This window comes from Pinus tabuliformis, chromosome 6, assembly GCF_031772625.1.
Source record: "Pinus tabuliformis cultivar Carrire ecotype Pingquan chromosome 6, CPIR1, whole genome shotgun sequence".
Taxonomy (NCBI): domain Eukaryota; kingdom Viridiplantae; phylum Streptophyta; class Pinopsida; order Pinales; family Pinaceae; genus Pinus; species Pinus tabuliformis.
The window spans coordinates 1,904,068,385-1,904,140,473 of NC_142292.1; the positions used below are offsets into that span (position 1 = coordinate 1,904,068,385).

The following is a 72,089-nucleotide window of genomic DNA, read 5'->3' on the forward strand; positions in this document are numbered from 1 at the left end:
ACAGGTTAAAGCCCCTCTTGCCACTGCTCATCTCTCCGGAACAATCTGGATATGTGGAAGGGAGACAGATCATGGATGGCATTATCCTCTCGCATGAGATCATACACTCCCTCAAGCAGTCCAATCAGGCAGGTATGATTCTAAAGCTTGATCTTTCTAAGGCTTTTGATAAGCTCAGTTGGACTTACATTCAGCAAATGCTAATTGCCTTTGGATTCTCTCCCATGTGGATCTGTTGGATCATGAGTCTTATCTCCTCCTCCTTCTTCTCCATTCTCGTGAACGGGATCCCATCACGACCCTTCAGACCCTCCCGAGGAATCAGGCAAGGTGACCCTCTCTCCCCCTTCCTCTTTGTTTTAATGGCTGAAGGCCTGGGTCGTCACATCAAACAAGCCCTCCTCTCTCAACAGCTCAAAGGTCTCTCCATTCACCACTCCCCAGCTATATCTCATCAGCAGTTTGTTGATGACACCATGCTCTTTGGCTACCCATCTGTCCAGGAAGCCTCCTGCTTTAAGGCCCTGCTCAATGACTTCTCTGAGGCCTCAGGAACTAGCATCAATAACTCCAAGTCGCAGATCTTTTTCTTTCACACCCCTCCTGTCGTTAAGACTGCTGTTGCTCGAATTTTGGGATTCCCCATTGCCACTCTCCCTTCTAAATACCTTGGAGCTCCCCTTTCTGCTTCAGCCATCAAGCATTCCTCCTGGCGTACTCTCATTGAGAAGCTCGAATCCCGCCTCAACCTATGGACGCACAGAACACTGAACTTGGCCAGTCGTGTAGTGCTCATAAAGTCAGTTCTTCAGGCAATGCCGCTCTACTTATTCTCAATCCTAGCGGCGCCAAAATGGGTTCTAAAAAGAATTCGGGATCTTCAGCGAGGATTCCTTTGGGGAAATACAGCTACAAATCGCAAATGGGCCCTGGTAAAATGGACCACTGTATGCACGCCCAAAGAAAAAGGGGGCATCGGCCTGAGAGATCCCACACACAGCAACGCCATCATGAGCGCAAAAATTTGGTGGCAATGGCTCTCTAACCCAGAAAAACCTTGGGCCACCATTTGGATGGCCAAATACGCCAATCACAGACCCCAGGAGGAGCTCATCAGGTTCACTCCCAATGTCAAAGGCTCGCTAATTTGGAACGCGGCCAAACAACACTTCCAGTTGATACAACAACATAGTTTTTGGGAGGTCAGAAATGGTAGAACAACACGATTCTGGACAGATGCCTGGAACCAAATGCCATAGCTCAGCCGCATTCTTAACCCACTTCCGAACTCCATTGGAGAGGAGCAGCAACAAGAAAAGATCCGGCAATACTGGACTCAGGAGACAGAGCAAGGCTTCAGGAAGTGGAAACAGGGTAACCAGCTAATCAGAAATGAAAATCACCAAATCATTGAGGATCTGGAAAGGGAGCTACGCAAAAGGAGCATCAGACATGCCGAAGGCAGAGACATTCTACGATGGGGGTACCAGCCTAAAGGCGCCTTCACCACATCTGAGGCTTACAAAATTATGTGCAATAACCCTACTCCCCCTGACCCAATTTGGAGCAAAATCTGGGGGTTAGGTTCTTGGCCTAAAGTCTCCTACTTCCTTTGGTTGGTAGGACATCAGAGAATCCTCACCTGGGATAAACTTAGGCACAGAAATTTTCATGGCCCCTCTATTTGTGTTAATTGCAAATCCCATGAGGAAACTCTCCAACACCTCCTGGACTCTTGCCCCTTAGCCAATCAGTTATGGGAAAAGGCAAGCTTCAGATGTCAAAGAAGATGCAGACTTGAGGACGACATAACCAACTCATTGCGTCATTGGCAACAGAATCCATACAAAAGTGAAATTCTCAACCATTTATGGAACATAATCCCCGGGCTCCTCCTATGGAGCATATGGAAGGAAAGGAACAAACGCATATTCAAAGATCAATGCTCCCCGATAGATAGTATCTGGAGCATGCTTTGTGGGAATCTCAAAGAGATGCTGATGCTCTGCTCATGGACTGAGGAGGACCTTCCGACTCTAGACAATGAGAAAGCCATTTTGGAAAACTGGCAAATGCATCTTCCTCAGGAATCTCACAATAAAGGCCCTCCTAAAAGCAGCAACCTAAAAAAGGTCTCCTGGACTGCCCCTCCAAAGCATACCTTCAAGCTCAACTTTGATGGTGCCTCAAAGTGCAATCTTGGAATTGCAGGCTTTGGCGGAATTTTAAGGAATCATGAAGACACACCCCTGTTGCTCTACTATGGAAACATTGGGTGGGACACCAATAACTCGTCTGAGTTAGAGGGACTATGGTAAGGTCTCCTTCTCTCTTGGAAACACAACTTCCAACCCCTGGAGGTGGAAGGAGACTCCCAGATCCTTATAAATATGGCCAAGCATCTCCTAAATGGATCTCATGCAAGGAAAATAGCCACCAGTTGGAGGCTTGAAGCTAGACTGGAAGCCATAGAACAAGCGCTCCATAGTAACAGGGCCATCACCTTCATTCACATAAAGAGGGAAGGCAACAAGGTCGCTGACCTCCTGGCCAATATAGGGGTGGAAACTGAGAATAATCTACTCACAGGAACACTGGATATTATATCGAATCATGATCAGGCACAGGAATGCACTCGTCTGGTCCAAAACGATGCTGCTCCCCCGGATGCGGGTGATTGAAGGGATGGGACACGCGATTAAATGTGGCCACCTACCAGCCATGCGCAACAGAGAGGATCACACATGGGAGCAGGCCTGTTTTCAGCCGCGCGGGAGTGGTTTGTTTGGCATACACCAGGGGAGCTTAAATGCTCCGTCCACCCCTGTACGCAAGCCAGGGTCCGGCTCCTCGGCTCCCATGAAGGTTGCAGTAATGGCGGGCGGGCTTCGAGGCGCAGGTAGGTATGATAAATACAGTTGTGGGTTGGGCTTCACTGCGCATACTTACGGTCTGTTCATTGTTCAAACTCAGGGTATGTTTATGCAACCTCTGGAGCTGCGAGCAGCTCCAAGCGGCTGCCTTTCCGTCTGGGCTAACCCCCCGCCTGTTCGTGGTCTCCCCGGGACTGTTTTGGTACTCAATTTCGCTCTGCGCTCTATACATTTGGGCCCTGCAATCATGGTTCGGCCTCGACAGCGAATGCTCAGCCGTCGAGGCACCTCCCGTGGAGGATCTTCGCGCCCTCCTGTAGATGAAATTTCTCCCCATTGCTGCCATTGCCATTGCCATCGCACCCTTGAAGCTAACCCCCTTCAGTCCAGTCAATTCCTGGATTCTAGCGCTCCTGATTCCGCTTCCTCGCCCGCCTTCGGCTCTGCCATTTTCAATTTCAACAGTTCTTTGAACTGTCCCCGGATCAGCGCCCATGTGTCGGTTCTCTTCATCGAAGAGTCCCCTGATGGAAGCGATACTAAAGACAGTCGGGGGAAGCAGCCAGCTGACGGCTCAGCGAAAGCCATGAAGACGCCCTCTGCAGATCCTGTGAATGTCTCAAAAATCCCTCTGGCTCAGGAGGCGATGATCAGCCAAAAAGAAGATGTCAATATGGAGACCGCTCCAACTGCAGCGGAGGTGGCGGAATACGGGTGGTGCAGGGTGGTGGAGGAGGAACCTGAAGAATAGATGCGCCTTCGTTCCAGGTCTCTGCGGCACATCTGTGAGGGCATTCGGCCTCTCTTGCTGTTTTTGATTATGTTTTGGATATGTGTTACTGTCTCTGTGCCAATGCTGATGGCAAATTGTCTATGTTTGGGTTCTGGAATCTTTTTTCTGTGGTTGGGAAGTGTTTGTCTCCCCTGCGCGGGATTAGTCTGCTGCTCCACTGGCGCCCCTGCAAGGGTTGGTTTATTTTTGGTCTGGTTAAGTCCTCGGACACTGCAGTCTCAGCTGTTCCAAGCTGCCATTACTTCCAGGCAGCTGGTTCTTTCTGTTTTGTAATGATGTAACTGTTATCTGTTTATGTATATAATAGAATAGTTTTAACGAGAAAAAAAATAAATAAATATAAAGTATTATAAAAAATTATTTAAAAATATATATTAATTAATTTATTTTTAATAATATTTAATAAAATATAATTTGAATATTTTTATAATAAGAAAGAGTGAAATTAAAATTAAATAATTTTTTTGTTATTTAATTTTAATTAGTCATAGTAAAATACATAATTAAAAAAAAGAAAAATAAACACACATAATATTTTGGTGAGGATAAATATCATCAAAAATATAAAAAATGTTTCAAGGGTTTTAACAATTGTATATATGATTTTTGATAGGGCGTTAATGTGGATAAGATGGGGCTCTGGAGGCAGTGCCCGCCACCCCCCAAAAATGATGTGAATTTAGGCTAGGTGGGGCATGACATGCCTTTGCATGCAAAAATACAGTTAGCAATTTCTGTTTATTGCGTGTCCCGTGATGGATCTGGAATATGTTTGTGGTGGTTTGAGTGGAGGTGAGGGCTAGTCCTCGACCTCTTGTCAGATGTTCTTTGTTCTAGTTGAGTTAGTGGAGTGCTTTGAGTCCTAGTGGGAGTCTGAAATTGAAGTTGTAGGACGTGAATTTGCTGGTTTGTGGGGGGAATTGGAGGATGCAACAAAGTTTTCCTTACGAACGGGTATGTGCATGGTCATCTAGTACCAAATTTCATGGAGGGCTGGTGAGGATGCCAATTACATATTGCAGTGTGAAATTTTAGGTCAATTTCCTTTACTATCTAGTTATTTTACTTTTCAAGAACTTGTTGTTCGGGCCTGAGTTGTTATGGTTAGTGTGATTGTGTTTTGAACTCCAACCTCAATTTATTGAAAGGGGTCTTGGGTCCTTGGTACTTTTCATGTGTAATTGGCTCCAGGGTCTCTTGGTTCTGTTCATGTTTGATTACGAGTTTATGGTCTTGATGAAAAATACGGGGTGCCATTGTGTGAATTTCATTAATAGGTTGGATGATTTCTTAGGGATTGGTTATCATGACTACTTTTTCATCTCAAGCTTCTGGGCATTTGTGTTTTATTTGAGGCTTGTCTATTGTTTCATGGTGTTGGATATTGGGTCGTTCATCGAGGGTGTTACGACCTCTGTTGTCTACACAACTACTGCAATTGAGTCTGAGGCTTGTAGTTTTAGCTACGGGGATGATGCAGTTAGTTTGATTCCTAGTCTTAGAGTGGGTGCATCCATTTTCTTTTCTTGTTTCTTTGCAGGCAGAGGAATCTATAGTGGTTGCTTTAGGTGTGCCCCCCGTGTCTCAGCTGTGCCACCAAGACAAATAATGCATTGCAAATGGGGGGTAGGTGGCAACTCTCTGTACAGGTAGAGAGGGTCGAGACTCTTTGCTCATGATTTGGCTTCCACCTACTTCAATGTTGTTCTACCAGATATGAGGAAATAAATTTGTAAATTAGAGACTCAAGTAGGGGTTGAGCGATAATCCCATTCTGATTCTAAAATCCTGGAGGATATGTCGGCATGGGCTCTTGACCATGGGCACACTAGGGATAAGATAGAACAATACCTGAATTTGATAGTTTTGCATTGGAAAATGAAAACCTTGCCGGGACTAGTCCTGAAAGATAAGGAGGTAGAGTGGTACAATGTCTTCGCCACCTTGGAAGACATAAAAAAGATGCTTAGAAATTAGATATTATGTTTGGACAGGATCGATTCCCACCTGACATATGTGGAGGGTCATATTGTTTGAGTATGATAGTGGAGATTTTATGAATTCAATGGGGTCAAGTAGGGTTTTGGCAACGATTTCCTCTTTAGAAAATGATTAGAGTTTCAGTCGGTCGACTGTGTAGTTTGTTGGTTCCTCTGTTTGTATTCGACCCAATTAATGGGGTATTTGTTTTTTTAACAGTCTTAGTTTATGTTTATGTAAGTGTCGATTCTGGGCGTAATGTGGTGGTAACTTATGTATCGACTATGACGTTTGTGAGTTATTTGTGTGGTTGGTCTTTGTATTGGTTTTGTTGCCCGGTGATGGGTTAAGTGCTGGCCATGGTGTATAACTGTGTATGGGCTCTTGGTATCTGGTATTGTTTCGGTTAGTTGTTTCTGTTTTGAGTAGTGTCTTGAGGAAGTCGAAAACCCTAGAGAGAAATATGGAAAAGTATTGTATATATGATTTTTGATCAATACAAAGCCTTACTTTACACAAAAAAAGCAAAAATAAATAAATAAATTTTGTATATATAACATACTTCACATATGACATTATTCTCTATGTAGCAAATGTAATAACTCAAATGTAACAAAATCCACTATATAAATTTATGGCATTATTATCACATAGAAATTTGAGTAATACTATGATTTCCATCATCAAACATATCCTCCTTACCATTTATAAGGGTTAATTTTAATTATGTGTATGTTTTATAGGTAACTTCTACTCTAGAGTAGATGCATTGACTTATTTATTCTCTTAAAGGTCTGTTTTTTCAATGAAACATGGAGCCTTTCTATTTAATCAATTTAGTTTGAAGGCCGACACCTTTTACATATGATAAAAAATCTTCATCTATTAAATTAAAAAAGAACCAAAAGCACCTTGAAACTCTAGAAGTCTAATTACATACGACTATTATGATATAACTACTCTTATATATATTTCACAAGACCCTTAATATTGTTGCATATTTACATAACATAGATAAAAACTAAGGGAAAAGCTAATATTCTACCATTTCCCTAGGAACTATAATGCCAAAATTTTTAGTTTCTTCCTGCAATGGAAGGAGTAGAACAGAGGCCAAGTCCACACACATTTCTTCTATTCTTGATGTAGACTGATTCAGAACCTCAAGCTCAGGTGCCTCAATATTTGCAAGCAAGTTTTTACTCTCTTTAAAAAATGATGCTTCACTTTGAGGGATCAATTTAAGGCAATGAACTTTATAAATAGGTCCGAGAACACAGCGAATGCTACCCTCAACAGCCAAACAACTTGCAAAATTACCATGTCTTCCCAATCTAAACCTAGGAAGTCTGTGAGTGTCTTCAACCTTGTCAGACTTTAAATGGGGACTTTACAATTTTCAAGATTTAAGGATTTAATTTAATTCAAACAACAGTAACTAGACTAGATCAACATCTTAACTAGAAAAGGAACTAGGTGTCACTTTTTTAGTTGAAATTACTCTTGTTAGTTCTAGTCTTCGCGGCTTGTCACCAAGGATCAACATGGGCTCTTACTAGGTTTGGTTTGGTTAGATGTTTTGCACACGGTCTTCAGGATAAATCTAGGTTTTAACCCTGTATATAAATTACCTGCATACGAATTCTAAAACACAGAAAATAAAAAATGCAAGAGAATAACACATAAAACACATATACATAGAGATTTTCCCCTAGATCCCAAAACCGGGACTACCAGCTTGATTTTTATTATGTTCCTTTCAATGTTACAATACATATTTATACATGTTGAAGCATCTAATACCATGGACCGAAAAACCATCGCGTCCAAAAACATGTGCGAAAATCATCCACAAAACCATAAGTGGGTCTGCCCAACCTAACATAGGGTCCAAAACCAAAATTTTCTGGGGCGATGCCCCGGACCCCATAAAGTGGGGTTACGGGTACACCTCAAACTCCCATGACCTCCCCCTCTCTAACCCTCGATTAACTACATGGGCTAGTCGTGAAAATAATATAACACAACCCAACAATAAAACATGTCATAAGCATGTTTATCAGAAACAGCTTGGAAAGAGCTTTCCAATGGTATATCACACTCCCAAAATCAGCTCCCAGATTAGAAGATATGACCGAATGAACGATTGACTCATAGATCTCCCCCTGCAGCTGTTTATGTGTTTAATGATCCCGAGGAAACTAAGAGATGTCAGTGGATGACTGTGATAGAGAAGGAGAGAACATAACATTTGAGGCTGATAACTGTGCTTCTAATCCTCATCTCAACATATGGCGAGCTCGTTTCTCTGCTTTGATTGAAAGAGATATCCTGTGCAGAGGACACTGTACATTGCTTACAATGATATTGCGGGTGAAAGGTTGGTTTATAGCCACTAGTCCCATGTTTCTAGAGATGGATTACACTTTCTACAGTTGTGGTTTGGCATTAAAGACTTTCTGATAATTGCTCCACAAAGTATGAGTGGAGTTGTCCTTGATGCACCAGAGGCCACCAAGCTTCTAAGTGTTGTTGCAATTGCTTTGTCAAATTGTGACAGTGCTATCAGGATTTGGCCATCATTTGTACCAGTGCATGATCCAACTCGCAAGGCATATAAAGGCATTCAGAACATTGATACAACACTGACTCGGAGGTTTGAAGCAGATCACATTGGGAGCCAGGTTCCAGTAAAATTGATGCATTTGGAAGGTCTCTATGAGCTCTTTATGTCAAAATTGGCATTTGCTTCATCTGATTCTTTTGCACCAATTATCCAAGTGCACTACACAATGAGACTGACATATAGGACACATATATCGGGACATGAACTTGAACACCATGAGGAGAATGAATCTCAAAATACAGAGACTAGAGTGAGCATGGAAAGTGATTTATTTGACAACAGACAATGGGATGATGACTTCCCTTGGTCTGAGTGGTACTCTGCAGAAGATCCAGTTAAAGGATTTGAGTTAATCACCATATGGTCAGATAAGGTGGTTGAAAGTTCTGTTGAGATGGCTGAATTTGAAAATGCCTCTGTGCTTGAAGCCGATAAGTGGTTTCTTGTGCCCATAACTATCATGGATGGGAACAATTTTATTCAAAATAGTCCAGTTGGATTTGCATCAAGATTGTGTGCTCTGGTGGAAGCATTTTGCATTTCATTCGAGGGACAATTTGTGGAGGATTTTGTTACAGCTGAAAATCCACACATTCAAAGTGTAACAGCATCAGCTATTGTTCCTCCACCTACTGTTCTTGATCGAGTACTTAAATATCTTTTCCATGAAAGCCCAACTCAGCTCCAAATCTCAGTGCCCCTGCATCAACAACACACACAAGTCAAAATTTGAAGTCAAGTCAAACAAAAAATTGAAAGTCAAGCTAATCTGGAGTGTGGCACTGCGCTCCTGGATGTGGCGCTGCACTTCTGGACTATGGCACTGCGCATAGCCCTTTGGTGCTGCATGTAGGGCCATTCTAAAAAACAAAGTTCTGTAGGTGCCTGCTTGGCCTCGCATTGCTCTTTCGCTCACGCTGGCTCTAATCCAAGAAGTCTGCTAGACAATGAGTTGGGTAGGACACCTCCCATGGGGTGGAACTCCTGGAATCATTTTGGTTGCGACATCAATGAGATATTATGCCAGGCTATATTTTGCATATTACTGCTATTTTATCTACCAAATTTGATTCCTTATTCTGGGTACATTCCTGTTGAGCGTGAAGATTGTACTACAGCTTCAGTGGTGTATGAAACTCTTCTAGAAGGGGATAGGATTTTCCCTGAGCAACATGTGAATATCTTTCCCAAAATATTTTTTTGAATAGATAACACCCCTCATGAAGCTAGGAAATCAATGGCCTATTACAGAGTCATATGTTTGGAAACTCAATACATGGGATCATACTGAGAATATTTACAATAATTTCCAGTGATGTTGGGAACAAGAAAGTACCAAACACAAACCATGGCTATTAAGGGCATTGAATCACAGTCTTGTAGGACGATTCTGGTTTGGAGGTCTATTCAAGATTGGATATGATGCTTCAAAATTTATTGGTCCTAGGTGGAGATGGATGCACAAGGAAACTACTCAGATAATCGTAAAAATAGCAGCAGGCCATGGAGTAGGAAAAATTCTTGTCGGCAAGGATGGGCTAATGTCAACACCTGCAGTGTCTGCAGTTATCCGAAAACATAAGGCTAATGGGGGTTTTATTATGAGTGCAAGCCACAATCTTGGAGGACCAGAAAATGACTGGGGTATCAAATTTAATTACGATAGTGGACAACCTGCACCTGAATCTATTACTGACAAGATATATGGCAACACTCTGTCTATTTCAGAAATCAAGATGGCAAACATTTTAGATGTGGATTCGTCTAGATTGGGAGTTACCAAGTTTGGCAGTTTTACTGTAGAAGTTATTGATCCTGTTTTTTATTATAAGGAGCTACTACACAGTGTCCTTGATTTTGAACTTATAAAGACCTTCATAACAGGGCCAGATTTCAAGTTCAAATTTGATGCTATGCATGCCATAACTGGTGCCTATGCAAAGCCTATCTTTGTGGATCAACTTGGAGCAAATGCAGATTCTATATCCAATGGAATTCCTTTAGAGGATTTTGGGAATGGACATCCAGACCCCAACCTAACATATGCTAAGGAGTTGATAACTACTATGTATAGTGTAGACACACCAGATTTGGGTTTCCAGTGATGGAGATGGTGACCGAAACATGATTCTTGGAAAAAGCTTCTTTGTTATGCCTTCAGATGCAGTAGCTATGATTGCAGATAATGCTCAAGAAACAATTCCATACTTCAAGAATGGACCAAAGGGTCTAGCAAGGCCCATGCCAACAAGTGGTGCCCTTGACCTTGTAGCAAAAAAACTAAACCTTCCATTTTTTTTTGAGGTCCCCACTGGTTGGAAATTCTTTGGAAATTTCATGGATGCAGGGAAAATTTCAATATGTGGGGAAGAAAGCTTTGGAACTGGTTTTGATCACATTCATGAGAAAGATGAAATCTAGGCTATATTAGCTTGGCTTTCAATTATCGCTTATAAAATAATAAAAAAAAAATGGTGAAAAGCTGGTATCTTTCGTAGATATTGCTAAAGAACATTGGGTAACCTATGGTCGTAACTTCTTTTCTCATTATGATTATGAGGAATGTGAATTAGAAGGGGCTAACAAAATGGTTGAACATCTACGTGGTTTTATTTCTAACATCAAAGGAGGAGAGAAGTACGGAAACTACATGATCCAGTTTGCGAACGATAAGAAAAAAGGACATTGGTGAGGGGCGAAAAATGTCACCATAAGCTCATTGGTGACGGCCAAAAGAGCCTTCGTCACCAAAAACTGAATGTCACCAAAAGTGGCGTCGCTAAAAGTATAGGTGTTGTAGTGACATTCAAAGTCCATCACCAATAATGATTTATAATGATGGATAGTGACCGTCACCATTTCATATGAGCAATGGTGACAGACCATAGCCTCCGTCACCAAAAACTGAATGTCACCAAAGGTGGCGTCGCCAAAAGTATAGGTGTTGTAGTGACATTCAAAGTCCGTCACCAATAATGATTTATAATGACAGATAGCGACTGTCACCATTTCATATGAGCAATGGTGATGGACCATAGCCTCCATCACAAAAAATTGAATGTCACCAAAGGTGGCGTCACCAAAAGTATAGGTGTTATGGTGACATTAAAGGTCCATCACGAATATTGATTATAATGATGGATAGTGACCGTCACCATTTCATATGAACAACAACGATTTATTGTGATGGATCTTTCATGGCCGTCACTATTGGTGCATATATATGGTGACATTCGTTGACCCTCACCAAAAGCCGCATTGCCATAAGTATAGGTGTTGTGGTGACATTCAAGGTCTGTCACGAATAATGACTATAATGACAGACATCGACCGTCACCATTTTATATCAACAATAATGATTTATGGTTACAAACTTTTGAGGTTCGCCACTATTGATGCATACATATGGTGGTGTTAATTGGCCGTCACCATTTCATCTTTTGGTGACTGTTGAAAAATGTCAGCAAAGCTCATTGGTGATGGTCAAAATCTCATTCCATATGGATCATGTCAAGGCAAGATGGAATCGAACCACCAACCTCCTGCTTGTAAAGTAGGTGCTCTTCCATTGAGCTAGCACCCTTTAAAGAATTAGACTTTTAAAATTAGACCTTGAAACTTCATAAATTGTAAATTCTACAACTTACAATAAATTAAAGTCTCGACAATATTTTACTAAACAAGCAAAGAAACATCAAAGTTTCAGGTCCCTACCTAATGGTTATGGAAGTTATGAAAAGTGGATGGAGGGAAAAATAATTATGTATAAGAGAATCAATATGTTCAGTTGAATACTCAATTAGAAATGAAAGTCTGAAGACATTTATAATCTATAAATGACCTATAACTAGAAAATGCACCAAATATTGCAAAGGAAATGTCATAAGTTGATAACATATGGAAGAAGAACATTGATGAAGACATATGCAATATGTTATAGGTTGAGTGAAAGAAAAATCTCAATGTTGTTGTTGTTTGGTGTTTAGATATCTGAATGATATCTAAACTTCCGTGCAAATGTAACACTGATCTCCAGAAACCATGAATGACATATGATATATATATATATATATATATATATATATATATCCCCTTTACATAAACCAACATGCAATTTTGAATTTCATAAGTCCACACTCAAAACATGACAGCAACCAACAAATAAAAGAAATTGACTTGGATAGAAAGCAATAGCTTCACCTTCATTCTTGAGCTGCTTCTGTTTATTTGAATTTGACTCATGGCATTCTTTATTTGACAAGGAATCAAAATCATCACTAGTATTAAATTCATCCAACACGGACTTTGGATATCCCACTAACATCTGCGTTTTTTTTGCCATGCCTGAAAACCATGGAGTTTCCTATTGATAGTAGAATAAGATGTGTGCCTGCTTCTCAAGAACACATTCCTTATTAACCATTGTCACCTGACAAAAACCAACTAGACAACACAATATCAACGTACACAAAATCCCCTACCGAAATATAATCATAACTTAGCAAAGAAGTCTAAAAGATGTTCTTAATTAATAAACTTTCTATTTGGAAATACTGTTTCTTTAGATTTAAAAAAGACTATGTTGTACAACACTTCTGTCTATTTATCCAGGCAATTATATCATAGCATATGTCACACAGCAGCAATCTACAGTACCTAAAGTAAAAAGACAAATTTGCTCAAGAAAATATATTTAGAAAAGAGATTTGAAACTATGAGTTTGTTATCAAAGCTTTACTTAATTTAACAACAAACTAATTGGAGTTTGAAAATCAAAATTGTTCATAGGAAATGAATAGGACAATGGCCAAAGTCATTATTCATACAAATAAAGCTAGAGTCACTATTTCCATTGCAGATAACTGAATTTTGGGCAATGGTCTAACAATTAGAGCTTATTTTCTGGGAAGACTTGTCGATACCATCATTTTTTTTCCAAGGTTTGTTGTCTCTCTAGATCCAGATCAAATAGCTTGCCATTCTCAAGTTCTACCTTTCAAGTATTGATTGCTAGCTCACCCTTTAAAACACAATTCTACCACTCCATTTTATTTTGTTTTGTCAAGAGAATTGGCAGGACCTTCCCATCCTCTGTTTTACATAATCAATAACCATCCATCAATGATATAAATAATAACAGATACACAACAAAGGCAAAAGATGTTCTTATTGTATACCTATGTTCTATGACTCATTTTACCTTACTAGTGCAAAGAGATCACCCTGAAAAAATAACGTCCAAGTGGAATTTATATATATATATATATATATATATATATATATATCAAGCTCCAAGTAAACCAATCAAAATATGAACATCCTTTTAATCAATAAAATCTCCGACTTAAAATAAAAGTGGCCTAGAATTGAATGTTATATCAACCATGTCAAGTAACTAACATCGGGTGAGAAATACAATCCATGCATATTGGATTAGTGAAATAATTGATCTGGTAAAGCTCAAAAAAGATGACTTAGAGCTAAGAAACACAAATAAATGACTTAGAACTAAGACATGAGGTTGCCCTTTCAACCCTGTCGTTAAATAACTCTTCTTTATGTCACTTACCATTAAACTTTTTTTGATACCAGGTGGAAGTGGTATTGTAACATTAACCTCTGATAGTTTGTTTCCACGACTACTTCTCAAGATCTGCTCCATTACTAGCATTTGGGGCTAGATAAGATATATGCAAAAACCATCAACATGAAAATCAAATCTACATCCTTGTAAAAAAATGGGAGGAAAAAAAATATCCATAAATTGAAATAGACTGTAGGATACCTCATTCCTACAACATGATTATCTTGTCATGAACAATAAAAAATAAATCAGGAGAAATGTAATTTTTGCCACATTTTGACAATGAAATCTTTTGCAAATTCCATGAACAATTGATGAAAAAAGTCAGCTAAAGCTTGTCAGCATCAGGATTATAGTAAAACATAAAGGAATTGCTCCAACACTAATCCTAAACATAAGTATCTATACATATAAGTATTTATTGAGGACATTGTATTTTGTGAAAATATGGAAGTCAAATCTTTGAAATAACACAATTTATGATACCACTACCTTATGAAGTCCATTCATTCGAGTATTTACGAAGTCCATTCAGGAATTTATTCAAAGTTCAAAGTTTAAACAATTAACATGTAGCCTAAAAAAACTCATATTTGAAAAGGATATAACGCAAAGATGTAGAGTATATATCTCACATTTATATATCCTAATTTCCAGACATTGAAATGACACTTTTTAGCATACTATTGTGAATTCAACCCAAAATGGTAGAAAAAAATATTGATGGTCATTTTGCTAATATAAAAGTTTTATACATGCATTTATTTAAATAGTTAGCTTGCGATGTCAAACATATCTAAGGATGCACACAATACATTGCATATTTAGCGTTGGTGTGTGAACTTGAGACAATGGAGTCCAACATTAATAGTTTGCCTACAATATGCACTAGCAGAATAGGTGAACATAGTATTGTAGGTATGTGTTATGAATATATGTATTGCAGGCCAATAAGAGTATGGTTGGAACATTCTGTCCAACCCTTCTGATTTTGCCTATAATTTTCACTGGTCTAATAGGTGAACAATAGAACTATAGGTGTGAATTTTGTATCACTTACCTAAATCCAACACCTTCATCATAGAAATTTCAAAGAATATGTCCAGAACTGGTAGGTAATTTTCAAAACGAAAGAGTTGGCTTGATTGTTTGTGGAGAAGACTAGATTCTTACATTGTTCAATGTAAATTCATGACACTTTTCCAAGCTTAGATGGAGCAAAAAGGAACCAAGATAGAAGGTTATTTAAAGAATCCTTACTTATCTAGGGTAAAATGTTAGCCCTTTTTTGTCAAAAAGCATAAATGTAAAAACTTTAAGAAATTCAGTGAAGAGACTGTAGAAATGTTCTTATCAAACCACTATCGTAAACAAAGCTAAGAAATATTGCTTTGTAGAAGAGATATTCATGGTCAAATTAACAAGAAAGTGACCTTTTAACATATTTAATGCACTAGTGCTCATGTCGTGGTGTCCTAGGCATGCTAGGGACTACAGGGAGTGCTCATGTACATCTAGAGGAGAGGTGGGGAGACATCGAGTTGTAGTGGGCAGATACTTGAGGTACCCAACCTCTTGGATTATACCTTGCTATGGGAGCCCCGAAGAGAGAGTAGCAGGACTGGTGGATGTGGGTAGAGATGGATGCAGATGAAGCAACAGAGAGTGCTACAGTGCAGGAGTCCCCAGGCAGCACGAGGTTAGAAGGCTACAATAGTGTGAGCCCTAGTTGTGGTCACAAAGGAGCCCTAGCTGTAGTCATGAAGGGAGACCTAGATGTAGTCTTGAAGGAGCTCTAGCCACAGTAAAAAAGGAATCCCTAGCTGCAGTAAAAGGCAGCCCTAACCGCAGTCAAAAGGAGGCTTAGCCACAACAAGAGAGAGGCCTAAGACGCAGTCTAGAGAGAGGCCTAAGATGTAGTCAAGAGAGGCATAAATACACAGTCAAGAGAGGCCAGATATGCAACAAAAGGAAGGCTCTTATCCATAGCAAAGGAGGCCTTAATCCATAGCAAGAGGGAGGCCCTTATCAGCCATCAAGAAGAAGCATATAGCCGCAGTCAAGGAAGGTCTAAAGCAGCACTCAGAGAGGCCCTAGATGCAGTCAAAGGGAGGCCCTAGCCATTGCAAGAAGGATCCATAAGACAACAAGAAATAAGCCCTAGAAGCAACGTGGAAGTCTTATGTTTTTGCTGTAGGTACAATGTGTGAAAGAGAGGTTGTTTTGAGTGTTGTTCTTGGGTGCTCTTGTAGGGAGAAGGGCCGAAGTTTGAAGTTTAAGATCACAGCAAGAAGAGGCATTCAACGTGGGTTAAATAGGGTTGTTATGTAGCTATTCCAGGAAGACTGAAGAGTTGAAAATAGGCCGAGTATCTTGCTTGAAGTTTCAACTAAAGGATGAAACTCAACTAAAGGATGAATTAGCTTAATAAAATTCATGATGGCCTTTTACAATCATATAGTTATGAGTGAACCCAACTCTTATTATTGGGACTTATCCTAGCGTCCTGATAGGTGGGATATAGAGGGCAAATACGATCTCCTTTTCTCCATTGCATTCCTCCCACCTTGAAAATCAAAAGGGGACATAATTAATTTGATATACACATACTTAATAGATACATATTCCCAATCTCTTGCCATCTACTAGTTGCGCCTTCTTGAGCTAGGCTCAAGCAATTAGTCAATCCAGAGCATGCATATCCCTACTTATTCTCCACATGCCACTGGGTGGATCTCTCTATCCCTGTAGTGCTAGTAAAAGGATTTGGGTATGGTAAGGGTTGCTATCTAGTTTTTCGAACCTTTATATTTACATCTATTTTTGGCTGGCCTTACCCTCCTCTCATCTCTATGTATTCTCAAATTAAACCAACTACACAATCAGAAACTTTTTTCTTGTGTGGTATCTCAAAATACTTTTCAAACATAAAATTACAACACACTGTCACAAGGAGATTAATCATGGTTTAATAGATCAAACTTGACATCTTACATTAACAATTTCCTTTTATGTGATGCCAGTCTTCTGCCTAGGCCTTGGAACCATGCATAAAGGGGTGTTGATCCAGGTGGATATTGGTGGCCACCTGCCAAGTCCACCTGGACCCCCACCATTGTCCTTCTCAGCATTTTCAGTTTCCTTAATTGTAGCACAACTTACTATTTTTAGCAGTTTTTCGGGTCCTGAACTTCCGGAGCCGTTTTGAGGCCCTAAACGACGTTTTTTGGGGAATTCGGGGGCAACATGGGTCCATTGGATGGACCGATGTTGCCCGTTCCAACAATGATAGTACTCGGATAGATCTTTCTAACGAGCTATTGTATGCGTCAAACGGAGATCATATGCCAAAGTTACGACCCCGGGAAGTTGATGTACCAATTTACCCCAAACGGGGCCCACAGTTTGGCGTTTCATCTCCTAGGGTTAGGTTTTGGAATGTTAAGGGTTTTCCATTGTTTCTCAACAATAAATAGGCCTTCGAGCCTCATTGTAACACAGTTCAGAGGCATGTAGCCATCACATCTCTTCTCAGAGGTAAGCTACCATCGCCCTAGCTGGTTTATTTCCTTTTCTGGTTGTAAGCATATTTCAGTATTTTCCATTAATGAAATGAAGTATTATTTCCGCTGCATCTTTGTGTATACGGTTATCTCTGTAATTTGTTGCGTTCCTGTTTAAATCCGGATCAGTGGTATCATAGCGGTCTGCTTTTTCTCTGTTTTTATTTGCATGTCCCCAACAAGGTCGGGATATAAGGAGTTAGGGCTTGAACTGGTTGAACCTTTGCAAGACCAGCCTCGCAAATCCCGATGGCCTCCCATGGCGGACGAGAAGAAAGACGAGGGGGCAGGAGATCCCATCAAAATCTTGCTCGAAGAAGCCCTCGAGCGACAACGGAACGCGATGATGGACAGCTTCGCTCAGATCCTTCAGCGGCTACCCAGAAGCGGCGCATCGACTTCCAGCAGCTACTCTGGAAACGCCACACCCTTTAAGGTACAAATTAATTTTGAAATCCCCATATTCGAGGGTCAGATAGACGCAAATGCCGTAGATAAATGGTTAAATCTGCTAGAGGGTTATTTTTCTGTTCATGAATTTTCGAGTCGGGAAAAGATTGTTTTTGCTCTCCTCAAAGCATCCCCCCACGTCAAGGACTGGTGGGAAACCTACTGCGAGCAGAAGGATGAAAGTACTGGCTCACTATTTTCAGCCGCACCCACCTGGGATTCGTTCCGGGATGCCGTCAAGGAGCAGTACTACCCTGTTGGAAGCTATGAGGATGAATACATAAAGTGGACCACGCTGCGGCAGGGAAGGGACCAAGACGTGCTGGAGTTCACCAATCTTTTCCATACCCTTCGCACAAAGTTGGGTATCAAGGATTCAGAGCAACATTTGATACTCAAATACCGTGGCTGCCTGCACAAGTACATCCAGGAAGAAATACAATTCCTAAACATCCCCTCGCTCGGCGCAGCATACCGATATGCCGTCAAGGTCGAGCAAAAGTTTAAACAAAAGAAGCGAGACTTTGGATCTGCGAATCCAAAGCAGGGGAAAGGTGCCCCGAAACCACAGAACAAAGGACAAAGCCAAGGCGGGACAGCCCAAGACAACCAGCCGAAGCTGCAAGAAAAGAACAGCGCCGCGAAGCCGAGAAAGGACACTGGAAAATGGTGCGAGTTCCATAAGAGCTCCACTCACAACACAAGTGAGTGTCGGGCCAAGCAGTCACTGGTGGCGGAGCTAAAGGTTTCAGAATCAGATGCATGTTCCGACTCTGAGTCAGAACCTGATAAGGGGTATGAAAAAGGGAAGCAGATCATTGATGCGGATCCCAGCGCCACTGTTGCTACCGCAAAGATCCAGAAAAATGAACTCGAAGATCCAGAGGAGGAGGAGCGTCTCTTCCACTCTCAGATGTGGGTAAAGGGCTCCCCGATACAGTTCATTGTTGATAGCGGGAGTCAAAAGAACCTCATTTCGGCAGAGGTCGTGAAGCGGTTGGGCTTACCGACCATAGCACATCCACAACCATACACCATTGGGTGGCTTCACCAAGGATGAGATCTTCGCGTGAGCCAGCAGTGTCGCCTTCCATACAACATCAAGCCCTTCACGGATGAGGTATTGTGTGACATTGCTCCCCTTGAAGTTTGTGATGTATTACTAGGACAACCATACTTGTGGAAGCGACATGCTGTGTATGAATCAAGGCCCCGTGTTGTTATTATTACATTGGGAAATAAGTTGTTCAGGATACCAGAGGTAGCACCACCTGCCGCCATCTCTTTGATTACTGCAAAACAATGCAGTAAGATCATTTCCAAAACCAGGAAATTTGTTTTCCTGATGATACGCCCTCAAGGAAAGAAGAAGACAGTGGCCGCGGCCTCCAGACGGGGTCCCTCTGCACGACAACTACAGATGGACAAGATTGTGGAGGAGTACGAGGACATCTTCACCTCCCCGGCAGGGGTTACTATGCACTGTCAAGTCAAGCACTCCATCGATCTGACCCCAGGTGCGCCGCTACCCAATGGACCAATTTATCGGCGCTCCGTTCTGGAGAACAATGAAATCAAGAGGCAGATTCAGGAGCTCCTGCAGAAAGGTCACATCCGTCCGAGTTCATCGCCCTGTGGGAGCCCGATCGTGTTGGTACAGAAGAAGGATGGGACGTGGAGACTCTATATTGACTATCGGGCGCTAAACAAGATCACTGTCCGTAATAGGTACCCGATCCCGCGGATTGATGACCTCCTAGACCAACTAAAGGGGGCGAAATATTTCAGCAAGATCGATCTGAAGTCAGGGTATCACCAGGTACCAATCGAACCCTCTGATGTGTGGAAGACTGCCTTCAAATCCAAGGAGGGCCTCTTCGAATGGTTGGTCATGCCTTTCGGATTGACGAATGCTCCTGCAACCTTTATGAGGCTAATGGATGACATCTTGCGGCCATTCACCAACTCCTTTGTAGTAGTATACTTGGATGACATTCTGATCTTCAGCCAGAGTTGGGAAGAGCACCTCCACCACATCCGACAGGTTCTCCAAACACTGCGGCAACACAAGCTATGTGCTAATTTGGAGAAATGCACTTTTGGCATGACCCAGGTTCAGTATCTGGGATACATCATTGGTGAACAGGGGGTGCATGTCGATCCAGCCAAGATCCAAGTCATTCGGGATTGGCCCTCTCCAACCACTCTAACAGAGCTTCGCAGCTTTCTAGGTCTTGCCAACTTCTACCGCAGGTTTGTGTTGGGGTTTTCTCATATTTCTTGGCCCTTGAGTCAGGTCACCAAGGGAGAGGCGAACGCAAAATTCTTTTGGTCTGAATCTCAACAGAAGGCATTCATGGAGTTGAAGGATCGCCTCTGCACGACACCAGTGCTCGCGTTACCAGATTTACAACAACCATTTGAGGTCGAGACAGATGCTTCTGACTATGCTATTGGGGCAATCCTTACTCAACATGGACATCCAGTGGCATATCACAGTGAAACACTTTCAGACACAGTCCGGAAGTACCCCACTTATGATAAAGAGATGTATTCCATTGTACAGGCCTGCCGACAATGGAAGCATTACATTTTGGGGAAGGAAACGGTCATCCACACAGACCACCGACCCCTGCAGTTCATACAGACCCAAGGGAAATTGCAGAATGATCGCCATCAGAAGTGGTCTACATACCTGCAACAGTTCCACTTGAATATCAAGTATAAGAAGGGCAACACCAATAATGTTTCAGATTGCCTCAGTCGACCACCGATCATGGCGTTAACCACCGTGCTCAACTCTTGTGGGCACGAGACTTCTGATTGGCCACTTCTCTACAAAAGCGACCCAGAATTCGGCCACACATACCAGACACTCTTGGAGGGTCGGCGTGTTGTAGATTTCCACCTCCAAGATGCCCTATTATGCCACCTCGGTCACCTTTGCGTTCCTTCAAGCGAGCGTGCCAAGATGATTTGGGAAGCACACTACAGTCGGGCTGCTGGGAATTTCGGGGTCAAGAAAGCAGTGGCAGTACTGCAAAATTATTTCTATTGGCCGAATCTTCGACAGGATGTTGGGAAGTACATCAGATCATGTACTGCCTGTGCCATTGCCAAACCGACCACTAAGAAGCACGGCCTCTATACCCCGTTGCCTACCCCTAGTCGACCTTGGGAATCCATCTCCATGGATTACATGTTAGGCCTTCCTTCCACTAAGCATGGAAATGACTATGTTTTTGTGGTCGTCGACAGGTTCTTGAAGATGGCCATTATGGTGGCCTGCAAGAAGAATATCATAGCAAAAGCCACTGCCAAACTATTCTTTGAACGAGTGTGGGTGCACTTTGGGATCCCACAGTCTATCATCTCAGATCGGGACAGTCGGTTTCTCAGCACATTTTGGTCCAGTCTCTGGTCAATGCTGGACACCAAACTCACGAAGTCCACAGCCTTCCACCCTCAAACTGATGGCCAGACAGAGGTTGTCAATAGGATGATTGTGCACATTCTGCGCATGTATAACTCAAAGCATCCACGCACATGGGACGAGAGCCTCCCCTATGTTCAGCACAGCTACAACCGAGCTCTTCACAGCTCCATTGGCCATAGCCCTTTTCAGGTGGGTTTGGGATTCCAGCCACTATGCCCCATTGATGTGGCCATGCCACTTGCAGCTACTCACATGAATTCAGCTCATGTCCAGTCCGAAACAGATAAGGCCACCAGCTTCATTGAGCGCATCCAACATATTCGCCAGCAGGTCCATGACATTCTTGAGAAATCAAATGCCAAGTACAAGCAGCGACATGATCAACATCGGGTGCCACACAAGTTTCAGGTGGGCGACAAAGTCTGGTTGCATTTGCAAAAGGAACGCATTACTGGAGCCTATCGGAAATTGAGACCACTCCAATATGGTCCTTACACCATTACTAAGGCTATGGGAGACAATGCATTTGAGCTCAGCATTCCCCCATTCCTTGGCCTGCACCCAGTGTTCAATGTGGACCGCCTTCGGCCATACTTTCCACCATTGCTAGACACATCCGACATTGCAGAACAGCTCAAACCCACAGAATTAAATCCAGATTGCATGGAACAAGCTGCAACTGATCGGATCATGGACACACAGATCAAGAACACTCGCCAACAGAATATCCAACTGTATCGAGTTGTCAAAGCAGGCCAACTCCTTCAGCAGGGCAAGTGGCTCACCAGGGAACAGGTTCAGCAAAAGTTTCCTCATCTCATGGAGGAGCTCAACGCAATGGGGACCATTGCTTCCTAAGGGGGGAGGAATGATCCCGGTGGATATTGGTGGCCACCTGCCAAGTCCACCTGGACCCCCACCATTGTCCTTCTCAGCATTTTCAGTTTCCTTAATTGTAGCACAACTTACTATTTTTAGCAGTTTTTCGGGTCCTGAACTTCTGGAGCCGTTTTGAGGCCCTAAACGATGTTTTTTGGGGAATCAGGGGGCAACATGGGTCCATGGAATGGACTGATGTTGCCCATTCCAACAATGATAGTACTCGGATAGATCTTTCTAACGAGCTATTGTATGCGTCAAACGGAGATCATATGCCAAAGTTACGACCCTGGGAAGTTGATGTACCAATTTACCCCAAACGGGGCCCACAGTTTGTCGTTTCATCTCCTAGGGTTAGGTTTTGGAATGTTAAGGGTTTTCCATTGTTTCTCAACAATAAATAGGCCTTCGAGCCTCATTGTAACACAGTTCAGAGGCATGTAGCCATCACATCTCTTCTCAGAGATAAGCTACCATCGCCCTAGCTGGTTTATTTCCTTTTCTGGTTGTAAGCATATTTTAGTATTTTCCATTAATGAAATGAAGTATTATTTCTGCTGCATCTTTGTGTATACGGTTATCTCTGTAATTTGTTGCATTCCTGTTTAAATCCGGATCAGGTGTACTACATGACCGGGGGTTTGCACTGCCAGTAAACTTAATTATAAATAATTATGAGAACAAGATAACATTGTTTATATACCAGATTTATTAAATTAAAGATTAGCTTCCCATATGAATTACAGTGCACTGATAGAAACATAGATAGTTTCCAACAAAAGGCACCGAAAAAAGCAGCAAAAGTCATAGGAGACACTTATTTTTCTTCTTCGGTGCTGGTCTTTGAAGACCTCCACCATCATCATCACTTCCACATTCATCCTCCTGTACCTCAAGAGTTGTAGGTATCACTCTGCCCCTGTTTCTTGAAATCTCTATGATAGGAGTGTCTACAGCCTTCTCAGAACAAGGAATCATAAGTGGATTGGTTCTGTGAGGCATCAACTCCTCACCACTTTCAACAACTTCCATCATCAACTTCCAGTCTTTAAAATCAAACCGAAAAACAAATTGGCTGTAAGAAGCTTCTCCAGATGCCATTTCTGTAGCTCTAGGAGCATTTTTGGGGACAACAAAATGTTTTCCATTTTCATCAACATTTATTTCAACTCTACCATCCTTTACTAGAAATGATAATGCAAAGATGTTTTCTACTGTCTGGGAAAATGATATTCTATTTAGAACCAAATTCTCTAATCTGGCTTGCTTCTGTTTTCGCAAAATGTTAAATATGCTTGCCATATTCTTGTCTGTTTCTGATTTTTCATCTTCCGAGGACTCTTTCACTGCTTCAGGTTGAGTGCTTTCTGTCGGCTTAGTCTATTTTCTCTGTACTATAGCTTTCCTTTGCTTGGGTTCATTATCCATTGGTCCAAGCATAGTGAAAATTCCTGCCACATGCTGGAAAACAGAAGCAGCTAAAAGCCCAATATTTCTCCATGATATTTGGGTTTGATCGTCATTTCCCTCCAAAGACCTGCTTCCATATGCCTAGTCACTATAGTTTCTTAGAATATCACTATTAATAAGATCAACTGGAGTATCACCATCATTGTTTTGTGATCTGTTAACAGTATCGAGGAGTGTGGATGTGAGATCAAAGAGCGTATCAACATCTCTAACTTGCTTACGAGGTCTCTAAACAAAATTGTGCAAGCTTTCCACTTTGCTAATTATAACCTAAAATTTGCCAGATTCTGCTTTTAAAATATTTTCTCTCTCCTCAGAAATTGAAGTCTTGAGGGGATGATAATGATACCTTAATATACAATGTTGCACCATACTCTGATTGTTACCACTGCATGAAGTAGCATCTTCTTTCTCTCTCGGGGGCTTACTGTGGCCTTGTTGTGATCCTTTTACCCCACGAGAGGAATCTTCTAGTGTCTGACTCAATGTTTCTTCCTCTTTAACTCTAGCTTGGGTACCAAGCCTTCTACCCATCCTTTCTATCACCTACTTTTGGAGTTGATAGAAATGAAAATATTCAACCAAAGCTGGAAGGAAGGGCTTGAAATTGAGATTTTTGATTGAAGAATTGTTGTGAAATGGAAAGAGAGCAAGAAAAGATTTTCGTGTTGCATTGAAATGAGGGAGGGCAGGGAGTTGTGATTTCCCCTACCCTGAGAAGTCTGCTTTGTAATAGAAGAGGGATGAAGGCCCACTACAGTGGATATAAAGTGCCAAGACATACGCATTGTCGAATGAAATGCATAGGTGCAGTGTGCCAATTAAGCGTGAGGATTGGGAGAAGTGACACATGTGGGAGAGTGGCCATATTATTGAAGAATTGTTTACATTGAGGAAGGACACCATTTTAATATGGTAAGAATGTCAATTATAACATGGAGAGTTTCCAACACCACTTTCTCATCTACATGAGGGAGTTTACAATTTGTGTATCTTTGTCTCAGTCCCATGGTGAATATATTAGTATGAGGATCCACTGTTTCATGATCCATATGTTGGATGCTTTGCTGAACTTGAGCTTTATAAGGAAATCTCTTTAGATATCCAGAACGTCTTAGAAATTTATTTGAACAATTATTGTCTTGCAACAATGTTTATTGATGACAAATTGCTTGGTAATGTACCCATGCATAGAAGAGAGTGATTGATGGCATGGATACTCGGCCTTTTGGGTCGAAATGGCCACCTCTAAAGATAATATTTGGAATATCCTTTGCGCCTTTCTTTGAGATGGCATCCAAGAAGTTGGAGTGAAGACATCAAGGAACTCTATATTTTGACATATTCCAGCTGAATCACCAAACATGCAAGAGAAACTAAAACCAGGGGTTATATAAGTAATAGCCCTAGTGTATGGGAAATCCAGGCTTTTAGAGGAATATTTCCGCATTTAATAATTGGATGAGGATGAATATTTCTGTTACATTATGTGTTTTTATTGATATGTTTGGACATTTTGGGTGAACACTTGGCCCATCTTCAAGAACGTCTAATAACATTCGAGTCCAAGACAGATTTAAAGAGATCATTTATCAAATTAGTTGTCTAGCTATGAAAGACAATCATGTTTTGGAAGAGATGCATCATAGTACTATCAAAGCATATTGTGGACCATGTTAGAAAATGAATCAAAAAGGTTTTCAGAATGTCTGCTAAAATTTGACATTTAGCATTGTCTTAGCATTTTCTTATCAATTTTCATGGAGGCAAAAAGTGACAGGAGAAACTTGCACAATAATGGCGACCATTAGAATGAGAAACACAATGAATTATCAAAATGGAATTTGTTTCTATGATGACACATGGGAATATACTTATTACTCTCAACATGGTTGTACATGAAAAATATTTTTTGCCTTTGAGTATATTTGATGTATCGTAATGTAGCGGTTGTTTCCCTGCTGCAATGAAACAAATATATATCCATCTCAAGGTGAAATAATAACACCAGTATATTTTTGAACGATATGGGCTATGTGTTGTGCTCAACAGCTAGGAAAGTCTCTATTGGTCATAGTGCGATGAAGCGATGGGTTCAGGTTTCCGTGCCCGTGCTGTCAAAGTATATCGATACAAGTGATGAAAAAACATATGTTCAATTCCCTGGAACATATCTTATTTTCATTCTTTGTCCATGATAAATCCACGACCATAGTTGAGAAACGTAATCAAAAGAAAATAAATATGTAGTTTATTTAACAAACGTGGCATGAGCGGAAAACATATGCACCAAATTACAAAATGCGGAAGTCAAAGTTCTGTATAAAATTTTTAAATTAAAAAAAATTCAAACAGTTTCCAGGAAGTTTAACGAATGCAACTTCCTACCACTCATCCAATGGCCATTCGAGGAGGGTCGAAGACATCCATCAATATGAAGAGATCTATAAAAGCAAACAGGGACTTTGAAGAAGGGATCCCTGATTTTTCATACCCAAATGTTGCCCGATTATTGAGCAAGGGCCTGATGAGTTAGTGAGGGTTTCCATTTTGTTTTTGTTTCAATCTATTTTCATGCTTAGATTTTTGCTAATATGATGTCATTTGTGGACCTTAATGTACGACACTACACCATACTCTGATTGTTACCACTACATGCGGTAACATCTTCTTTCTTTCTCGGGGGCTTACTGTGGCCTTGTTGTGATCATTTTACCCCACGAGAGGAATATTGCAGTGCCTAACTCAATGTTTCTTCCTCTTTAACTCTATCTCAGGTACCAAGATTTCTACCCATCCCTTCTATCACTTGCTTTTGGAGTTGAGAGCAATGCAGAAATTCAACCAAAGCTAGAAGGAAGGGCTTGAAATCTATGTTACTAGAAACTAGAAAGGGAAAACGAAATGAGAAATGACAACGAGATGAGAAACGGAGTTTGGAGATTTCACATTCAAGAAATGAGGAGAGAGAAAAACAAGACAAATATGAAACATACAACCAAGCATTTGTTTCACATTCAAGAAACGAGGAGAGAGAAAAAAACAAGAAAAATATGAAACATAAAACCAAGCATTCATCATTAACATTCTTGAGTACTATGGTTCATAGGTAGTTGCTCATAGGCTTTAGCTGCTCACATTGGCAATTCCTTAATACTTATAGTGATCAACAAATCTTCCATTTCTCACATAAGCCATTCTTGAATACCCATGTTTGATCCTCTAGGCTGGAAAATACAATAGTGAAGAAACACTTGGCACCGAATTCAAGTTTGATTTAGCCTTTGCATTTTCCGGATGAGTACATGATCCCACATACATTGTATATATTCTTGGATGTGCCATGAGTGGACCTCAAATTTGGGATCTATTGTATCATTTTCCACATAGTTATTGGGTTATTGTTTTCATGGTTGGGTAACAAGATGGTGGAGATTGAGTTGATCTCCATTGGATATAGAGCCAAAAATAGAGGGTTGTCTCGAACTATTTCCACTTGCAGAACCATAAATACTACAACATGTGTTTGAAGACAAAATCTAAAGAGAAAACTTTCAAAAATTTATCTTTAATCCATTATAATAGAAAACTAATCTTTATAATAATAAAAATAATATATTTTAAAAGTATAGTTGAACTAGATATTAAATTGCTAGTTTGTGAGAAAAAAAAATTAACTAAATTATTTAACTAATTTATAAAAATATATTTAAAATATATATACACATTACTAATTTATAAAAGAGATTTGATCCCTTTAGGCTGTTGGTATATCTGAAATTAAGATGGATCTAGGCTTGTATATATTATTTACCATAATTATTGTTAAAGTGTATAATGGCTATCTCATATTTGTATTTGCATTGATTAAATGATTATTATATGTAGTCTTGTTCTATATTAATTATTTTAATGCATCATATATATGGTTTTGTATAGTAAATTTATTTTTATGTTAAATTTTAATAGTTAAATTTAGATATTCTTTCTTGATATTAGTTATTTTTTATTAATTTTAATTTTATTCTGTTGGATCAATTAAAATTTGTTATCTGAGTCAGTGTTTCCAATTAACAAGTGTGGTTGATCAATATAAATAAGTGAAATAAATTATTAAATTGTGAATTTTTTTTTTTTTTTTTTAATTTCTACTTAGTTAAATATTATATATAAATATCACTTGTGGTTATAACATACCAAACCATTCATTTTTAGTTGTTAAATATGATTATGTTAAAATAAATTAAAAAAAATGTTATCACCCATACCCATGGTTAGAACTTACCAAACCATTCTTTTTTAGTCCCTAGATTTGTTTATGTTAAAATAACTTTTGAAAAACTGTTATGGCCAATAGTTTTGTTATATTCCATGGTTTTGTACTTTATATTAATTTAATTTGCTAGTTTTTGCACATGGTTTTGTTAGATTCCATGGTTTTGTATTTGAATATTTATTTAATTTATTAGTTTTTTCTCATCAATTTTCTTTCATAAATTAAAACAAGCGAGAGAGACCTTGAAGCCTTGAAAAGAAATGTCATAATCTAGGTATTTTATTCTAGGCCCTTCTTAATATATTTTTGGTTGTTATATTTTTGTGCCAAGAGGTACTTTCCACCTGGGGAATATGTTATAATATTTGTCATTTTAACTCAGTGAAAATAAAACAAAATCAAATCAAATTAAAAAATTTAAAAACATAAAATTCCCCAGTGCATAGTTTTTTCTTGCCCATGGTTTTTTCCCATGGTACTCCTAACCTATGGTTTTTTTCCATGGTATTTTTCTGCAATGTAGCCTATTCAAAGGCTAATAACTAAAGCAACCTAGATCCATTCTAACTGTGGATCAAGCGTTGATAGGATCAAATCTCTTCACTTAAAGAGGTTTGTAGCTCAAGAGGGAAAGAGAGATTTGATCTCTCTTGATGCTCGAGAGAGATAGATCTATGCTGGTTATTTATAAATGAAGAGGAGTATTTTCTTGTAGTAGTACTCCTATTTGTTTTGTATTTAAAATTTATTAAATGATGGATTTTTATTTTGTATTTTGATTTTTGAGACTTGTTTATTTTTATAAGTTTACAATTATTTCTATCACTATTTTTATGTAATTATGAAACTTTCCATATTTATCATAGTTGAAATTATGTTTGTATTATAGACATATTAATCAATAGCTTGTTACTCTTAAGCTTTATTATTGCAAATTACCTAACATAATCTCTCTTATCACCGATGAAAAAAGCCTTTATAGGATAAAACTATTAATGGGATGGATAATATATATATATATATATATATATATATATATATATATATATATATATATATATATATATATGTCTTTGGTATTGTGTCCCAATATTTATATAAAATAATTAATTAACTAGAAAAATTAACTAAATTATTTAACTACTAATTTATAAAAATATATATAAAATATCTATATACATTACTAATTTATAAAAATATATATTAAAAAACCTTATACATTTAAATTTATAATTTTATATAAAAATACACATTTTAAATATTAGATACAATCACTAAATCCACTTTTAAATAAAAACAACACAAAAATAACAATTTTTTTTTTGTAAAAACTTAACCATACACTGCTACACATCAATGACTACAATTAAAAAAATCACATAACTTTAACTAATAAAATCCCTAAATAGTCAACATTGTTAAAGATATATTAAGCACTTTTGCAAGGTGTTGTCACTAGGGAGAACACCCAACCTATTTGCAACAAACCTGTTCGGTTAGCACCTAAGCTATATATGGTTGACTTCTAACCATAGACTATGAAAATGCCTTCAAAAACTATGGGGAAAACCAATGCTTTTTATGATTCATGTCGACGTCCAATCGGGAAGAGATCCATATTACAAATGAACCAGATTAACGTTTTCCATTAAAAAGTTTCAAGAAATGAACCGTTTTTGGAAAACCCAGTTTCTTGCATTAAAAAAACGAAAACTATTCCATTTTTTATAAGTTTCTTGTAAAACGAAGCTTGAAATTGAGATTTCTGATTAAGAACTGGTGAAATGGAAAGAGAGCAAGAAAATATTTTCGTGTTGATTGAAATGAGGGAGGGCAGGGAGTTACCCTTAGAAGTCTATGTTGTTGTTTTTTACACTGTTTTCTTGGTATGGTATACTACCAAATACTATTTTTGTAATTTTTGGTGTGGTAAACTACCAAACTACTATAAGAGTTCAACGTATATTTAATATAAATTTCATTGTCAATATAGTAATTGTGGGGCTAATTCATTTGAAGCTAATTTCTTAAAAAACAAAACCCAAATAACCTAATTTCAGGTGAAAAAGTTGGTAGATTATTTGAAGCAATTGAAATTGAGGAAGGAATTAAAGGAGAGAAAGGGTACTTGTGAAAGTATTTTCTTGGGCTCTTGAAAGAAGACCAAGGCTTCTGATCCTTCCATGGTGGTCCAAATTTTCTGAGCGAAAATAGATCCATGTTTTGTGAGAAAGCCATTGATGAGATCCTCCTCAATCTTATTTATCAACGCATCCAAATTCAACCATGAAACAATCACTGCCAGCTAATTACTGCAACGTTTCATGTGAAAATATAAAACAACTTTTCAAATCAATTCTAAGAATGGCCATTGATCTAGAAACCTAAAGATTGAGCCAACGATCTGTACCTATTTCGATATAGCGACAGATCAGATTGTACTGTGCCCATGGTCTTTCCTTTTTTTTTCAACTACTCAACATTCATTCGAATACACTAAGGCGGGGAATAAAACTTGTTCTGGCCTTTCCTTTTTTTTTTCAACTACTCAATATTCATTCAAATACATTAATGCGGGGAAGAAAACGCGACATAATGGTCTTTCCTCTTTTTTCAACTACTCAACATTCATTCGAATACACTAAGGTGGGGAAGAAAACGTGGCAAAATGGTCTTTCGTTTTTTTTCAACTGCTCAACATTCATTCGAATACACTAAGGCGGGAAAGAAAACGCGGTAGAAATTAAATTTTTAATTTGGATGATCGTTAAATTTTTTATTTTTTTTTTATAAATTTTAAAAACATTGTATTTTATGAATATATCAAAATGTGTGGAATGTATATTTTCTTATCTTATTGTATACTCATTTCAAAAAATTATATTTTTTATTTATCAAAATTACAAAATAATTAACCATGTTGTAAGTTGTAATTTTAAACAAATTCAGATTTAGATTTCATATAATTAAACAAAAAACTATAAATATTTTTTATTAATGTTTAATTATCTAATACTAATATTATGGGTTTCCATGTTATTTAAACAAATGAGATTTGTTTTATAATTATTATGTCAAACTTTAAAGCTAAAAATTAGCTTTTAACAATGCAATCTTTTATAACCAATTTGGATGTAGTTCATTGTTATGGCAGTAAGAAATGAATCTCATGAGTCAATTTGGTTGTAGTTCATTGTGATGGTAGTAAAAAATGAATCTCATGAGCCTGGTCCCACCCACACATTGGTATAGTTCCACCCAAGGAACCATTGATATTTCTCCATGAATCAGTAATATTGTACCAAGAAGCACCATAATGCATGACATTTCTATTTCCCACAATTGAAAAAGCACCATAAATCCTTCTACATGAGCGTTTTGCTTCCATATTGTTGAACTAAACATGGCAAGACTTTCCTGTGGCAACAATAATTTCCGAAACCCTCATCCCCCTATCACAATATATCTTAGAATCTGTCATGTTGGAGTGTAGTATCCCTAGTAAGCATATAGGAGTGTAGGAGAACACAACCTCAAAGTCAATGGGAAGCCAAGGTTTGTGCATATAAGAGGGATACCTCGATTACATAGATGTGGTTTTCTAAGCTTTTGCATTAATCAAATGTATATTTGAGGGGGAATTTAGCCATAAAAAAATGCTTGACTGAATTTTCATACACAAGGGTTGATTCTACTTCGAATTTTGATACTTTGTGTTTACTCACTTTAATGTCATTACGTATAACTAATAATTTGCAAGTCATTGTCTCATTTGATCTCATTTTATTTCAATTGTGAAGTGACTAAGCCTTGAACGCCAAATCCTCATAGCTAAGATTTAAAAAGTATGCATTGCCTCATTTCCTATCATTTTACTTCAGTTAAATGGAGCAACTATGCCTTAGCCCCAAACCCACACAACTAAGCTTTGCACACTACATAATCCTCTCTCTCCCTGGTATTACACTTGGTTTAGATATACTTTTCTTAGAAGAGAAGCAATGTCTCACTAAATACCTTACATGTTAACTTATCATCTGATCCCATTACATTTTCCAAGCATTGAGGACATTAATAAAATTTCAAAATTCAATTTCACACTCATTTGATGTAATCACCATGTTCCATCAATTTCAGGTAAACTCTACAAATAAATGTAAGTAATTATTTTGATTTTTTTCATTGATTCTAAATTAGTAAGTGAGAAAACTGTAGATGCATCTTTATTTTTAAAGTACAATCATCCAAAAAAAACTCATCAAAGAGTAAAAATAGGTTAAAAATTTTATGGAGTGAAAAATATTGTTGGCATCCTACAGAATAACACTACTTTCAGAAGCTGGGTTCAAATTTTACCACAAATGCAAGAACCAAAGTGAGAAGCTTATTTTAAAGTTTTTATAACATGATATATTATAAATTTTTTGGAAGAAGCACACAATACAAATTTTTTTTGTATCTAGTATCATTCTATATAGAGAAAAGTACTCGTTAGGCTATCTATGACATGAGTAAGAATTGCTACCCACCTACTTTCAAAATCATCATGGACATTTAAAAATTAAAGAAGGAATTGATTAGGCTACCTATGACTAAATAAGAGTTATTCCCCACCTTTCCAAACTATCATGTACATTTAAGCTATCATATTTTATCAACATCCCTTCTATGATGCAACATGTTACAACTTTCCATTATATTAATGCATTATATGAGTTGATGTACTTGTAAGGTGCATAAATTCCAAAATAATTGTCCAAATATCCATGTTTCCACTAAATTAATTGTTTAAGTAAGAGACACATTCTATTGTAGGAAGCATACATCAATCAAACACTGCTATACTCATAGTTTACAAACCCAACCAATTTTTCATACACAAACACACTCAAGACTAATCCACAATAACAAACAATGCTCAAAACAATATTCTTCATCAAACTTCTACCAATGCATAAACAATGAGGAGACAAGAGACACATAGAATATGTGATCAACCAGGGCCAAAACCTCTCCAACATGAGAGGAAAACCCAAACGAGATCTTATTCTTATATAGACTTCAATTGACGAATACCAAGACGATGGCCTAGACCCTTGACTCAATGACCTCTCCAAGACCAAGTCACAAGCCTCCTTGATTCAACTTCCTTATTTTTCCTTGAGTCAACGATGATCAGGATTCTTCCTTCAATAACTGACTATTCTTCAAATTCCAGTTCCATGGATCAGATCTATAGTTCTTGGCCCTCTTGCATAAACCCTAGAACATGTGGTTGACCAACCTTTTCAACCTTGATCTTCTTCACTTGGATGGTATGAACTCTTATTATAATTCAACATGTAACCTTGCTTATCTTCTTCCTTGATTCGACTTCTTGGACAACAACAAGATCTTCAACCTTTTCTGTAGTAGATAGTTCTTCCTTCCTTTGCACGTGTGGATCTATTAGCCCTAAAACAGACCCATAAACAACACCAAAATCTTCTCTCTTTGTTTCCTTCTCTTAGTTGGTTATCTTCTCACTTCTTATTACAGACTTAACCAAATTTGCTTGTCCATAAATGGAGGATGACCTACCCTATATATAGTGTTTTGTCCATCAAAAACACGTGCTAGGAAGTGTTAAGGAGTGCTAGGGGAACACAAGGGAGCAATAGGTGAAAATAATGCATGCAAATGAATGATTAAGATTTTGTGAAAAGAAGTGTTAGTGAGTTCCAGGTGTGCTAAGGAGGGAGTGATAAGGTATTCTAGGCAGTGTTAAGGCATATTAGAATCCAGGGAAACATGCCAAGATGTGTGAGGTGCTAGGGTGTGCCAATGCATACCATAGAGTGTTATGGAGTGCTAGGGAAACATAAGGGAACACTAGTTTCAAATGCATGGAGACGAATGACTAAGAGTATGTGACAAGGAGTGTTAGCAAGTTCTAGGTGTGCTAAGGAGGGGACAACAAGTTATGTTAGGTGGTGCCAGGAAATGCTAGAGTGTTAGGGCGACATGCTAGGGTATGACAATGTGTGTCAGGGTGTGTGAATGCGTGTCAGGGTTTGCCAATGTGTGTCAGGGAATGTTAGGGAGCGCAACATAAACACAAAGGAAAACTAGTTCAAAATACATGGAAATGAACGAATAAGAGTGTATGATAGGGAGTGTCAGTGAATTCCAAGTGTGTTCAGGAGGGAGTGACAAAGTTATATGCTAGGTAGTTCCAAGGCATGCAAGAGTGCCATGACATGTCAAGGAGTGGTACTGTATGATAGGGAGTGCTAAAGAATGCCATGGCATGTAGGGAATGCCAACATGTGCCACATAGTGCAAAGGGATTGTTAAGCATGCCAGGTGCTATGCCATGTCAAGATGTAAACTATGTTGCTTAGTTTTTTTATGGCCATGGTTAGACGTGAGGCTTAACCTGGTAACTTCTTAAGTGAGATGAGCTAAGATTGGTCATGAGTAGCCTAATATGAGTTATAGGCCATTCTTAGGTGAATAAGGGATAGTATAGTTATAGTAACTCTAAATTGGTCAAGATGTTGTAGTCGAGGTAGGACTTGGTTGGTTCCAAAATCTTAAAACCAATAAGGGTAGTTATGAGGGCATGATAGCTAAGGAGTGCCAGGGCATGCCAAGGAATGAAAAGGTGTGATAACACATGCCAGACAATGTCAATGCATGTCAAGAGTGTTGGGGAGTGTGAGGGCATCATAAGGAAGAAGTAGGTCAAAGTGTATGGAAACAAATGAATAAGAGTGTCTTCCAGGTGTCCTAAGGACGAAGTGTATTAGGATAATTTCATAATAGGACTTTAAATAAGTAAGCCTACAATTACGATAAGGGGATGGAAAAAGCAATTTTACACAAAGGGAGACTTTTGTCTAGGGACAACACTATTTTTTCAATGACTTGGTTGGGTTCCAAAGTCACAAAAAAAGTAAGGCTATCTATGAGTGTTGGCTTATATGGGCCTGACCCAGGTTCGGAAGAATTATTTAGCCAAACAAATCCCGTAGCTACCGGCCCTTTCGACAATAGCCCGTGAAGCGTGGACTGAGGTCTCACCCGAGGTAGTAGGGGAGGGTGCTGGAACTAGGTTTCTGCACCCTTGGGATGTCTAGATGTGGTTTAGATGTTTCACGCACCTTTCTGCAGCCTCACACTGCCCTATATTCGTGCAGATCCGAACCCAGAATAACTTTAACTTTCTATTATCACGCTGTTACAGATCTAATCTATTTGATGAAGTAATGTAAACCAGGTCTACTTAGAAGGGTCTTTAAGCAAACATTTAACAGATTTAACTAGTTTGCACACTTAGAATAAACTTAGATTCACATACATTTATACCATAAGCATATGCACATAGATCAAACAGTTATATTAACCATACACAAAGTCAGGTTCGTAATAACTCAGATTGTAACATAGAAATTGTAGAAGAAACTTATCTTTATTTTCACTTTATCACCACTACATCCAGATCCGCCTTGCGCACTCAGCTGTAGGGGTCTGTGCACACAGCTGTAGACTCTTCCAGGCCTCTGCGCACACAGCTACAGAGCCACTATCTACTACCCAAACCCTCGACTCGGACTTACAGACACTTTCAAACTATTCTCCTCAAAAACCCATTACAATTCAGATCCAAGATCATACCCAAAAAGAAATGCCTTTCCCTCATAGAGCCGCGCTCTATTTATACCTTCCTATGGTCTGCGGACTGACTTACTTCCTATTATTCTATATTATTTCTTGGGCGAAAAACCCTTTGACTCGACTTTTTACATTTCGTGCTCCACATATTTCAGAGGTTTACAATATTTTTATCCTACTTTCTAGGCTATCAGACCCAAAACTGTTACGTGGGACCTCCGCTACCCAACAGTCCCCCAACACAATCATCGTGACTCATCTCGAGTCACTTGTTGGTGCGGCGAGACGCGCTGCCGTGGCTTCACAGTTCACCTTTATTTGAGTGACGCGCGTCGTCCTACTGCTTCTTCATTGTCTCCTACAACGCTTCATCCGACTCTTGCTTTGTTGTTTCTACCGATTCTGGCGACCGATAATTCTCATTCTACTCTACTCGGTTAACATAAAACACCCCTTCCTAGGATTTTAGATCTAGCGGGGGTGCCGCATCCAGGACCTCCTTGTACCACTACAACCATTTTCGACCTTCGTATCTACTCTTTGCACTATCTGCTGTAGCTTGTGTTGCAATTTTGCAAGACTTGTGCTGCTGTCTGCGAGATCCCAATCCTCAAGGTCCTTCAGAGACGACTTATTAACTTCGTTTCTACCTGTGGTCTCCGTTTTTCCATCCTTTCGCCTTTCTGTTGTGGTTTTCCAACCTGCCCCTGGGCGGGGCGACGACATCTGGACCAATTCTGCTTCGTGTCTCCCCTTTTCCAGTACATTCCCTACTGTTGATGCTGTCTTCTGCAGGATGCCCACAACTGTCAACACCATGCTCATTAGAGAGTCCTACTTCTCCATCGGCCATATCACCACCCTCAAGCTTACTCCTTGTGCAGAGATAATGAATAGCTCCATATCGATAACTAGCATGTATTTTCCAGAAGTGTAGGTCGCCCGGTGGATGCCCCTCGGTGATTTATAAGCGATTCGAATTTCAAATTCATTGGTTCCCGCTTGTTCTAGTGTCCTCGTGTAAAATCTGTGGCAGCTCGTTCCGTATCTAACTCGTACTCCCTCTCCTAATTACTCGCCGCCTGCTCTCTTTTGCCATAATGCAGACATCTTGTCATGAATAGTGATAGGAATAGTCACCTCTCTTCTTAGTAATGCATCGGCACACTTCTTATCACGCAACCGCGATCTTGTTGATGAGCCAAATCGACGTGTAGCCTGGTACTCGCACTTCTTTCCCCCAGATTGCTTTACCGTCCTGCGCTCTCTTTCAACTCGCTGGAGCGGTGACACTATCCCTCGGATGGTTAGTCAGGTGGCCTGCCTGCCCATGTAGAGCTTCACAGGATTGCCATTCACTTGGCCTGGGAAGGGGTCTCCATTGAGTTTGGAAAGCTAAACCACGCCCCCATCTGTAACTTCTTTGACGACATAGGGTCCCAACCAATGTATTCGGAGTTTGAAGGGAATTTCTTGAACTTACTATCATATAGCAATACTAGATCATTCTCCTTGAAGGTGCGCACCTTGACATGGAGATCATGCCATGCTTTCTTGCACTGATTCTATACTTGCTGATGGAATCCAACCAAAAACCATTCCTCCTCCAGTTCCGTTAGCTGCACGAGCCTTTCCTCCAAAGCCCCGCGGTTTGCCATACCTGTGATTGCCGCGATCCACAGACTAGGCACGATATATTCCATAGGCATAATGGCATCCTTGCCATAGACTAACCGAAAAGGTGTCTAGACCGTCAACTTCTTGCACGTGGTTCGGTATGCCCATAGCACAGGAGGGATGCGCAAGTCCCAGTCATTTCGTTGCGCATTACAGACCTTGGTCAATGTGGTCTCCAAGATTTTGTTGAATGCCTAAATGGTCCCATTCACTTGCGGGTGGTATGGCGTATTCTATTGGTGATATATCCAGAATTCCTTAGTGAGTGCACTGATTGTTTCATTCAGAAAATGCGTTCCCCGATCGCTCATGAGAATTTTGGGACATCCAAACCTTGTCAGTATGTTCTCAAACAAAAACTTCGCAGCTATTGTAATTGTGCAGTCCTTAATCAGTTGTGCTTCTACCCATCGAGTCAAATATTTGGTCGCGGTAATGATATAGCATGCACCCATCTTCCCTCGCGGCTCGATAGGTCCTACGAAGTCAATTGCCCACTTCTCGAATGGCTGTAGCATTGTCTGTGGCTGGAGCAACATTTCATCTCTCTGCGATGGTTTCCCCATCCGTTGACATACGTCGCAGGCTCAGCAGTATGCTTTTGAATCCTGATGCAAAGTGGGCCACCATAATCCTGTGCGAAGAATCTTTTAGGCTATGGCGCGACCCGCATAATGTCTGCCAACAACCCCCCCATGTGCTTCGGCCAGAATCTGTCCTCGCTCAAACTTCGGGACTTACCTATGCAATATTTCATCGTTGCCCATTTTGTAGAGGTGTCCTGCAATCACGGTGAAGTCTGTTGCACGTATCACCAATTCCTTCTTTTGATGAACAGAGTATCCTTGTGGCATGGTTCCTGTAGTTAAGAAATGGATTATATCCTCAAAATGGCCATCCGCTACGTGCACCGCATATAGCTGTGCATCCGGGAGTCCGTCCTCTAGGTTTGTGGGTTCTTCGCCGATCTCAATTCAAGACAGGTGATCTGGGCCTGGGTTTAGACGCCTCAGCTTTACGATGACCTCAAAGTCATACTCCTAGAATAACAGTAACCATCTACAAATGCGCCCCCCCAACACAGGCTTGTTCACTAGGTATTTTAACACCGAGTGATCAATATACATCTTAAAGTGGCCTCCAAGCAGAAAGTGGCAGAATTTTTGAAGTGCATATACCATCGCTAATCCCTCGTGCTCGGTAGTGGAGTAATTCTTCTCAGATTTTGATAACCGACGACTTGCGAATGCAATCGGCTGGTCAATTCCCTCCGCTCCTAGTTGAGTAAGTATCGCCCCCAACGCGATACATGACGTGTTGACATGCACATGAAATTCGACGTCCCATTTTGGAAAGACCAATATAGGGGTTGATGCCATATTTTCCTTAAGCATCTCTATACTTTTGTTGCATTCCTCATTCCAGCAATAAGTAGCATCCTTCTTCAGAAACTGTTCCATTGGAGCCATGATCTGAGCGTAGCTTTTTATGAACTTCCAATAGTAGCCCATGTGTCCCATGTGGCGTGTAATTGTTTGACACTTCGTGGCGCTTGCAAATTGAGTATGATGACGATCTTTGCCGAATCCACCATCAGGCCTTGTTACAAACCACATGGCCCAGCAAGTTCCCGAATGGGACAAGGAAAGTACACTTCTTTAAGTTTAGCGTAATCTGGTTTCGGTGGCAAGTATCCAACATCAACTATAAGCTCACTATGTGCTTCTTAACTAGTCCAAACATGGTCCAGTAATCAAGATAGATCTCTAAGAACTTGTGTATAAATTCTCTGAATGCCGCTACCATTATTCATGAAAATATCACCGGCACATTCTTCAGTCCAAAGGGCATCATCGTGTACTGAAAGAAGCCCCATTCAGTGGTGAACATTGTTTTACTCCTATCCTCTAGCGTGATCTTGATCTGGTGGTATCCTGAGAACCCATTCGTAAAGGAGTAGGCTTCCTGCCCCCCCACATTTTCCAGTACCTCATCTATAAACGGTGTTGGAAACGGATCGTTAACGTAGGCATCATTGAGCTTCCTGAGATCCATGCAGATGCGAATCTAACCCTTCTGTTTCTTTTCTTGCACAACCATTGGACTTACCCAGTCAGACTCCTCGACTGGTTCAATGATTCCTGCTGCCAGCATCTTGTCCAGTTCGTTGCCGACCTTTACTTTATATTTTGGATTCAATCGGTAGGGTCGCTGCTTTACTGGTTTTTCATCTGGCTTCAATGTTATCTTCATCATTCCCAAGTCTCCTAGGATCCCTTTTAGCTTCGTGATTTTTGTTGGGAACAAATCGCGATATTCCCGAAGCAATTTGACGACCTTCTCCACTGTGGCGTCGTCCCAATAGTCCCCAAGCATTGCATACTTCGGCTCCTCTTCGGTTCCGATATTGACTTGTTTCGTTTTCAATGGTGCTGTGATATCAGGATCTTTGATTTCAGGTCCGTGCACCTCATGGCTCCCCTCCGATTCCGGAATATTGACGTTTCATGGATCGTCCTCATCATCTTCTACCTGGACATTATAGCATTCGAGGGCCTGGCTTAGCTGCCGTGACTAGTCAGGTTGCACAGTTTCTTTTGGTTCTAGTGGCATCTTGAAAATGGCGGCCTTTACCAGCTGTAATGCTTCGTCCACGGGATCCATCCATTGATCTTCGAAGAGGAATGTCGACAAAAACCCTTCGTGCAAGATATCCCACTTGCCTGTGTCGTGTCGGAGCTCCGCTTCAGTATACTAGTTTCTGGGAATGACGTCCAGGGTGTGAATAAGTGCACCCATTCTAGCTGAGGTTCCTCTCCATAGGCTTTGATCCATCTGGTAAGGCGTAATTTTGGCTTCCCAAATCTGATCTTCATCATACGCCTGCAGGCATGCCAATCTTCGAAAGTCCCTTCATGTGTTCCCCACCATCGCGCGCAACGCCCACCTCATCACATCAAACTGTTGGTGCTCTGGTACTGCGATTTCAAATTTGGTTATGAATTCATCTATTATTGTCAGCCCATCATACGTCGGCAATTCGCGATCTTAGGCCCTCACGCAGTACAAAGAGTTAGTCACCATGTTGCAATGTAGCGTGGTCACTCCATTCAACTTGTTACGCCACTGCTCGTATTCCTTATCTGAATCGGAAGTGCAGGATTCTCCATAGCCTCGTGATATTATTCTATCCTCCATTGTCTTGACCCATTCTCACCTTTGTGCAGACATTCTATAGCTACAATCTACGTCATCGTCGCTTTCTCTGTCACGCATAGGTTCAATGTAGTGTGGTCCTTTAGCTGGATCTAACGGAATGACTACACGGAGTGACTTTGTTTCCAATACCATTGTCCACTTTTTTAAATTAATAACCTCGTTCATGTTAGTGGCCCAGTCCATTCCTAACAATACAGGATAGGGTGTACTTTCATCCATGAGCTCAATAACTTCAAAGTCCGTCCGAGTACTGGCACCGTCAAAGGTCTACCATAACTCCTTGCAACCTTCCCATGGGCAGCACCTTCTGCTGATTTGCCATCTGCAGTTGGATAGGGGACCATTGTAGCGTAGGCTTACCCACCCCTACGTCTTCCTTACTTAAGCTCCTTTTATCTGCTCCTGTGGCCGTGCCACTTCTCAGTACCATGTTGACTTTGGGATCTTCCTCGTGGAGTTCGGACCTCATCATTTGCACGTTCTGGGTTTTTGTTGGTTGCACTGCCCTTTTTTCATGAATTTGTGCTATTAGTGTAGGACAATCTATCAGCTCATGATTGAATTTCTCATAATAACAGCACGGAATTCTGGTGGGGTTGGTACAATCCCACGCGTAATGTCCTGGACCTCCGCAGTTGTAGCAAATTAGCTATCCAAAACCCCTTCCTGGCCCCATTCCACCCCATCCTTGTCCACGGCCCTGGAACCCACCGTGCGTGATCGCCGCGGATGGATCCTAACCTCGCACCTCAGTCTGCATTATGTAAGCAGGTGACTAGTCCATTAATAATTGGTAGCTACGACATTCCCTTTCCTCGTGGCCCACTGATCTGCAAAAGTTGCAAAATAGCTGCTGGGTGTCTGGTTGTATTTTGGCAATAGATGACAGTTATCAGTGTTGTGCTTTCCTCCCACCTGACAGATTGCGCACCAGAGCGAGGTTGTTGGGCTCGGCCCTGCCTGTGCCTCTGGTTGCAATGGTATTGGTCCTCTCGTTGCCACATAATTTACTGAGACCGGGCAGTGATCTTTATCGTGTGCTTGACTCATGCATTTTATACACCATACTTCCTCCTGGACTTCTGGTTGCGGTGCATGTTATTGTTTTAACTTCTTCATTTCCAAACACAAATTTTGGATCTGCGCTCGGATTTGCTGAACTCCCAACCCTAGGTCTTATAACGAAGTTTCATGCAACCTCATCATTGTCTCTAATGCTTCAGCCTGGGTTGAGATCTTTTGTTGTGACAAAGCCGTCCTCAGATGTGCTGTTAAGGATGCCATAAACCAAGCACAGTGTTGCGCATCCGTCAATGTCATGTTAGCCTCGCGAATAGTACTTTTCAGTCTTTGGTCCAGATCCCACGGTGTTTCACCAGGCATAATCGCGATCTCCTTGAACCCTATGATCGACTGTGTTTCTGACTTCGGCCGGCTAAACTCTTTCTTTAGCTCGGTCTAGATTTCTGCTGTCCCCGTTGTTGGGTGATCGCTTGAGTACTTTATGTACCATGTTAGTGCTCGATACTACAGCGCGCTGACTAAGGTAACCTTTCTAATATTATCATCTGCAATTCGCTATGCATTCCATACTAATGTTAACACAAACTAGAATTGTTCCAGGTCTGCGCCTCCTACTCCTTTGAATATTGGTAGCTGGATCATGCTCGCCATTGTTACCCTTGTCAATGTACTCGGAGCTACTACTGTTCTTGGTTCCTTTGATGCTTCAAGTCCCCGTGTTTCACATTAGACACCCCTTCGGTAGATCCTGGTCCCGACAACAAAACCATTTGTTGGCTTATATGGACGTGACCCAGGTTCGGAAGAATTATTTAGCCAAACAAATCCCGCAGCTACTGGCCCTTTCGGCAACATCCCTCGAAGCGTGGACTGAGGTCTCACCCAAGGTAGCAGGCGAGGGTGCTGGAACCAAGTTTCCACACCCTTGGGATGTCTAGGTGTGGTTTAGATGTTTCGCGCACCTTTCTACAGCCTCACGCTCCTCTATATTCGCACAGATTCAGACCCAGAATAATTTTAACTTTCTATTATCGCTCTGTTACAGATCTAATATATTTGATGAAGTAATGTAAACCAGGTCTACTTAGAAGGGTCTTTAAGCAAACATTTAACAGATTTAACTAGTTCGCACACTTAGAATAAACTTAGATTCACATACATCTATACCATAAGCATATGCACATAGATCAAACAATTATATTAACCATACACAAAGTCAGATCCACGATAACTCAGATTGTAACACAGAAATTGCAGAAGAAACTTATCTTTATTTTCACTTTATCACTACTACATCCAGATCCACCCTGTACACTCAGCTGTAGGGATCTGTACACACAACTGCGGACTCTTCTAGGCCTCTGCGCACGCAGCTGCAAAGCCTCTATCTACTACCCAAACCCTTGACTCAGACTTACAGACGCTTTCAGACTATTCTCCTCAAAAACCCATTACAATTCAGATCCAAGATCATACCCAAAAAGAACTGCCTTTCCCTCATAGAGCCGCGCTCTATTTATACCTTCCTATGGTCTGCGGACCGACTTACTTCCTATTATTCTATATTATTTCTTGGGCAGACAACCCTTTGACTCGACCTTTTACATTTCACGCTCCACATATTTCGGAGGTTTACAATATTTTTATCCTACTTTCTAGGCTATCAGACCCAAAATTGTTACGCGGGACCTCTGCTACCCAACAATGAGGGCATGAAAACTAGGGAGTGTCAAGGTGTGCAAGGAATTCCAGGAAGTGATAACATATGCTAGAATGTTCCAAGGCATGTTAGTCATTCCAAGACATGCCAAGTGCTAAGGCATGCCAAGAGGTGTCAGGTGCTAGGCTGTGGCGCCAATGCATGCTAGGGGGTGCCAGGGAAACACAAGGGAGGACTAGTTTCAATTGCATGTAAATGAATGAATAAGAGTGTGTGATAGGGAGTGTTAGCAAGTTCTGTGTGTGCTAAGGAGGCATTGACAAGGTATGTTAGTTAGTGTCAGGGAAACACAAGGAAGGACTAGTTTCAATTGCATGGAAATGAATGAATAATAGTGTATGATAGGGAGTGTTAGCAAGCTCTGGGTGTGCTAAGGAGGCATCTTTGGAAAAATTTTGGGAGGGTTTGGAGAAATTTTTGTGTTTTGGTGCAGACTTGCAATTTTTTGGCAATTTTTTGTTTAGTAGCACAACGAGCTCATGCTTTGCTTCTTCCTCAGGGCTCCGAATGATGTAAAATCAGCATTTTTGGAAAGCGTATGACCCCATATCAAACCCCATTTTCCCACTTTCCTAGTATGGGGCTTAGGTTTTGAGAAATTTGCAAAAAGGAGGCCACAAATCACCTTTCTGGCCCTCTCTTTCCATTTCGTTGCACACCTGGAGACACCTTGGGAGAATGGCCATATCTTAGCCAAAAATTGGTCATTTTGAGTGAAACAACACTCTAAATACATATACACACCCATATTTCCAGAAAAGGCTTCTGATCTGGATTTGGGCTTTAGCCAGGCACTAAAAAATGGCCTCCAATAGCTCGTTGTACACCTGGAAATTTCTGAGATTTTTCTAAAATTTTCATTGTGTAATTTTTTGTAATTCCTATTTTGACTCTGGTAAAAGTCAAAAGGGTGAAGTAGATGAATGTGAGGGGTAAAATTAAATATAAATAATGGGTGGTTAGTATTTATAAGTTGTTTTGATGTAAATTTGACCTCATTTATGAGAGAGGTTGGAGTCAAAGTTAATTGTAGAAGTCATTTTTAACTTCCTTAGACATTAGGGTTTGGTTAGAACACCTCATGGAACAGTTCCTAGAGTCATTGATTCAACCCCTAAGAGTGGGGAGATGTTGTTTTGGTCTTTATGTATCAGTTTCTCAGTGATAGAATGGGTTGGATTTCAGAGGAGAGAACTATTGTAGCTTGTACTTGGACATTTTCTGGAAATCAAAGGACATAATTTGCAACTATTATCTAGGAATTCATGTGCAGTAAGTTTGTGATGTTATTTTTTCTCTGTTATAGCTTTATATGAAATATATTAATCTTCTCTTTCCATTCATCAATCATTCAATGGTTTTCCTTACATTTTATAAACATAATTCTTTGCATAAAACTTTGTTTTGATGGAAAAATCATTATGTGTTACTTTATTTCTTGCTAAATGGATTCATGTTTCATGCTCATTAATACTTTTTTATTCTTCTAAACACTACACTACATCGAAAAACCGTAATATCCATCACAAAAGTAATGCTACCTTTCTCCTTTTTTTATTTTTTGTTGTAACCCTTTGATCCTCTGACCTAGCTACCTGGTTTTTCTCCCTTATCCAGCAACAAAACCCTAAATTTTCCAAAACCCACTTGAACCTAGCTATCTAGCCTAAAATCCTTTACATTCCAGTAATATATTTGTTGTGATTTCATAGAGAGATCCCTTTCTAGTTTGGTAGGACTAGATACCAAACTAAAAGCTTGGTTTGTGATTACCTCTGTCGATCTCCTCATCAGCCTGGGGCATTGTCGAGGATAATAGAGGGCATGAAAACTAGGGAGTGCCAAGGTGTTCTAGTGAATGTAATGTTCCCAAGTCATGGAAAAATGTAATGCTAGTTGTAAGGTCATGACTGCCAAGGTGTGTTAGGGAATGCTAGGTCATGCTAACATGTGCCAGATAGTACGAAGACATGTCAAACAAGATAAGACATGCCAAGTTCGAAGGCATGCCAAGATGTACAAGGGTGTGACAATGCATGCTAGGGACTGTCAAGGGAACAAAAGGGAGGAACAAGTTAAACTACAAGTAAATAAGCACATAATAGGGTTAATAAGTCATCAATTTACCTTTTCCATGAGGGTCATGCTAGGAAAACCAACACTAGGTGCCAAGTGCCAAGTGTCAATGCATTCTAAGTGCCAAATCTTCCTTCGTTTCTTCTCATCTAGTTTCCAATAATTGATCTCAAATAAATTTAATATTAAGCCATGCCAAATCATACCAAGTCATCTCAACGCATGCCAAACATGCTAATACTTGCCAAGTGCCAATGTGCGTCAGGGAGTGTGATGCATGCTATGAAGTGGAAGAGAATATTGAAGAGTGCTAATGTGTGCTAGAGAGTGCCAATGCATGTTGAGGAGTGTTAGGGAGTACTAGGACAACACAAGGGAGAACTAGGTAAAAATGCATAGAAGTGAATGAATATAAGGGTGCGTCGAGGAGTGTTAATGAGTGCTAGCTGTCATGCCAAGGAGGGAGTGACAACGTATGCTAAGCATGGGTAAGGAACACCAGGTAATATCACGGAATGTTATGAAGTTCTAGAGTGTGCTAGGTATTTCTGGAGTGTGCTAGCATGTGCCAAATAGTGCCAAGGCATTCCAGGTGCTAAGACATGCTAGGATGTGCATGGTGCCATAGTATGCTAATATGCGTCAAGGAGTTTCAAGGCAACAAAAGGAATAAACAAGCTAAAGTGAAAGGAAATGAACACATAAGAGGGTTAATAAGTCGGGACTTTATCTTTTTCAAAAGGGGCATGCTAGGCACCCTTATAGTATGTTCCAATACATGCCAAGTGCCAATGTGTGCCAAGTTCTAATGTTTTTCAATGCAATATTTTGCCAAGGTGTTCCAGGGCATGCCAACACATGATAGGGGAGTGTTATGCTATGCTAGGGCATGCCAACATGTGCTTGGGCATCCTACTCATGGCAAGATGTTCTAGGTACAAATATGTTCCAAGACATGCGAGGTGCCAAGGAATGTTAGTGTACTGTTCCAAAGCATGTTAAGGTGTGCCATGAGTGTTGAGGAGTGCTAGGTCTCTCTCATTAATAGAATTGATAGAGCTTGATTATGTATTAAATAATATAGTTCCTACACACACTAGTGGAACTTTATTTAAAGGAAATTTGCTAGATAATAAACCTAATAGAGATGAATCATGTGTTGAATCATAGGAAAACTATATTCTTATGACTTGAGGGAAATGATACACACTAATTAATTCTTTACAAATTGACTGACTATTATAACCACTATGACCTTGGACATATAATAAAAAAGACTCCACAACAATGGTCTTAAATTGTTATCTTTCGACAAAAAATATAGTAACAAGTACATAGCTTCATCAAAAACTCATTGGAATGATCAATGATGACAAACATTTTTTGACCGTCACCAAAAGTAACCAAAAAGAGCATTGGTGAGGGTCAATAAAATATCGTCACTAGAGGTGTCACCAAAAAGAGAATTAGTGATGGGCCTTTAATGACCCTCACCAAAAGTGTCACCAAAGAGAAAATTAGTGACGAGCCTTTAACGACCCTCACCAAAAGTGTCATTGAAAATGGATTTGGTGACAAACCTTAAAGGACCATCACTATATACACTTATAACAATGATTTTTTAAAGACTGTCACCATATGCAACATTGGTGATGAACCTTAAAGGTTTGTCACAGGCATGAAGCATCATAAAAAACTCATTAGAATGATCAATGATGACAAACATTTATTGGCCATCACCAAAAGTAACCAAAAATATCATTGGTGGCAGTCAATAAAATATCGTCACTAGAAGTGTCACCAAAGAGAGAATTAGTGATGGGCATTTAACGACCCTCACCAAAAGTGTCACCAAAGAGATAATTAGTGACGAGCCTTTAACGAATCTCACCAAAAGTGTCATTGAAAATGGCTTTGGTGACAAACCTTAAAGGACCATCACTATATACACTTACAACAACACTTTTTTAAAGACCGTCACTAATTGCACATTGGTGACGGACCTTAAAGGTCCGTCATAGGCATGACCCTCACCAATGACCTTTTTTCTTGTAGTGGATTTTGCATATATTGATCGAGTTGATGGAAATCTAGCGTTAAAACAAGGAATTCACTTTGTTTCACGGATGGATCTAGGATTATATTTCGCTTATCAGGCACAGGTTCAGCTGACACGACAATTAGACTTTATGTGGAACAATATGAGCCAGATGTTTCTAAACATGATGTGGATGCACAAACAACATTGAAGCCTTTAATTTCTATTGATTTGTCAATATCAAAGCTTAAGGAGTTCACTGGACGTGAAAAACCCACAGTCATTACATGAAACAACATAATGTGTTTGAGTTATATTCCAAAGGATTAAAATTGTGTCATTATTATTTCCAGTGCAGGATCGACGAAATTTTGGCTTTGCAACCGAGGCTAATCCTTCCAAGACTTCTTCAGGTGTTGCCTCCAAGAAAGCAAAAGATATTTCCAAAGTGTCATTAGTTTTTGGGTATGATAGTGATGGAGAATCATAACTAGACGTGGCATTATTTGAATATTTATGGGAACCGATGGCAAAGCCATGAAATCGGCAGCGCTGAGTTTTTGAAGGGGATAGATGGCAGCATTCAAATTTTCCAATGGACAAGTGGTAGAGCTGAAATCAGCAGTTGCTAAAAAATTCCAGGTTTCAAGCGATGACATCTTCAACAGTTCCAGTTCAAAGATTGCAACAAATCTATTTTGATGAGGTCTAATTAAATTATTTAGTTATGATTTTAATTTATGTAATTTGACCGTAGCACATATTTGGTTTTCTTCTTATTTTTATTATTTTGATTCCTATGTTTAGGAAATCATAATTAGTATGTAATATTATAAATAGGATTAGTTTTAAGGTGTAATGGTTTGATTTTAGCAGCAGAGAGAGGCTGCTTGGAACTGTGCAAAGTTTTATTGAATATCATATTAATAAAGCAGTTTTTTCGCCCTTTGGACCTGGGATCCATCACGGTGTTATTGTTCAGTATGTTTTTCCTATAATTCACTTACATATTTTGTTTTCTCTGCCTTGTTACAACATTATCTAAGAGATATGTTAGAAATCCATCCCCTATGGTGCTCCTTTCATGATGATTTTGCTGTTACATGTAATGGTTGTCTTTGCAGAATTCATCCTTTGCTAGATGCTCTGTTGAGCAACCTTGTGTTTCTCTTTCGTCTAACGCTGCTACTGTAGATCCATCCCCTATTTGATGCCTGCAGGGCAGAGGCTTTCTCCCCTCTATTCTTCTCACATTTGCAATCTTCTATCTGGCTGAACATGGCACTTAATTTGCCCCAAGTTTGCCAGTAGAAACTGGCATTGACTCCATAGCCCAATCGTCCTTTCTCTTGCTGTTTCGACCCAAAACCTTTCAAACAAATCCCACACTCCATAGCTAGCCTAAAATTTCATTTATTGCAGCCACATCTTGTTGGCAAAGTGAGAGACCTCTCTGGTCTGGTAGGGCTAGATGCCAGACCTAAAGCTTGGTTTGTGGTTACCTCGGAATTGCCTTTTCTCAACCTTGAGGTACATTATGAGTGATAACATATTGGCGCCATTGCCGGGGACGAGGTGACATATCTTCTCCGGGAAATATCATTCAAGTTGCAGATCTGGTTGCTGATGATGGACATTAGTTAGACACATATGAAGGCTGAAATAATCTACCTGACGACTCCATTGTTCAAAATCCGAAGCTTCAAAGTTCAGAGTGACTTCACTGCCAATGAATCTAGAATCCAGATTTTAGAACATTGATGGTAATCACCAATGACAGGGTATGTGGCAAACCCTGTGTGTTGTGAAGCTTTCAAAGAAGTTATAGACCAATTAGTAGCTATTGAAATAGATGAAGTATTTTTCATTACCGTGCTTCAATGTTTGAGATCCCTAAAGTTTCCTCCTAAAGCTAAAACTGGTTTCTTTGAGTTAGTTGTTGAAAATTTTGAGAAGGAGATTCAGTATTTAAATGATCAGATCCAATCATATGAATTCTGAGATCCCAAAAAGTTCTTCGAAACTCTCCCTCCCTCAAAACAAGAAACAATAGGGCTGCTCGTGGATGTTTGCAATGACAGTTTGCAGTTTGAGGTCTGTATTGAGGAGTTGGGGCAGCAAATAGAGTTTGGTTTCTTTGACCTTATTGTCGCATATATGGAGTATTTTTTCAATTTGAATGATAAGTCAGATCGTCTTTCACATTAGCCAAATTCAGTTTGTGCATGGATGTTTGTCAGCATTTACATTTGCATCTTGGTTCAAGCACTTCCAAGCAGCATCCTTGTCACAGTTACTTGATTGGTTGATCTGGCATTATAGCATTACTTGATCTATCAATTTTGCAATAAAGTAGGGTAGGTTTGTGTATAAATAAGCTGCCCAAGGCAACATTTCAGTTTCCGGTATTTGTCTATGTACAGGTTGTAGTATGTATATGGTTTTTTGAATTGCTATGAGTTGTTTTGGGTTTGCAGTTGCTGACGTATTTCCCTATGGATGAGGCACTTGGTCTACGGTGTTCTTGACACCTCCAAGGAGGTGCCATCCCCAATAAAGCCAATGTTAGTTCCAGTCTTCGTAGCCTATCACCATGGATCAACATGGGCTCTTACTAGGTTTGGTTTGGTTAGATGTTTTGCACATGGTATTCAACATAAAACATGTCATAAGCATGTTTATCAGAAACATCTCGGAAAGAGCTTTCCAACAGTATATCACACTCCCAAAACCAGCTCCCTGATCAGAAGATATGACCGAATGAACGATTGACTCATAGATCTCCCCATGCAACTATTTATGTGTTTAATGATCCCGAGGAAACTAAGAGATGTCAGTGGTTGGACTGTGATAGAGAAGGAGAGAACATAGCATTTGAGGCCTATAACTATGCTGCTAATCCTCATCTCAACATATGGCGAGCTCGTTTCTCTGATTTGATTGAAAGAGATATTCTGTGCAAAGGACACTGTACATTGCTGACCGTGATATTGCGGGTGAAAGGTTGGTTTATAGCCGCTGGTCCCATGTTTCTAGAGATGGATTACACTTTCTACAATTGTGGTTTGGCATTAAAGACTTTCTGATAATTGCTCCACAAAGTATGAGTGAAGTTGTCCTTGATGCACCCGAGGCCACCAAGCTTCTAAGTGCTATTGCAATTTCTTTGTCAAACTGTGACAGTTCTATTAGGATATAACCATCATTTGTACCAGTGCATGATCCAACTCGCAAGGCATATAGAGGCATTCATAACATTGATACAACACTGACTCAAAGGTTTGAAGCAAATCGCATTGGGAGCCAGGTTCCAGTAAAATTGATGCATTTGGAAGGTCTCTATGAGCTCTTTATGTCAAAATTGGCATTGTTTCATCTGATTCTTTTGCAGCAATTATCCAAGTGCACTACACAATGGGACTGTCATATAGGACACATATGTCGGGACATGAACTTGAACACCATGAGGAGAATGAATCTCAATATACAGAAATTAGAGTTATCATGTAAAGTGGTTTATTCGACAACAAACAATGGGATGATGACTTCCCTTGGTCTGAGTGGTACTCTGCAGAAAATCCAGTTAAAGGATTTGAGTTAATCACCATATGGTTAGATAACGTGGTTGAAAGTTCTGTTGAGATGGCTAAATTTGAAAATGCCTCTATACTTGAAGCCGATAAGTGGCTTCTTGTGCCCATAACTATCATGGATGGGAACAATTTTATTTAAAATAATCCAGTTGGATTTGCATCAAGATTGTGTGCTTTGGTGGAAGCAGTTTGCATTTCATTCGAGGGACAATTTGTGGAGGATTTTCTTACAGCTGAAAATCCACGCACTCAAAGTGTAACAACGTCAGCTATTGTTCCTTCACCTATTGTTCTTGATTGAGTACTTAAAGATATTTTCCATGAAAGCCCAACTCAGCTCCAAATCTCAACGCCCTTGCATCAACAACACACACGAGTCAAAATTTGAAGTCAAGTCAAACAAAAAATTGAAAGTCAAGTTAATCTGGAGTGTGGTGTTGCGCTCCTAACTGTGGTGTTGTGCTTCTAGACTATGGCACTGCGCGTAGGGCCATTCTAAAAAACAAAGTTCTGTAGGTGCTCGCTTGGCCTCGCATTGCTCTTTCGCTCACGCTAGCTCTAATCCAAGAATTCTACTAGACAATGAGTTGGGTAGGACACCTCCCATGGGGTGCAACACGTGGAATCATTTTGGTTACGACATGAGTGAGATATTATGCTAGGATATATTTTGCATATTACTGCTATTTTATCTACCCAATTTGATTCCTTATTCTGGGTACATTCCTGTTAAGCGTGAAGATTTTACTGTAGCTTCAGTGGAGTATGAACCTCTTCCAGAAGGGGACAGGATTTGCCCTGAGAAACATGTGAATATCTATTCCAAAATATTTTTTTTGAATAGATAACACCCCTCATGAAGCTAGGAAATTAAAGGCCTATTACAAAGTCAGATGTTTGGAAGCTCGATACATGGGATCAGACTGAGAATATTTATAATAATTTCTAGTGATGTTGGGAACAAGAAAGTACCAAACAAAAACCATGGCTATTAAGGGCATTGAATTGCAGTCTCAGAGGACGATTATGGTTTGGAGGTTTATTCAAGATTGGATATGACGCTTCAAAATTTGTTGGTCCTAGGTGGAGATGGACGCATAAGGAAGCTGCTCAGATCGTCATAAAAAATAGCAGCAGGCCATGGAGTAGGAAAAATTCTTGTTGGCAAGGATGGGCTAATGTCAACACCTGCAGTGTCTGCAGTTATCTGGGAACATAAGACTAATGGGGGTTTTATTATGAGTGCAAGCCAAAATCCTAGAGGACCAAAAAATGACAGGGGTATCAAATTTAATTACGACAGTGGACAACCTACACCTGAATCTATTACCGACAAGATATATGGCAACACTCTGTCTATTTTGGAAATCAAGATGGCAAACATTTCAGATGTGGATTCGTCTAGATTGGGAGTTACCAAGTTTGGAAGTTTTACTGTTGAAGTTGTTGATCCTATTTTTGATTATAAGGAGCTACTATAGAGTGTCTTTGATTTTGAACTTATAAAGACCTTCATAACACGGCTAGATTTCAGGTTCAAATTCGATGCTATGCATGCCATAACTGGTGCCTAGGCAAAGCCTATATTTGTGGTTCAACTCAGAGCAAATGTAGATTCTATATCCAATGGAATTCCTTTAGAGGATTTTGGGAATGGACATCCAGACCCCAACCTAACGTGTGCTAAGGAGTTGGTAACTATTATGTATAGTGTAGACGCACCAGGTTTTGGAGTTGCCAGTGATGGAGATGGTGACCGAAACATGATTCTTGGAAAAAGATTCTTTTTTATACCTTCAAATGCAGTAGCTATGATTGTAGCTAATGCTCAAGAAACAATTCCATACTTCAAGAATGGACCAAAGGGTCTGGCAAGGTCCATGCCAACAAGAGGTGCCCTTGACCTTGTAGCAAAGAAACTAAACCTTCCATTTTTTTTAGGTCCCCACTAGTTGGAAATTCTTTGTCAATCTCATGGATGCATGGAAACTTTCAATATGTGGGGAAGAAAGCTTTAGAATTGGTTCTGATCACATTCGTGAGAAAGATGGAATCTGGGCTGTATTAGCTTGGCTTTCAATTATCGCTTATAAAATAAATAAAAAAATTGGTGAAAAGCTGGTATCTGTCACAGATATTGCTAAAGAACATTGGGAAACCTATGGTCGTAACTTCTTTTCTCGTTATGGTTATGAGGAATGTGAATTAGAAGGAGCTAACAAAATGGTTAAACATCTATGTGGTTTGATTTCTAACATCAAAGGAGGAGAGAAGTACGGAAACTACACGATCCAGTTTGTAGACGATTTTGCATACACTGATCGAGTTGATGGAAGTCTAGCGTTAAAACAAGGAATTCGCTTTGTTTTCACGGATGGATCTAGGATTATATTTCGCTTATCAGGCACAGGTTCAGCTGGAGCGACAATTAGGCTTTATGTGGAACAATATGAGCCAGATGTTTCTAAACATGATGTGGATGCACAAACAACATTGCGGCCTTTAATTGATGTTGCTTTGTCAATATCAAAGCTTAAGGAGTTCACTGGATTTGAAAAAACCACAGTCATTACATGAAACAACATAATGTGTTTGAGTTATATTCCAAGGGATTAAAATTGTGTCATTATTATTTCCAGTGTAGGATCAACGAAAGTTTGGCTTTGCAACCGAGGCTGCTCCTTCCAAGACTTCTTCAAGTGCTACCTCCAAGAAAGCAAAAGATATTTCCAAAGTGTCATTAGTTTTTGGATATGATAGTGATGGAGAATCATAACTAAACGTCGCATTATTCGAATATTTCTAGAACCGATGGCAAATGTTTTAGCCATGAAATCAGCAGTGCTAAGTTTTTGAAGGGGATAGATGGCAACGTTCAAATTTTCCAATGAACAGGTGGCAGAGCTGAAATCAGTAGTTGTTAAAACATTCCAGGTTTCAAGCGATGACATCTTCAGCAGTTCCAGTTCAAAGATTGCAGCAAATCTATTTTGATGAGGTCTAATTAAATTATTTAGTTATGATTTTAATTTATGTAATTTGACGGTAGCACATATTTGGTTTTCTTTTTTATTTTTATTATTTTGATTCCTATGTTTAGGAAATCATAATTAGTATGTAATTTTATAAATAGGATTAGTTTTAAGGTGTAATGGTTCGATTTTAGCAACAGAGAGAGGCTGCTTAGAACTGTGCAAAGTTTTATTGAATATCATGTTAATAAATTAGTTTTTTTGCCCTTTGGACCTGGGATCTATCACGGTGTTATTGTTCAGTATGTTTTTCCTATAATTCACTTACATATTTTGTTTTTTCTACCTTGTTACAACATTATCTAAGAGATATGTTAGGAATCCATCCCCTATGATGTTCCTTTCATGATGATTTTGCTGTTAGATGTAATGGTTGTCTTTGTAGAATACATCCTTTGCTAGATGCTCTGTTGAGCAACCTCGTGTTTCTCTTTCATCTAATGCTGCTACTGTAGATCCATCCCCTGTTTGATGCCTGCAGGGCAAAGGCTTTCTCCCCTCTATTCTTCTCACATTTGCAATATTCTATTTGGCTAAACATGGCACTTAATTTGCCCCAAGTTTGCCGGCAGAACCTGGCATTGACTCCATAGCCCAATCATCCTTTCTCTCACTGTTTCGACCCAAAGCCTTTCAAACAAATCCCTCACTCCATAGCTAGCCTAAAATTTCATTTATTGCAGCCACATCTTGTTGGAAAAGAGAGAGCCCTCTCTGGTCTGGCAGGGCTAGATGCCAGACTTAAATCTTGGTCTGTGGTTACCTTGGAATTTCATTTTCTCAGCCTTGAGGTACATTCTGAGTGATAACACCTCCTAGAGATTCCTTCATGCTCGAAGAGCGTTATCTATAGGAATAAGAGTATTGACAAACTCATAACCATTCCCACAATAGGAGAATAGCTAACCATTACTAAGGAAAGCCTAGATATTTTATTTAGATCCTATAGCAAGGCAAGCCTACAACTTCCTCCATGCCTAGAGGTTGTGATGATTAACAATAACAATATTGACAAACATGAGGCTAAACAATTTAATGACAAACAATAGTAACTAGACTAGATCAACATCTTATCTATAAGAATATTAGTATTGAAAAACTGAGAACCATTTCCATAATAGAAAAATGCCCACACACCGAACCCAAAAAACATAACACAAGGTGGGAAAGACATTGAAGAAAATGTGTTGGAAGAAACCATAGACCCTCACTTAATGAAAAACTTTATAACTCCCACCAACTGCGACAAGTGGCAGCTTACAAAGGACATGTGTCATAAGGTTGAATATGTGGTGTCCACATCGATTTCCAGCGTGTAAGGGAGGGCTCCTACAACTTCTTTCACGCCGAAAGGTTGTGATGATTAGAAATAACAATATTGACAAACATGAGGCTCAAAAATTTAATGACAAACAACATCAACTAGACCATATTAACACCTTATATATAGGAATACCAGTGTTGAAAAACTCAAAACCATTTCGGCAATATAGTTGATAGACTCAAAACCATTCCCACAATAAATTTGACAAAATCATAACCATTGCCACAATAGGAGAATCACTAACCATTACTAAGGCAAGTATACAACTTCTATTGAGCTACTAAATTCCTTTAGCAAGGCAAGCCTACAAATTCCTCCATGCCTAGAGATTGTGATGATTATGAATAACAATAATGACAAACATGAGGTAAAAAATTAATTCAAATAACAGTAACTACCAGATCATCATCTTAACCAGAAAAGGAACGAGGTGTCACTTTTTTTAGTTGAAATTCCTCCTAGAGCTTCCTTCATGTCTGAAGAGTGTTATCTATAGGAATAACAATAGTATTAACAAACTCAAACCACTCCCTATAGATATTCTATTGAGCTTCTATTGAATATCATGGAACTAAACAATATTGACAAACATGAGGCTAAACAATTTAAGTCAAATAACAATTTATAAAAAATAACTAAACCAAATCAACATCATAACAAAAAATATCACTTTGTTTAGTTGAAATTCCTCCTATAATGCATAAAACATTTTATCCAAAACATATATTGATATAATTGAAGACATACAACCAATTCTAGGTCAATTTCAACACACTCGCAGTAGTTTTCCAAGTACAAATACAATCATGGTATTTTAAGTGTAAAAACAAGTTATCAAAATGACAGTCACTGATATATTTGAAGACATACAACAAATTCCTTCTATTGATTTGATTTTTCAAGGATACTGTAAAAAAGGCATATGTATGAAAATCTCTTAAGATGCTACTAACATACATGTTGATAATTTCATGTAATAAAGCAAAAATATTTTTGGCTTGTATGAAAGCATAATTTTCAATTATTCTTAACTAAATGCATGCAATAATTTTGTAGGTAGTTTCATTTATGGCAAGTGTTAGTTGTGTTTCTTGTAAAAGGAGAAGTGGTAGGAGAGCGACCAGGGGTGCCCAGCTACGATGCCCTTCATGAGATGAGGACAAGACAGGTGATGTGAATGGCAACAATGCTCCAAGCAATGTTGTTAAAGATGACCATGTGATTGAAGTTGATGTTTTCACACCGTCACCCATAGATCCACCGTCAACCACAGTCAAAGGGGAAAGTTCAACTTAAAATCTCAGCACTATAAGAGTTTGGAATAAAGAAGAAATGTTAGCTACAATTGATGACATAGAGGTTTAATGGATATTTAGTTCAGGCATCTGCAAATGAAGCATGGTATTCCTCCCTCATCAATACATTACTGGATAAATGGGTTCACTCATACAAAATGTAGAGGGCCTCTTATATTTATGACTGAAGAGGAGGAGGCTGAGGTGGTTGAGTGGTGTAAAGAGATGGCCCAATTGGGACATGGGTTGGAGTTGATACAACTAAAATCCACAGTTGCTCAAATCTGTCAAGGGAGGCCAAACCCATTCAAAGATGGGTTTCCTAGTAAGTCATGGTGTTTTGGGTTTAAAAAAAGGCATCGAGATCTTGTATTGCGTACAATTGAGGGCCTTGATAGAGACAGAGCATTAAATTTTTTCCCTGCAGTTGTATGTAAGTTCTATGACACTCTTTCTAGTCCATACAATAAACATTCTTATGGTGCAACCATATATGGAACTGTGATGAAATAGGTTTACAAGCAATAAGGAATTGTGGCATGAGGGTAATTTCCAAGAGTGGGAGCCAAAACGTGCCAAAGATTTTTCCTACGAGAAGGGAGTGGATAACTATTCTATATTGTGTCAATGCAATTGGTGCTTCAATCCCAGGATTTTATCTATTCAAAGGTAAAAATTAACTGAAAAACTATATACAAAACTGTGAACCAAGTGCATGGATGGTTGCACACCCCCATGCATGGATGACTAAATAAATTTTTTTAAATTGGCTTTGGCACTTTGCTGCATATGTACCAGGTGGTGTCTCACCTAATAACAAACACCTATTGATATTAGATGGGCATGGAAGCTACATTGCTGTACAAACAATTAAGGAAACAAACAATTTGGGAATCAACCTATTAACATTTCCTGCTTATACCACTCACATATTGCAATCCCTTGATGTTAGTGTGTTTGGCCCTTTCAAGAACTATTTTAGGTCAAAGCGTGCTACATGGATGGCAAATAATCCATGGGTTGAGGTGAAAAGGTTCGAGCTAGAAGAGCTTGCAAGTAAAGCATTTAAAAGGGCTCTGACACCATCAAATATCAAGGCTAGCTTTAGGAGGAAAGGAATCTGGCCACTGAATTATGATGCTCTTATGCATGATACTAGTTGTAGCCAGGCATTTCATGTGGATGGTCAAGAAGAAGGGCATGTCCAAACAGGTGTTGAAGTGCAAGAAGAAGTAGATGAACATGGTGATGTGGTTGCAGCTGGTAATATGATTTCCCTCTCTCAAGGACACTTATATGGTGATGATGATGAACATGTATGTGAAACATAGTATAATCATGAACAAATTGACAGTAACATGGAGGTCGTTCTACCAACTCAAGCACATGGAACTTCTACTGCTGATATTGTTAATGACATTGTTGAACATGCAATTGACAATGAAGATGTATTTGAAAATGACATTGCTGATATTGCACTAGGAAGCAATAGTGACCAATTGACAATGCCAAGCCAAGTAACCCCACCATTATGGCTGGCACAAGCCATGATTAATTTGAATGAACATAGTGTCCCAAGAACTAATGAACAGAGCATGAACATGCCTTCAGAACCAACAAAATTGAACAATGAAATTGTTCATTTTTATGTGGATAATAGATCAATGGAAGAAGATGAAGCACATAATGAGGAATCAGATGAAGATAACAATATAGTTCAATCAATTGTCTCGGATACTAAAAGGCAAGTGGCAAGCAATGACATGCAAGTGGGAGGGGTGGAGAAGTTACTTGGTCGGTTCCTAAAGCTACCATTAGAGAGAGTGTCAATGAAAAAAAAGCAATGAACACTGAGTAGTCTTCATTTGGGATGAAGTTCATAGTTACTCACCTCAGAAGATTATATAAACCTATTAGTTTAGTCTAAAAAAAATAAATTTGAAATTTAGGAATTAAAACATAAAAAGAAGGATCTAGCCAAGGAGAAGAAGGAAAAAAGGATTGTTGCAACACAATGTCGAGAATATGAAAGGCTTGAAAGAGAAAAAAAGGAAAGAGAAGGACCAAAAAAAACAAATGGAAAGATAGGAAAAGGAAGCAAGAAAGGCTAAAAAAATGCTTGAAAAGGAATAAGGGATGACCGATATGGTTGACAATGATGCAATCACAGCTGATGAAACCAAGATTATGTCAAACACATTGGACAATATGGTAGATAATACACCATTATTCCAAGAACTCATAAACATTAAAGTGCCTCACTATCAAAATGGAGGTTTACCCACTTGCTTTATTCCTACCAGAGGAGGTGTAAATTCTATATATGCTCATCACACACCTCCACTTAATGCAGGGGTTAGTAGCGCAAATGTGAGCTATGGGCACTCAATTCCTCCATGGTTGGAAGGGGAAAATTGGATTCAATCATATGGTAGCAATCAACCACATCCTAATCAACCCTTTTTAGGTAGGCCAACCTACTTGGCTCAAGTAGGCAACTCAGGGAGTTTTGGCACTGAAGATTCTCAAGGCCATAAAGAATAAGGGTGTAATATGTTTTTGGTTGTATCCACATTATGATGTGGATTTTAGATGGATTGTTTTTTTTTTCTTGTCACATGAAGATTTTGACTTATAATCTAGGTTGATTTATTTCATACTGTATGCTGCATTATAACCAAAATCGATCTTAGAAGGAACATCTATAGTCTATTTTAATGGAGAATTCTAACACTATGAAATGAGAATGAAAATAATAGCTTCTATACACTAATTGATAAACAAAACATTTATAACCAAGTTGTTAATCAAATGAAAAATGAGTGAATAATGAAATCTTGAAGTGAACTTGTTTTAATATGAAAATTCCATAAAAAATGAACAATAAATTGATCCGGATTTAAACAGGAACGCAACAAATTACACAGATAACCATAAATACAGAGATGAGATAACCATAAATACTGAGATGCAGCGGAAATAATACTTCATTTCATTACTGTAAAATACTGAAATATGCTTACACACAAAAATGGAAAGAAACCAGCTAGGGCGATGGTAGCTTATCCCTGAGAAGAGATGTGGCGGCTACATGCCTATGAACCGTTCTAAAACTGTGTTACTATGAGGATCGAAGGCCTATTTATTGTTGAGAAACAATGGAAAACCCTTCACATCCCGAAACCTAACCCTAGAAGATGAAACGCCAAATTGTGGGCCCCGTTTGGGTAAATTGGTACATCAATTTCCCGGGGTCGTAACTTTGGCATACGATCTCCGTTTGACGCGTACAATAGCCATGGACCCATGTTGCCCCAGATTCCCAAAAAAACATCGTTTAGGGCCTCAAAACGGCTCCGGAAGTTCAGGACCTGAAAAACTGCTAAAAATAGTAAACTGTGCTACAATTTAGGAAACTGAAAAAGCTGAAAGAGACAGTTGTGGGGGTCCAAATGGGATAGGTGGGTGGCCACCAACATCCACCTGGATCATTCCTCCCCCCTTAGGAAGCAATGGTCCCCATTGCGTTGAGTTCCTCCATCTGCTGAACTTGGTCCCTGGTGAGTTGTTCTACAATCTCTGATGTGTTCAGAAATGGTGGGAAGCATGGTCGACGACGGTCCACATTGATCACTTGGTACAAGCGAAGGAATGGAGGAATGCTATACTTCAAAGCATTGTTACCCGTAGCCTTGGTACTGGAGTAAGGACCATGTCGGAGTGGTCTGAGTTTCTGATGGGTCCTGGTAAGGCGTTCTCTCTGCAGATGTAACCAAAATTTGTCACCCACCTGAAACTTGTGTGGTACCCCTGTGGGTGAGGAGAAGTTGTTCCAGTGTTTTGTCATGACCGTATCCCTTTGCTGTTGCTGCTGCATGGAGGAACCCTTCGCGGGGGCCATGGATGTGATGGCAATCTTCCCCTTACTTTGGGAGTGAACCGGACAGATGAATTTCCTGGTTTGTGAGATGAGCTTGCTGCCTTTCTTAGCGGTGATCAAAGATGTGGCGGTAGGTGGGGCTACCTCCGGTATCCTGTATAATGAATTATTTAAAGAAATAATGACAACATGAGGCCTGGACTCATACACAACATGTCGCCTCCACAAGTATGGCTGGCCTAATAATACATCACAAACATCCGGAGGTGTAACATCACATAATACCTCGTCTGTGAAGGGTTTGATGCTGTAGGGAAGGCGGCACTGCTAGCGAACTTTCAGATCTCGTCCTTCGTGAAGCCACCCGATACTGTACGGCTGCGGGTGCGGTGTAGTCGGTAGGCCCAACCACTTCACGACCTCTACTAAAATGAGGTTCTTTTGGCTGCCACTGTCGACAATGAATTGTAGCGGCGAACCCTTCACCCACATCTGTGAGTGGAAAAGACGCTCCCCTTCCTCTGGATTTTCGGGCTCATCTTTCTGGATCTTGGCGGTGGCAACAGTGGCGCTAGGATCCGCATCAATGATCTGCTTCCCTTTGCCATTCCCCTTGTCGGGTTTTGGCTCAGGGTCGGAACATGCATCTGATTCAGAAGCCTTCAACTCAGCCACCAACGACTGCTTGGTCCGACACTCACTTGTGTTATGAGTGGGACTCTTGTGGAACTCACACCACTTCCCTGTGTCCTTCTTCGGCTTCATGGTGTTGTTCTTTTCTTGCGGCTTCGACGGGTTGTCTTGGGTCACCCCGCCTTGGCTTTGTCCTTTGGGCTTCGGATTTGCAGATCCAAAGTCTCGCTTCTTCTGTTTGAACTTTTGCTTGATTTTGACAGCGTATCGGTATGCTGTGCCGAGTGAGGAGATGTTCAAGAACCCCATCTCTTCCTGGATGTATCTGTGTAGGCAGCCGCGATATTTGAGTACCAGATGCCGCTCAGTATCTTTGATACCCAACTGTGTGCGAAGGGTATGAAAAATGTTTGTGAACTCCGACACATCTTGGTCTCGTCCCTGCCGCAGTGTGGTCCATTTGATGTATTTGTCCTCATAGCTTCCGACAGGGTAGTACTGATCCTTGATGGTATCCCGGAAGTCATTCCAAGTGGGTGCGGCTGAAAATAGTGAGCCTGTACTTTCATCCTTCTGCTCGCAGTAGGTTTCCCACCAGTCCTTGATGTGGGGGGCTGCTTTGAGAAGAGCAAAAACAATCTTTTCCCGACTTGAAAATTCATGAACAGAAAAATACCCATCTAGCAGATTTAACCATTTATCTATGGCATCTGCGTCTATTTGACCCTCGAATATGGGGATTTCAAAATTAACTTGTACCTTAAACGGTGTGGTGTTTCCAGAGTCGCTGTTGGAAGCCGATGCGTCGCCTCTGGGTAGCTGCTGAAGGATCTGCGCAAAGCTATCCATCATCGCGTTCCTTTGCCGCTCGAGCGCTTCTTCGAGCAAGATTTTGATAGGATCTCCTGCCCCCTCGTCTTTCTTCTCATCCGCCATGGGAGGCCGTCGGGATTTGCGAGGCTGGTCTTGCAAAGGTTTGACCAGTTCAAGCCCTAACTCCTTATATCCCGACCTCGTTGGGGACATGCAAAGAAAAACAGAGAAAAAACAGACCACTCTGATACCACTGATCCGGATTTAAACAGGAACGCAACAAATTACAGAGATAACCATAAATACAGAGATGAGATAACCGTAAATACTGAGATGCAGCGGAAATAATACTTCATTTCATTACTGTAAAATACTGAAATATGCTTACAAACAGAAATGGAAAGAAACCAGCTAGGGCGATGGTAGCTTATCCCTGAGAAGAGATGTGGTGGCTACATGCCTCTGAACTATTCTAAAACTATGTTACAATGAGGCTCGAAGGCCTATTTATTGTTGAGAAACAATGGAAAACCCTTCACATCCCGAAACCTAACCCTAGAAGATGAAACGCCAAATTGTGGGCCCCGTTTGGGTAAATTGGTACATCAATTTCACGGGGTCGTAACTTTGGCATACGATAGCTCATTAGAAATATCTATCCGAGTACTACCACTTTGGGAGGCAACATCGGTCCATGGACCCATGTTGCCCTAGATTCCCAAAAAAATGTCGTTTAGGGCCTCAAAACGGCTCCAGAAGTTCAGGACCTGAAAAACTGCTAAAAATAGTAAACTGTGCTACAATTTAGGAAACTGAAAAAGCTGAAAGAGACAGTTGTGGGGGTCCAAATGGGATAGGTGGGTGGCCACCAACATCCAACTGGATCATAAATGCACCTAACCTCACACCTCATATGAATCCTCATTTACTGTAAGTTATCTTAGAAGACAAACAGAGTGCATGTGCAGTGAAGCATCAACAAGCCAAGAGAATAATTAAATGAACATTTCCCATCCCAAATCAAGCCCAAGAAAGTGTCAATCTTGACACATTCTAGACTATAAAACCAATGCACAAATCAGCTCTAGATCAAACTACAATAACCCCTTAAATCCCAAATCTAAACTCAATCAGAATGCATTGTCATTCACTCTGAGTGCCATCAAAATGAACCTTACTTCAAGGAAAACAAACTATAACAACATAAATCTTGCTCTAGACAAGAAAAAATGAACAAAAAAAAGCAGACACAATATAAAGGAAATGAATTATTACCACTACATTCACAATCACTACATAACTCAGCTAACAACAAATAAATGATAGTCAAAAGTTTTAAAGCAGCGCAAAGACCGATTACAAACTTGAAAGAAAAATAGTTTTCACATTAATATTTAAAAAGGTGTTACATATATATTAGCAACAATTAGAAATAACTCATTTTGAGGGAAAAAAATACATGTCAATCCAGAACATCACATCTGGGATTTGTACTTGCAAAAATATGTTTTTTCTTATGGTAATTTGCACTTGAAAATTTAAGATAGGTAATCAAGCCATCATACTATTAAAGAATATATCAATAGTTGACTTGGAAAATATTCTCATTGCTTCTAATGTCAAATTAAGGATGAAAACCAAAATAAATTCTACTAAACTAAGCCAAATAATGCATCAAAAAGCCAAGAGAATAATTAAATTAACATTTCCCATCCAGAATCAAGCCCAAGAAAGTGTCAGTCTTGACACATTCTAGACTGTAAAACCAATGCATAAATTAGCTCAGGATCAAACTGCAATAACCCCTTAAATCCCCAATCAAAACCCATTCAGAATGCATTGTCATCCACTCTGAGTGCCATCAGAATGAACCTTACTTCAAAGACAACAAACTATAACAACTTAAATCCTGCTCTAGACAAGAAGAAATTGTAGAAAATTTCTACAAAAGCAGCTCTGATAACATGCAGAAAATCTGTATGTATGTTAACCCGATAATGCAATATAAATCAAAGCAGAATACTGTAACCTACTTCTACTATCAATTTGCGGAAGCTTAAAGATAAAGCTGAAAAATATAACCAGAAGAAGAAGAATCAATGCACAATACACATGAAAATACTTCAGGGAAAGCCTCAGCTAAAAACCCCACTATTTGTATTATCATACAAGGTGGAAATACATAGAGATTATAAAAAGCCTTAGCTCTCACAGCTAGCCATCTCTCAGTACAATCCTCACAGATGCTCACAGGCAATCTAGGCTTCTCACAAGCCTTCCTCTCTCCCCTCCAAGCTAATATTTCCTTGCGCTATTCCTCTAGGATGATTCACCTTCAACCAAGTGGAACACTATCTCACACACTGTCAGAACTATGCAATCCTCAAGGAATGATTCCTTCTGCATGCACAAGTTTTCTTTATAGGAAAACACATGCAACTGATAGTACACTGTCCTTGACTTTAATCTCAACTGGGTCTTTCTCAGAATAGACATGCATGAGTTTCTGATGAGGGAATCTTCAGTTAACTGGAGTACACTAGTTGAGTGCATGCATGCATCAACTGATTGTTAACTCTCTATTAATTCTTGAAATAGTTTGGAACTAATTTAACTGGACTTAACTCAGTAAACTGAGTTAACTAATTACAACTCAAATATAACTCAATCTTATCTCCTTAATTTAAGACTTATATCCTTAATTTAAGGGATAACTCTTGCATGACTTCAGAAAGACTTCTAACTTGAATTTCTCGAACTAATTAAGTCAAAATAACTTAATTAATTATTTCCAAGTAGTTGTTAAGATTAAATTCGATTTTATCACAATTTAATTCAAGGACAAATTAAATTGGAATATTCTTGTTGCTACATTTCAACAGAAATGAATAAAAAAAACAAACACAATATAAAGGAAATGGATTATTACCCCTGCATTCACAAACACCACGTAACTCAGCTAACAACACAGATATAAGTCAAAAGTTTTAAAGCAGTGCCAAGACCAATTACAAACTTGAAAGAAAAATAGTTTTCACATTAATATTTAAAAAGGTGTTACAGATATATTAGCAACAATTAGAAATAGCTCATTTTGAGGAAAAAATACATGTTAATCCAAAACATCACATCTGTGATCTGTACTTGAAAATATATGTTTTTCTTATGGTAATTTGCACTTGAAAATTTAAGATACACAATTGAGCCATCATGCTGTTGAAGAAGATATCAATAGTTGACTTGGGAAATATTCTCATTGCTTCTAATGTCAAACTAAGGATGAAAACCAAACTAAATTCTACAAAACTGAGCCAAATAATGCATCAACAAGCCAAGAGAATAATTAAATGAACATTTTCCATCCCAAATAGATCCCAATAAAGTGTCAGTCTTGACACATTCTAGACTGGAAAACCAATGCACAAATTAGCTCTGGATCAAACTGCAATAGCCCCTTAAATCCCAAATCCAAACCCATTCAGAATGCATTGTCATGCACTCTAAGTGCCATCAAAATGAACCCTACTTCAAAGACAACAAACTATAACATCATAAATCCTGCTCTAGACAAGAAGAAATGAATGAAAAGATGCAGACACAATGTAAAGGAAAATGATTATTACCACTTCATTCACAAACACTACATAACTCAACTAACAACACAAATATGACAGTCAAAATTTTTAAAGCAGTGCCAAGACCGATTACAAACTTGAAAGAAAAATAGTTTTCACATTAATATTTAAAAAGGTGTTACAAAGATATTAGCAACAATTAGAAATATATCATTTTGAGGAAAAACAATACATGTCAATCTAGAACATCACATTTGGGATCTGTACGATATTATCAGAGCATGGATAAAGCGAGCATAAAAACTCCAGGAGAAGCATGTAGCAAGAAAAAACGAAAGGAAATCCTACATGTCTCTTCTCGAAGATAGGAGGAAACTGTTTAAACCAGTAATGATTAAATTTTAACAATATACTAGAAGTGTAGGCACCTATATCACTTAAACTTTAGCTACTAATGTAACACAGTGAATAGAAAAACATAAAATAATTACCAGAAAATGCGGTTTTCATTCAGAGCGATGAGAGTATTAAACTCACCATCGGTTCCTTTACTAGAACATAGAAATTTATAAATGAATTGGCACGGTAAACACTATGAATGAAATTAGGGACTGAGGATTGGCATTCCATTAAACATTCTAGATTAGTAATAAGTCATATTGCGTAAACATCGAGAGAATTAAAAAACTGGAAAGCGAATTGAAGATTATGCAGTAGTCATATATGAAAATATCTATAGAACAACAGTAGAATCATTCCGACATGTATTAAAAATCTCAGTAAGACAATAAATATATGTGTAGCTCTACAACACAATTACATAATCGATAAACTTTGTCCCATGGCATAGTATAACTTGAGCGATCGTTAAACATCACAACTGTTAATAGATGCCCGTAGTGGATTCCAAATGAACAATGAAAGGAGAAAATCAAATTCAAACTTTGAGTAGTTATTTACATCAAATAGAGAATCAAATATAAGTAGATAATTCTACCATATAAATATTAAATCAATTTCCATTGATAACACTGGTGTGCAAATCTAACAAGGGACATAAGGATAGTAATATATCTAACTTAATCTATGAGAAATTATTCACCTTAGACAAAGAATTAAAAACAAGTATAGTCCTTCAAATGTGAAGGCTAAATCAGAGTCTCAAGAAATTGCAAGAACCCCTTAAATCCAAAATCAAAGGGGTGCGAATTCATGGCATAAAATACAATAAAATGGGTGCGAATTCCATAAAAAGGAAAGACTATGAACCCTTTTAACTACAAAGAAAAGTTGTGGAGATAAAATCAATTCATGGGAAAATCCCCTTTTTGTTTATACAAAGATAAATTAACAAAAGTCTCAATAAACTGCAATAACCCCTTAAATCCCAATGCCCCAATTTTGATTCAGCGACAGTAGAGGGCACAACAAGACCCAAACCCAATAAACCTGCAAACAAACTACAATAACCCCTTAAATTCCAAAGCCCTAATTTTCATTCAACGACAATAGAGGGCACAAAAAGACCCAAACCCAATAACCCTGCAAACCCTAAACCTTGCAACAAAACCCAAAAACCAAGTTGACAAACAACAAACAACTATGACAAACAACAAATTCAAGTGTTAAAAGACACAGAGTGGTTGGTAGGATTTAGAATCCTACCGGAGAACCGCAAAAGCCACCACCACATCCAAATGTCACCCCAAAATTTGCCAGACCTCTTCAACATTAGCGATACAAATTATCTGCAACAAAAATAGAGAAAAGTGAACAATAAACACAAAAATGGCAGCCAATTTTGCAAAAAAGCTCTAGAAATTCACCAGTTGACCACCGACCTGCATGTCGATCGCTGAAATTGCTCAAGTGTCCCATTGGCTCTTTCTCAAACAAGGACAAGCATTGAATGAACCTCCCACTGGTGCCTTTGCAAAAAAGGACAAGCACCGAATGAAGAACCACAGAGCTCCCACAACCCAGGTGAACAGACAAAGGAGAAACCATAAACCAAAAACAACCTCTACAGACAACGATGCCAGCTGATCAATGCTACAATGGTGGACCAGGTGAACAGAAAAAGGTGAAACCATAAGCCCAACACCAACCTCTGCAAACAATGATGCTGGCTAAGCAATGCTACAATGGCGGACCAGGTGAACAGAAAAAGGCAAAACCAAAAACCCAAAACCCACCTCTACAAACAACATTTCCGGTAACTCATCTCAGCAATGACGGACTAGGCAAACAAGAAATGGAGCTGAAACAAGCCATCGTCAATAGAGCAAAATGACCACACACCAAGCCCCAACAAGATAACAAAGGGCATGAAACACATTGAACAAAACCAATTGCAATAAACCCTAAACCCATCGTAATTGCAAATATTAATAACTCCCACCAACCATGACACATGGCTGCGTACGATGGACACCTGTCATATGGAAAATATGGTGGGTCCCACATTGATTTCCAATGTGGATGGGAGGGCGCACAAGTAATGGCGTCCCTCCCCTATTCTGATTTGAGATTTGACAATTTTCCATTGGGTTTCCACCCAAATCATTAAATCTTTAATGCTATTTATTAGAGTTAAACCCCATATGAGCGATATCAGAGTTTATTTATTCATGGGATATATTGAATTACCCAACTCAAACCATCCTGTTTCATCACCCCTTGCTTGAGACTGACTCCACAATTTGCTAGCAAGCACACAACAAAGTTAAGATGTCATTTAACTTGGAAAAATTTGATGGCCTCAAACTTGAGAATTTGAAGACTTATTCTATGGAGCATGGGAGATTTTATTGATGAAATATCCTCTTTGATTTTTCACACTTGTTAAACAATCAACATTAAATTGCTAGAAACCATCACATGTTGAATTTTACTTGCTATTACTAGTTCTAATCCCTGCCATAGGGCTAAGGATTCAACCTAGTTATTGGTTGAAATCCCTATACCCCATGAAAATTTAATCTTTGATTCTTCTTCGAGGAAAAAAATAAACCTCCCACTTCTGCCTCCCCAGGGTTACCTTTTGAAGCCACATAAAAAAATAAAGAGTACTTTCCTTTACTGTTCCTCCAATTCTATAATTCTTCAGGGTTCATTTGAATAATGAAGGACTTTGGAGATTTGAGGCTTAAAATTTAATATGACAACATGATATTGAGGATGAGCGAGCTTGAGCCATTCTTTCAAACTAGGTGTCATGTCATCCATCTCTCTTGGGTCATAACCCCGAGTAGAAATTTCCTCCAATAACAACTACCAGACATTTTGATTGCCAAGAACAATGGATTTGGATGGGCATCGTTAAATATTGCTTGATTGCGAGCAAGCCAAATGAACCAACACGGATACTTTTTGAATGCCATCCAACATCTCGTTGCCACTGAATCAAATTTATTTTGCCAAGGAATTTTGTGCTTCCATTGCTCAATTATGTCATGCCAATTCTATGGAATGAAGGATATGTGTCTAACATTTTCAAAGGAAATTTTCCAAACCTCTGTTGATAATGAAAACTATTGAAAAATATGGGAGATATCCTCTTCCACCTTTTCGCAAAGAATACATTTCGATGGCCCTTGGATGTCATTTTTTTTAAGGTTTTCCACTGTCAACACCTTCCCATGTACCAACTCCCAACATAATGTGTTGATTTTTGATAGCCCATCCTTGTTCCAAAATTTACCCTAAAGTTTATCTGGCGAAGGTCACATAAATTGTTTTTTAACACTTTGTATCCTATTTTAATTGCATAAATAAACTTTTTACTACCCATCCAAATTTGACGATCCAATCTTGTTGCTACTATTGGGGTAAAGCCCTTTAGAGAGTTTATCAACAAGTTCTAATGAGGCTGGATATGATGTGGGATATCATGGCATTTCTAACTAATCTAGAGGTGAGAAGTGTCCCACTGCAATATGTGAACAATCTTATTATAACCATTTTCTTCCATCCATTTTCCTAATTCTTTGACTCCTTCATTCTCATTCAACAAGACTACTATTAGTATGTGATCCTTCCATAGGTTTATACACGCTCCATTCCCTGATTTCCATCCTAGGTGATCAAGAATGATTGGGGCACTGTTATGCGTAGTTTCCATATCTTGGATTCCTACTTTGGCCAAATTTATTGTTCAGGTCTATAGATCCTACTCTTGTGGAAATATTTTCAAATGAATTGTTGCTTCCACCATGATGAAGAATCCAAAATAAGATGCCATATAATCTTAGAGATAAAATTGCAGACACTCAAAAATATATTCTATTATTTTTAATGAGGAAATTTACACACATATTTATGCAAGCAATAGTCTCAAGATAGGAATTCTATCTTAGATGTACAGTAGTGTGGTTGAGAGATTCTCTCAACCACACACTAAACTAGGAGAAACTAAATTCCTATTATGTACGAACAAACTCCTCAAATGGAGAATTACAACCATAGACAAGTAGGAATTAATTATTTATAACTCCCCCCCTTAATGACTACTTGTCATGATAAAATCCACCACCATCAGGCGAATTGCATGTACAGAACCTTCAAAACACAATCTACCTCCCTCGGACAGATCCACAACTTCTCCGATCTGCCTCCTCTCCCAAATCATCAAACGAAGATAAGGATTCCCGCGGATCCCCTTCTACTCAGAAAATTTAAAAATCATCTAAGTCCGAGCCAGGTGTTCTGCAGTCCACCTGCTCAATTGAGCACAAAGCTCTCGTGTACACGCGGCCACAAAGGCAAGCAGAGAAAGATTCGCTCAACTTGTCAAACAACGCATTGACATCCAAGATTCCAGCCACAAAGGCACCTCAAGCCACAGAGGCAATTCTGCCACAAAGGCAAGCACTTCAGCCACAAAGACTCTATAGATGGTTTTTGGCTCACCACCAACCCTCACTTTACAATGACAAAAGATGGTTTTAGGCTGACCATAAACCATTACAAAGTGGTTTTAAGATCACCACGAACTTTCAGATGCCTTTAAAACTTACATTTCATTCCACATACAATGGTTCTAGGTACATACAATGACCATAATAACATGCTAGGGAGTCTATTCCACAAACCACACTAACTCAAGCAAACATCTACTTTGTTGTCCACCATAAACGTTGTCGTTGCTCCTTTAGTGTCACTGTTGCACAAAATTAATATTTGGTGCAATTCAACCTTGTTACCCACCACATAGTACATTTGCATCATCTTTCTGATTTAATTGTCTTGGATTTACCTGCATGATTTGTTAGAGTAGCTAATTCTAACAAAACCACTCCATTGAGTTAGCTAAGCTCAATGCTTATAATTCCAAAACATTTATAAATACCACATTTTATTGTTGCAGTGGCAGAATATTACCAAAGAAACTCGAACCCAACTATTATGGCTCGTCCATCACCATGCTAACCAGCCCTCATTTCAAACTGATGGCCTCCATAGCACTTTTCCAAGTAAAAGTAATCCTCCACGGCCAAGAACAGGAAAACCCGCAACCGCGTAAATCCTTCCGCCGCCTCAAGCTTATCGTATTCTTCCATCATGTTAGCAAGATCATCATCGCAGAGAACAGAGACCAGAGCATCCAGGTCCTCCTCCTCGGGCAGCTGATACTTCATTATAAAAGCCTCTCCGCAAAACTCCGCCATCTTTGAAATGAGCTTCGAAAATCTAATATCCCTATTCACGCAGACAATACGGGTTTCACCCCCAACGTACCGGAGCTTCCCATCAGAAGGCCGAGGCAAAATGCTGCCGCCGAAGCTGCAAAGGAACTTCACCCGCTGCTGCATCGAATTGGAACTCTCCTCTTCGGCTTCCGACATGATTCCCAGAGACAAACTGCTATCTTTAAGAAGAAATTCAATCTCACTGTCCCCAAGATACGAACCCTGGACGATCCGGCAGCAGCTAGAAAAAATACAGATGCTTAAATGCGCTAATTCCTGACCGGGGCAGCCCATTGAATCATGCTATCAAAGCCCATTAACTGAGACATATATACACAAAAATATATATATGTGCAAAATCTGCACCGCATGAGACACATGGCGCAAGCGCTGCTGCTATTGAATCAAAGCTTCTTTAAAGGCTCTTGCTTCACAATATCATTGCAACCAGAGCAGGTGCAGATACAGGGTTCGAGACCCCGGGCAATCCCTCAATGCTGCCTCCCTCCACGCCTCCAAAAAAGGCTCGCCCCGTTCCCCATGACTATGCGAAAGTCTGATGACTAGCCTTCTTGCTGACGGGGCAGGGTTGGTGTTAACGAATTCCACACTATCGGGCCTGATGCATGCCTTCAGTACATCCGGAAGAGGAGCGGTGTCACCGCAATCGACCATCACTGGCCCTCGCACACCAAGTGACTTCTCCGCGATCAATCCTGGGACATTTAAAATTTGCCATGACAATGTCTTTCACAATCTTCAAGGATTTGAGCAGATAGGGGAATCGTGGATATCTCCAAATTGGTGATCTACACAGAAAATCTCCTCCAATCAATACAGATGCCACAGCTCCACATAGGCCAAACTGTCATTGCTTCCAAGCTGCCACCACTCGACCTCCGGATGCATCGCCAA

General features: G+C 39.6%; 3 pseudogenes; 2 read left to right on the plus strand and 1 right to left on the minus strand.

Moving 5' to 3' along the window:
- The first annotated feature begins 8,126 nt into the window (after positions 1-8,126).
- Positions 8,127-47,630, plus strand: LOC149266804 (phosphoglucomutase, chloroplastic-like; annotated as a pseudogene).
- Positions 22,989-36,405, minus strand: LOC149266805 (non-structural maintenance of chromosomes element 4 homolog A pseudogene; annotated as a pseudogene).
- A 4,286-nt stretch (positions 47,631-51,916) lies between the features above and the next one.
- On the plus strand, positions 51,917-53,509 carry LOC149266806 (phosphoglucomutase, chloroplastic pseudogene; annotated as a pseudogene).
- The last annotated feature ends 18,580 nt before the right edge of the window (positions 53,510-72,089 follow it).